Raw genomic sequence first — 58,485 nt, 5'->3', positions numbered from 1 at the left:
CACAGACTATGAGCAAAGTTCTCACCTGTACATGAACTAAGATATATTGGGGCAACCTTTGATGTAATCATTATTAGGCTATAGTTCTTCACTAATAGGAGGGCAACACATCTTACAGGTACAGTAATTCCTATGAACATTAGCATTTTAACAAAGGCTCATTTTTGAAAAGGCAAAATAAATACACCAGAGGTGTGGAGGAAGATTGTACAGAGAGATGAATAACTATTTAAAATACATTTGCAGGAAAATTCTAACTTCAGAAGCATTTACAAATTTCTGCATGACAAAAAACTAGCATACCACATTAAAAACAGGTTGTGGGACTAGTGGTGGTAAAAAAGTACAAAAAAAAGCTCCTTTATGAAACACAGCATCAAAAAGAGAAGTATTCAAAGAGCACGTATTACCCACTGGGGTAGAGGTATAGCCAAATGGAGCATCATTTGGTGGAAGACTGCATCAATCTCAAACAGGAAATGCTTTTCACTCAACAGAGGCGGTACACCAAAAGTTATTGCCAAAAGAACCTTTAGTGTGGCAATAAAGTATCATAAAGATGTTTAAATTGTTTTACATGCAGTCAGCTAAGCATATCTGCACGCACACATGTGTGTGTTTAGTTGGAGAAATAAAGTTAGGGCATTCTGTATTGTATAAAAACTTATGTGAGATACCAGAATAAAAAGATGCAGAGAGAAAATATCCTAGACCTGAATCCTGAGAACACAAGACTCATTTCAGTTGGCCTAATCACTGGGAATGGCTCAGTTCATACTGAAATAGAGTGGCCTGTAGTACACATTTCAATGAGAAGTGAGTAAATTTGGTCTCATACCAGTGGTATTACACTAGTCCAATGAAGAACTCTATATTGACATCTCTAGCAGCTTGGGATCACACAAAAATAAGAGGAAGAAATATGCATACTGGAGGATGCTATGGTCCTTAGACATAACAGAAAGCATCCCATCTGCATAAGATTTCACACTGAGAGACTGTGCAATGGGGTTGTATGAATATGAACAGTAGACACAAGCAGGGTATAAGGTATAAGGATAGGTACACATATTGTTTAATTCTTTTGTGTATGTGAAGTACAACCTGGAAGACAGAAGATATATACACACACACTGCCAACACATAGCAGCTGTGGAGCAGAGTCATATGGGTTTTACACTTTCTAAACTCCCTTCCCTATGAGAATTTTGGGTAAGAAAAGTATTCCCTGTTATATTCTACCAGCCATTTCCATATGAAAAATTCCATAATCTCTAGTATAAATAAACACATCAAAATATAACATTTGCAAAAAAAGAAACATAAAAAATAAACAATATCAAAATAATTAATACCTCATTAGTATCTCTTGGAAAATTGAAGAAAGGTGAATGGAAGAAACAAGTGCAGACTAAACTGATATTTCATGTAAGGACACGATTGTATCAGGGATTGTTTATAACCTGCCTGCAAGATCCCATCTAGGAAATATTAAGAGTGAAACACAGGAGACGTCATGATATAATGAGTTTGATGTGATGTTATCTCATTATGTTCCCAGGTGTCCTCTCCCATGGAACGATAAGGAAGACAAATAAGTTACGAACCAGCAAAATAGCATGATGGCACTTGCCATGAATGAAAGCAGTATGAGTGAGATAACACCTAACTACCTGAACTGGACACAGAAGATGACTAGATTCAGAATTGTCATACAGAAAAGAAATTATTCTCCTGAAAAATCACAATCCTGGAAAGAAAGAAGCAACTTTGGAATAAAATCAACCTATCTGTGATAAAGTGTGTGATGGGTATCAAAGGCACAAATGTAAAAGTAAAATCTCCCACAACCAAGAAGAAAATGTCTATGTTATGTAAAAGAGACTGAGCAAAGAACTTCATTTGCTATAACTATAGTTTAAATAGCAGATCAAACAAGTTGAAGGAAGTTAGAAAGGCAGTTATACTAGGGCTCCCACAGTGGAAGTACATCTGCTGAAGACACTGGAGATGGAGAGACCACCCTCTGGAATGGATCTAGCTGAAGTGAGATAGTGTGATGGTTATCAGCCAAAAGCAACACAAGAGCAGGGAAAATAAAAGTATGGAAAACAAGTGCTTCCTTGTTAGTGGATGAAAGGAAAACAAAAGATATATCTGAATTAATCTCGATATCGCAACCAGACAGAACATGATGTCAGTCTGCTGAGCTGCCAACATCTTAAAGATATAGGTACAGAGAAACTACCTTTATGGAGATGAATTAGGTGTCCATAACTTAACCCTCCCTGAAGAGAGGCAATGGTTTACAGTTACTGTTTAAAGGTATAGTTATCATCAAGTACCAAGCTACACAATGTACTACCTATTCTGCACTCATCACAGGTATGAAAGTCCAAATATTTGAGTTTGAGAATTCCTCAGACTCACTGCCAAGTTCTAGGGAGCTTCCAAATGGAAGGAAGCCTCAGTGAGGTGAAACAGAGAGGTGTTCTGAGTTGTGTGTCGAACCACAACAGCAAAAGGAAAAAAGGAAGACAGCACATCACTGGTCATGGCCATGTCCACACAAATAAAGAAATCAAGAGAAGGGAGAGTCCTCAAAAGATAGAAATCCTCCTTTACAGGAAATTAAAAGAGAAAGAGCCTAGGTATTAGAAACTCCATGTTTCAAAGATAGTAAAGAGAAGACTAAAACTGTTCCACTTACAAATTTAGAATAGACCTTTAAGTGAATGTGATACAGAGTGGGATAAACAATAAATTGGAAAGCCAAACTAGTCATCCTAAATGAGAGGACCGTCAAAGGAGAAGGGAGGTCACAACAGTGAAACCCACAATGGCTGATGGCAAATATAAGCCAGATATCCATAAACTAGTATATTACTAAACCTCAGTGATGTAACTTCCAAGCAAAAGCCATTTGAACCTAGTGGAAAAACATATAGGACTGCAGTCAACTTTAAAGGAGAGGCTGCAAATCAAATCTTTAACATTTGTGGACAAACCACAACGAGTAAAAGGTGAAGAGATAATTCAAACTCTAAGAAACATGAATTTAACGTCCAGATTATCCATGACACTGAGAATTTTTCTAAATACAAGTTGGCCTGGTATGTCAAAAAATGCATAGGCCAAGGTCACTGACATAACAATTAACTCTCTAGATCACAACCTTTTTACAAAATTTAAGCAAACTACTTTTTATGATTTTATTTCAATACACATTGCATTAAATATAACTTATATTTAAAATTTGAATACTGTACAATATTTTATCTTAATTAAGAAAATAAATTCTCAATTTTCACTTTTGAGTATCGCATGACACTTCTTTGCTCCAAATTGCAGATTTCAAAATTTCTTTCCATCTCTAGATTATTTCCAAGTTTTAGGAAGAGTTATACCTTACAAACTAGACAGCATAAGCTAAAATGCAAAGTTATAGCATCTGTCCTTGCTTCAAATCAATTATATTCCACAATGTGAAACTTTAAACAATCTTTAAAACAAATTTGAAAAATTCCCTCATATATATGCTGCTTTGGAACCAGTTTCAGTGGCAGTAAAGCAATAACTCTAAATGGCAAGGAGATTTGAATAGCATTGCCTTGAGCTTTAAAAAGCAATTGTGTATAATTGTGTGTCACAATATATAGTAAATCCACAAAGTAAAAAGAATAATTTAAGTTTTTTTTTGTATTTTCTTTGGTAGTTACAAGATTGATCAAATGGAGTGAGCCTGTATAGACAGAATAGCAGACAAAATATAATTTTAATTAAAAAGAACTTTCTGATATCTGTTTACAAGATTCTAGAGGCTATGCACATAAAATCTGAAAATAATAAAAGGAAAAAATATTTACTCTTGACATAAAAATCACTTTGCACTCACATAAGTTTGACTGACTCAACAAATTCACATACAAATCTTTAGCAAATAGACATAATTAAAACCAATTTTTTGTGTACAAAGAGTCTCATAATTACTAAAATTTTGCCAAATGTCATGAATATACACTTACTACATTAAAAAGTAAACATTTTCTTAAACTGCAAATTCATTTCTGATATACTTACCTCCTCCATCTTACAAAAGCTTTCTCAACTTGTAACACCCTTTATTGAATCAAAGTTTTGTTAGCCACTTGCAATGCTACTCTCTCTCCTTACTGTATACTAACATGCAAATGATCATGCAGCAACCTTCCAGAAATCAAAAGAGCTCAGGTGAGTATTCATTACCCATCAAAAACCTCACAGTTATGGGAATTTTTTGTCAAATCTGCAGAAGGAGGAGGGTATTAAGCCCTTCACAAGCAAAAAGTTCTGTGTCTTGTCCAGCTACAACCAAAATCAGCTCCATCAGAAACCAAAAATCTGAAGACAATAGGAAAAGGAGTTGCATTGACTGATTGATTTAGTGTTTTATGGCACAAAACAGCTAGGCTATCTGCGCCAAACGTCCGTTAAAAAGGTAAAAATAAATTAAATGTAGTAAAATACAGAAAAGGAAATGAAGGTAAAACAAAACATCATTGAAAAACAGAAAAAGTATAAAACCAGTGTTGACACCTAGTTTACAATGGTAAGGAGAAAGCAGAGTAAAAGAAGTTATAAAGTACTTACTCTAGCAAAATGGTAATGATCATAACCCACCAGGAAGACTAACAGGCAAGTTCAAGAACCACCGTCAGTCACCTGAAAATGGCCTTTCCAGTCCTGGTTCTGGGTTATGTGTCATAGCAGCCATTATCAAAATCATAATAATGAGTAGCCAAATGTCCAGTAAAAAGGTAAAAGTAAAGTAAATGGAGTAAAATTTGTAAAAGTAAACAAAGGTAAAAACAAAACAGCAATTAAAAACAGAATACTGCATAAAACCAATGTTGACATCCAATCTATAAAGTTTTAAAGAACTTCTGTAGCAGAATGGTAACGATCATAACCCGCCAGGAAGACAAATAGGCAAGTACCAGAACCAAAGTCAGTCACCTGAAGTTGGTCTTTCCAGTCCTGGTTCCGGGTTATGTGTCATTATGGCCAGTACCAAAGGTAAAGTAATAAAAGTTTAAAAAACATGCAACAAAATTGGAATAACAACTCGCCAGGGCGACTAAAGGTAGTTCAAACAGCAGCGTTAGTCACCTGAAATTGGCCTTTCCAGTCCTGATGTTGAGTTATTTAATGTTCTGGCCATTTTTCAATGTGAAATTGAACTAGAGAAAATGAAACTGTGAAAAGGGAACCACAATCAAAAAGGTGTAATGAATAAATATCCAACACTTAAATGAGATTAAAAAGATTAATGGCCATTAAAAAACTAAAAACTTTATCAAGGTGGACAGTCTCCATCACCAATAACACTGTCCAAATGTTACAGATAAACCCTGGGAAAAAACGTTTAAAATATTGCCGCCTTTGAGAATCGTAATGATGGCAAGAAAGTAAAATGTGGCTGATAATAATTTGAGTGTTACACAAACTACACATTGGTGCATCAGTTCCAGATAAAATAAAACGATGAGTTAATAAACTGTGACCAATGCGTAGTCTAGTTAGAACAACTTCCTCCTTCCAAACCTTACGAAGCTAGATGGCCAAAGCCCAATATAGGGTTTTATCTGAAAAGCTTGTTGTCGCTTGCTCACTCAAAGTGGACTGCCAGCTGGCACGGAGCTAAGCCTTGAATACAAGACCATAGTCCATGTACGGAATAGGCACAGTGGTGATAGTGCCGGAGCAGATAGATTTAGCTGCTGTGTCTACAAGCTCGTTCCTGCAAATACCAACACGGCCTGGTATCCAGAAAAACTGGATAGAAGTAGCAGTTAATGAGAAATGGGCCAGTCGGTTTTGAATATCAGCGAGAACAGGGTGTGAGCTAACGTGTAGCGATTCCAGGGCCAGTATGGAACTAAGCGAGTCAGTATAAATAGTGCAGTTGGAGTACTGCTCAGCTTCAATATGATCCAGGGTAAGAGATATGGCATACAGTTTAGCAGTGAACACAGAAGCTGTAGAGGGGATTCTGCGCGCAACCACCGAACCGCTGCAAACCATAGCAGAGCCCACTGAATTACCTGATTTGGAACCATCTGTATAAATGGAAATGGAATGATTGTTTGAAAGATGTTCATTAAATAAAAGACAGTACTTCCAATCTGGAGTATCTGCCTTTTTCAGATGACTGAAAGAAAGGTCACATTTGGGGACTGTAATAAGCCATGGTGGTATGGGCTGACCTGTGGAATCTGCAATGTTATCCAAGGACAGACCCAATTCATCCAATTGCGTCTGGATGCGAAGGCCAAACAGAGCAACGGAAGATCGTCTGTTCTGAAAAAGTACGGCCCACTGAGGAAGGAAAACACATCCCCAGGTGGGATGCTTTGGTAAGGAACAAAGGTTCGAAGAATATAGTAAAGATAATTGCAAACGGTGAAGATGCAGAGAAGGTTCATGAGATTCAACATATAAGCTTTGAACTGGAGAGGTGCAGAAAGCCCCAGTGCAGAGTCAAAGTCCTTGGTGATGAATGGAGTCTAGCATCTTTAAGGCCAAGGGTCTGGCAGAGCCATTGATCCATAGTCAAGTTTTGATCGAATAAGAGCACGATATACCTTTAACATAGAACATCGATCTGCTCCCCAACTGGTAGTAGAGAGGACACGGAGGATGTTCAGTGCTCTTGTGCATTTGACCCGTAGCTGCTTTAAGTGTGGTATAAAGGTCAGCTTACAGTCAAAGATAAGCCTCAAGAACTTTGTCTCAGGGACCACTGGCAGCAAACCTTCACTGATAAGAAGTTCAAGATCAGGGTGAATGCCCCGCTGGTGGCAAAAGTGCATGCAAACGGTTTTAGAGAGAGAGAAATTAAAGCCGTCGCCATAGAACACTTCAGTACATGATTGAGGGCAGTTTGTAGTTGCCGCCAATATATCTCATGTTCAACAACAAGGGCATGATGTCCATTAAAGTCCCTCAGGAGTAGAAAGGGAGACGGCAACTGTTCAACGAGAGCATCAAGGTCTGATTGATCATATGTCTCTCCAGGGGACAGGTAGAGAGAACAAACAGTGATGGCATGACCCAAGGAAACACGGATGGCTACTGCCTCCAAGGGTGTGTTGAGTGACAAAGATAGGGTGGGCACATGCTGATCAACCAATAGTGCCACCCCTCCATGTACTCGTCCATCACACAGCCTGTCATTTCTGTACAGAGAAAACTGCTGAACGGTGACTGTATCAGCAGGTTTGAGAAATATTTCTTGTAAGGAAAGACATACAGGATGGTAGGAAGCAATCAGTGTTTTGATATTGTCCAGATTAGAACGTAAACCTAGACAGTTCCATTGTATCAAGGTGGCCATTTTTAATGAAGGGTAGGTGAAGTGGCTGGAGAACCCTTCTGTTTATGACCACGACTTTTTTCCTTACTGTTCTTAGTCGGAGGAGGTCTATCAACCTCCATGGATCCTGCCCTGGGTCGAGTGGGCGGGTCTTTGTTATTGGAAGGGGATTCCAGTGACTGAGGACGCGAACGAATGATTGTTTTGCCTCTTGGGGTGGGAGAAAAAGAAGTATCAGAAGAAATGCCTGTATTTGAAACTGAAGGATGTGGATCTTGAGGTTTGTTGGAATGTATGGGAGGAACAGAGATGGGTGTGGAAGTCGATTCATCAACCTTTTTAATCATGGAGGTCAAAAGGCTTTTCATTTGTTTTGAAAACGATTCTCTTGGAGGCACAGAGAGATCTGTCTGCACTCCCACTGTAGTTGTGGAACGAAGTGCAGCAGTATATGTCCGAGATGGAGTGGCGGGCAGCAATTTCCGAGCCTCAGGATAACTAATGTTATGAGTTGTTTTCAAACGCTGTACCTCTATTTCCTCCAACCATTTTGGGTAAGAACAAAAGTGGGAAGGGTGAGGACCATTGCAGTTGACGCAATGTGGGTCCATGTCACATTCATATGCATCGTGGTCCTTGCCACCGAATGAGCACATGTCAGGGAGCCACGACATGATGTCTTTGAGTGGCCGAACCTCTGACATTGGAAACATCGGAGAGGGTTTGGAATGTATGGCCGTACCCTGCAAACTAGATAACCTGCCTTGATGGTGGCAGGTGCACGTGATGATGTAAATGTCAAAACGAGGGTATTTGTTGGCAGTGTAACTCCATCTTTGGGAGTGGAGATGCGCCTCACTGCAGAAACTCCTTAAGTGGAAAGACCAACGAGAATCTCTGACTCAGGAACATTCTTCAAATCCTTCTCAACAATAACTCCTTGTGATGAATTCAAGGTAGCATGAGGGGTAACCTCAATAGGTATATCCCCAATTGCCATTGAATTATAGAGGAGTTCACTGTGGTGGGTTGTGGATGTTTCAACTAATATGTCTCCAGGTCGAAGCTTCTTTACTGCCTTTGGACAGCCAGCAAGACCCTCTAGTCCTTTCTGAATAAAAAAGGGGGACAATTGCCCTAATGGTTTTTTTTAAAGAGAATGTAATATAAGAAAATGAGGTACGTGTGTTACAGATGTTGAAGATTGCTACTCAGAGTCTTCAAGACGTGGTCGCTTACCTATTGACTGTTTTATCACTATTTTATTTAAATTTTTTGAAGGAGAATCCATAGGAAAAAAGAAAAATTTCAATACACACTGACCCAACCCACCATGGAGCCCTATGAGGGGATGCACTACAATGTCATGCAAGAACAATGCAGCAACACCAGGGTTTCGTGAGCACTATACCCAAACACCAGCATCAGGCACAATGTCCACAACACCAGTTAAAAACTTCCAACACTGGTACTTGGTTGACTCCAGCCCAAGTGGACCAGCCGATTGAAAGGGGGGCCACCCAAAGGCTGCCAGTCTACAGGAATTCAAGGCCAAAGTGGTGTGTTAGGGTTGGACCCCTCAACCACCAGGATCCTCACCTCCCTTCACGGGTCACCACGCACGCAAACACGTGGGTGGATGTTTAGATCCCAGAAAAGGTAACCAGACAGAACAGAACCTTCCTGAGAGGTCCCTCACCACATTCAGGAATCCACACCAAGGGAAAGGAGTTGCAAGTCCCAAACTTGATGGCCTTGAAAATTTATTAACCTCCTCCTACTGTAGACTGGTTATCAGCCAAACGCATGTGAGGAGTTATGTGGCTGGACCATCTCTAACCAGCACTGATCCCTTGGAAGCAACATCTAGAGGATGGTAGCAAGGAGGAGCAAACTGAATACATATATAAATATGTTTGAATGCTATTTCCAAGAACTAGCAGCACCTGAGTTGTACCTTAGGTCTACAGTAGAAAGGGCATCACATCATTGACACCCACAGAATGACAATGCCCAGCTCTCTTAGTGACTGGTATTTTGCACATATAGTCTGCAGGCCTCCATAACTCACCACCCCAGTAGCTAAGCAATGGTTAGTAGCAAGGACTCTCATGAGAAAAAGGAGCAAAATAAGTGCATTAGAGAACCCAGAAGAACCCAGGTGTAGAGACAGTGCAATGGATGACTGCAATACCCTATTTTGAAAAGCAGATCACATTCATGAAGTATATCATCCATTGCCTGGCAACATCTGGTATTAAAACATCAGGTCTATAGTAGGAAGAGCCTCAAATGCCAAAGATCATCAGAGATGGGCACTAATCTCTGTCTCCTGCACTCATGTTAGTCCATGAATGCACAGTTCAAGACAAACTCATTTATAAAGCAAAGACTGCAAGGTATACCAATAAGCAGTCTTACAGAAAATCACATCTCAATGGTGAGCATACTAAATCCTGGATAAGTGTTATGACATTGTATTTTGAAAGCAAAGAAAACATGTTGACAGAGAGTCAATCAACTAACATCTGACAGCCTCCGAAATTATCATCAGATCTGTGTTACGAAGAGTATTAATGCCATAGCCATGTAGCATGTTCATAGATCATACAATTCAGATTTAATTGTCAGAGAATGAGATCCAAATATGTGATAAAGGCCTGTGAAAAGTAAAAATTAATGGGTTACTTACCACTACAGACAAACAGTTATACCACTGATGATGTGCCCAAAGAGAAAATAAAAATGTGCAGCCATGGACATGGTAAGGTGATGAATCTGATGGGAAGAAAACAAGGGAAAAAGTGACAATCATTACGAGAAAAGGAAGAAAATTCAAGGCAAAATCTACCCAAAAGTGCAACAGGAAAAAGATCACAGGAGAGGTGAGGATTTCACTGAAGAAACAAACAGACTTGGGAATTATGGAAAGGAATAGTACATGCAACATATCCTCCAAGATCTTTACACATCAAATGAGGTGGGTGGGATCAAAACAGTCATAAAGGTAGGAAAAGGAAGAAAGGGAATAGATTGGGAAAAAATGGGGTAGTCGATTGGAAGTAGAGAACTAGACGTACTAAAAAGATTTTCAGAACCCATGGATTAACCCCCAATTACCTCCATAACTAGGAAAACTAAAGGATTTGAGGCTCATCAACCCAGACCTTAGAAGGGTGATCAGAGTAAATTAGAGTAAGAGAGATATGGCAAAAGTATCCATATTTTGGGGTCTGATCTCTAGTAACAAAAATGCAACACAAAACATGGGAAGTTTAAATGATAATAATCAAATGCATGATTGTCCACAGTATGCGAGGGTCGAGGCATGATGACCCCTGACTACAAATACCCCCCCAAAAGAAACAAAAAAACTTCTCACATGAACCCCAATATCTGGGTAAGGAAGTAACACTAAATAATGACCCAAAAATCTATCCCTGAGAAGGGCAAGGTTTGACACATGAAATGGGCAATAAGTTAATAACTCAACATAAAATTTTAATGCATCTTAGATTGAGATATATTATAGTGAAACCATTTAATACTGAGCTATGTTGTAAACAGTCAAATGCTTTTTCATAATCCATAAATTCTACCCATAAAAACTGTATTCATTTGATTTTTCTAATATTTGGTTAGTTGTCCAAAATTACAAATTTGGTTAAAATAAATAAAAAAATCAAACTAAAGGTAATTCAAATTAAAGTTTTAAGTGAAATGTTTAAAATTTATTCTTTCTTAACAAGATAATCATGAAAATAGAGATAACACTACATTTGTTAACTGTTAATGAAAGTTTAAAATAATAAGATAAAAAATATCAAATTCCGAATGAAAAAAGAACTGAACAAAGCAGTGTTGAGGAAGGAATGGGCCTTTATTCAAATATAGTACTCATGGAGATCACTACTGATAAAGAACTGCAGTCTGATGATGATCTCATTAAAGTTTGTGCAATACATGTAAAGATGGAAGCTTCACATGTGGCTCGTGGCATGCACAAAAATCTTTAAGCCATCTCTTTCTTCAATGCTGAAGAGAAAGACAAGTGAACAATACCAAAATACTCTTTCCCACATAAAAATTACATTTTATCATATCTAAATGTTAAAGTTACTCTCCATCATATTAGATCACAGAAATAAAACTGCAAAATTTACCAGAAAGTTGAGATCACTCCCACTAATGCAAAAATTCTTTTTTACAAGAAATAAATGGTGATATCACTTCCATTCAGATATAAAACCACTTGTACAGCTGGGTAATTAACTTGATCAATCTGTATAATTGATTATTCATGAGCAATGATTACATTGACTAATGTCACAAAAATAATCAACTAATTGAAATTAATGTTTCCACTAATTACTATTTTTAATTATTCCAACTATCCAAGTCTCATATATGAAGAATTGATTTGTTCAATATGGTGAATTAATGAGTCTAAAAATTAATCAATTATCAAATTTCATCAATAACCTACTTCTATTTACCAGAATGTTAATTTGAAAATATTCCCATCCATATGAAGTTAAATCTTACAAGATCTTATACTACAAAGTACATAACTAAGAACTCACCAGAAAACAATAAAGCTGCTGCTATACCCAGCTGTGTGAGAAGTTGTTCTTGCCACTTTAGTTTAAGTTGTACATCTTGCATGTTTTGAGAGCATTCATGAATAGAATGAAGTGCCTTTTCGAAAGAGAGGCCAACTTCTGAGAACTGGCTTTTTCTTGAAACCAACAAGTCAGACCATTTCATCAAAACTAAAGAACCATGCTCCAACAAACACCAAACAATTGCAGATTGAGCTGGATACAAAATATGGATAATTGTTTATATTTATACATTATACTTGTGAAGTTGAAACTAGCTAAACTTTAAAACAAGGAAATCAAAACAGCAGTTAATCTATAAACTTTTATCACATAGTAAACAATACAAAATATTATCAAATAATTTAAGGATTATAAATTAAATATACATAACTGGAGGTATACCACTTATTCTATCAGTTGCACAAAAAATAGTAGCACTACTGAGTAAATATCAGCATTCATGAATTCAACTACCACAGGTAATAAAATCTGAAAAGCATATAACCCTTCACATCAAGGCATGACCCTTTTACACTTGTTATAACAATTTAAAGTGTTATGCTTAAAATTTAATTAAACAACTTAATTATCAATGTATACCAATATACTTGGTATAAAAACAGTTTTTACTTCTTAATTTCAAAAAGTTTTAAAATTTTCTGTTTTCACTTTTCATATTGTGTCATTTCTGAGCTTTGATTTCTCCGTTTCAAACGTTTTCTTACTTCAAACATAAATAACAATCTCTCATTGTTTTCCTCCCCACTTTTTTCTTTATTAGTGTATTAAAGATTCAGAATAAGTGGCTCAAAAAATAGCACTTCAGAAATATCTTTTGTCTTCTACGTGTCACTCCCCTCAAAGTATTTACGGTATTAACTGAAAACCCCCTTTAAGCAATGACTTGTGAAAAAAAATGACATAAGTGAAATGCTACTTTTACAGGCGTATGATTTTGAATCCAATAAATAAATTAGAAGGAATGTGGACATTTTTTTAACCCAAACATGTATTTCCAATAAATACCTCCTTGCATTCAGTTGCTATTCTTTATGCATTTGCCTTTGAGATTTCGCACATGTCACTAACCTTGAGTTATCTCCCACCTAATACATTATAATGACAATAATCTTCCACCAATAGAAAGATGACAAGAGAAACCCACTTGAAATAAAACTGTATTCATAAAACAGCTGGTATGGGTTTTAGCATTTTAGTTAAAATAAAGTACAAAACAGTGTTTCAACCTTCTTAGGTCTTTGTTAACCTGCAGATGATGTAAGAAGATCAAAACATTGTTCTGTACTTTATTTTAATTAAAGTTCTAATACCCATACCAGCCATCTTAAGAATCCACAAAGGTGACACATCCTTCACGTACAGTAGATCCCCATAAGAACTTCCAAAATTAACTTCATTTTTAGATGATGCAAAAATAGTATGCACCAGTAGTGTACATGGGAAAGGTGTGCAATGAGTTAAGTATCTATCAAAAACACATTTTGAAATCAGGTAAATGTTAAATTCTCAAATGATCCATTTTGCCCTTTTCACACAACAGCTAGAGCCCTAAATTGATGTTGTGAAGGGGCTGGTGCAATTGCAAAAACTTAGAGGAGCTCCCTTTAAAAAAGGCAACTGAAGGAAAAAGCCCATAGTGTGTAACACGGTATAGCTGCAGGTTATTAGAGAAGTAACACTCACAGGAGATTGCATCCATCTCTTTGCCCAAACAGAAGTATGAAAGGAAGAAAACAAAATAAAAATAAACCAATCTATTGCAGGAATGGGTAGAAAAAAGAAATGGCCAATTGAGCATTTGCACACAACAGATCATTTGGGCATGAGGTATAGCTAAGGCAATAATCAGATCATACGCTCCATCATATAATTTACACACCTTTCATACAAGAACATGAACTTAAGTCTCTTACCATCATATGAGGAGAACATTTTGTCCTATCAGACTGATAATCATTTGGAAATACTGACATATTATATAATAGATATGACATCACTAATGAGACCTACTTTCCACTGCACTGTGCTGCCCCATAGAACTTTCTCTAGAGGAATCTCTGGTACCTCATTCAATTACCAGAGATGACCAGAGAAAGGAATTTATATCAAGGAGACAGCAGTGAAGTGCCTGTGCCTGATCAGGGGCAACATCATATGAGAACAAAGAATTTCAAGAGATTTTACACTACTTACTCAAAGTCCATTACAGGAGCAAGTCCATAAAGGAGCAAGATACTTCAGAAATACAACTAAGTCAAGAAATGGAAAATACTCTAAGACAGAACAAAAATTAAGCCTGAGATAAAAAACTACTTGGAAAATGTAGCCAGCCAACCCAAAATGAACTACCTCTTGGAGAAGAAGTGGTATAGTTGAAAAGGAGACCTTCTCAGAAAAGGCAAGCAGTAGCCAGTTGCCCATGCAATAATATACTGAAGTGTGGACATGGTAAGCAAATGTTCCCATGAATCAATTAACGATATAAGAAGCTGATCTGATATCAAAGGGGAGGGCTCAAAATTGGTATGCCCAGTATCAATGAATAAAACAAGGGAAAATTATTTGGAAACAAGACAATTGGAACATGAAGAAAGATGTCCGAGATGTTGACCTTGATCATCAATAGTCCAGTGCAAAAATACCAACAGAATACCACCTCCACCTTTAGCCAATGAATCACCAAATAGTTGTTGAGAAAACAAGGATACTAATCAGTCTTTACAAGGACAATAAAAAAAATGAAAATAAAATTCTGAAGATGGGCAAATGACCTTCTTGATAGCTCTCATATCCAAAGAATTCATTACCATAACCTTGAAATGTAAATAATACTGAAAATCATAAGGAAGAAGAAAAAGTATAGGAAATGAGAACAGAGGAGGAAAAGATAAGTGAAAAGAAATGCCATTAGTAAAAACCTGAATTAACACTGTTCAGCTGCAAAATTGGTTCAAAAGTCTGTAAACAGAAACACTAGCCAAGTAGGTACAAAGAAAGGGAAGTACCAACAGGGTGTATGATGGTCAACCCAACTGGGAAAGATGGCAAGAAACAGTAGAAGGACATGAAAAAAAAAAAAGAGAGGTGGGAGGGCTAATGGAGTTGAGAAATGGGAGTGAATTCATGAGAGATGAGAAACCAAAGAAGAAAGGGAGAACTGGTGTCAGAAAGCCTTGGTTTGAGTCTCCAAGGCATTATGAATACTCTTGAAGAATTTAAAGCAAAGAAAAGGATTCAGACAGAGGTTATAAATGTAAGGATGAGGAATACTAATAATAGATAAAAGATCATCATGTCCCAAAAGGTCCCACCAACAGAGGTACTAAGTAAGTAGGGATAATGCAGAAAAAAATCCCTAGCCAAAGTGCTGAAAAACACCAAAAGTAGATTTTTAGAAAAATTATTGGGATCACAGTGTAGGGTTTCATATAAAAAAAATGAAGAGAGAATAGGTAAAGGAGCAAGTAAGAAAAAGACAAAGAGAGTATTACTGGAGGTAGGGGTCATCTTCCCATGCAGGTGGAAGAATCTCTAGGAATTTGTAATACAAGAACAGAAAATGGCTGTATGTCATGGTGAAGGAATTCTGAGTATTGAGGAGATAAGGTATTTGACAATGGGAATGGAGCTGATTGAAAAATATGTCAGTATGGATACCGAAATCTAGAGGAGGAAAAAAACAACCTTCAGCATGAGAGTCACACAGTAAAGGACAATAAAAATGAAAGAGCATAAGAAAAAATTAATGTAAATTACAAACCTAAAAAAACAAATCCACAAAAGAGATTTAGAGAAGGAATGCTTTCCTCAGCAGGTAAGAAGTACATAGTACAAACCAAGGTCAAAAAGAGCTGATTAAAGTTGTCCTCCTCATGGCTCAAAAAGAGAAGATTTTATTTCATATACAGTAACAAGGAGATGAAGCGAGAAAGGCAGCAGATTGTTAACATGCATCCATTGCTGGGAAAGTTTATAAATACAGTTCCCCCATTTCCAAATACAAACAGTAATGAAGTTAGGTTAGGCAAACTAAAAGGCCTTTACTTATCATTGCAGAGTGTTGTAGTTATCAGCAGATTAGACCTATTCTGAAACAACCCGTTTGGCCAATGAATATCACAGCATTTATGTTTATTTTAGTTTTGTTCATTGCAATAACCTACCCAAGTTACTTATAAGTACAGTTATTTAGTCTACTATTTTAATAATGTCACATATTAAAGTTCAATATATTTTAAATAAAGTTTAATAACAAACCCTTTGTTTTCTAGTGTAAAAACTCTATGACTAATACAATAAATTACACATCTGACTCAAATATATCCCATAACTTATCTATGTTGGACCTAACTCCTAGATCTGAAAGTTATCATTTTCCTAAATGAAAATATATTTCCAATAGGTACTTCTCTTTACTCATAAGATTAACTTTATTCATTTTGTGCTGCCCTCTATCTGCAAATTTGTTTTTGAATGCATGACACAAGTCTTCAACTCTCTCTCTCTGTTGGAATCCAAAGTTCCAATGCTTCTCGTATGTAAATCCCTATGCATAATTTCTCTACCAACAGAACAGCACTATCACATGGTGCATGTGTCTCCCTCTATTTGTCACCACTGAACTATCACTTCAAAGTTTGTCAAATGACGTGAGCATTGAAATAAAGTTGGGATGAAGGATGGGCAGAGTGTGAAAAGTGAATTATCTATTTATGACACTTTGCTATCCCTTTTCTCAAAAGATTAGTTTGCATCTCACACTGAACTGAAGGAGGGATAGGTGAGAGAAAATAACAGGTATATCTCTGCCCATAATTGAGAGGAACAAATCAGAAGATTTGAGGAGGGGCACCATGCCACATTTGAGACAGGTATTTCTTTGCTATGAAAAGTGACAGTGTCAAAAGAACTAGAAATAGTGGAACAAGAAAAAAGCACATCTGCATGGGAGAGAATGGTGCAACATACAAACATAAAGGAAGTAGAATCACTCAATCTCAAGAAGGGTAAGAGATGATGTGCCCAAAAGAGTAGTGTAGCTAAAGTGTAATGGACCACATTTGGCAAGTCAACTATGTCCAAACCTCACTTGCTGGGTACCAACATCCTTTCAAGGACCTATACCATCTTCACCTCATGTCCTAGCATCCAGAGGAACCCTAACAGAATGCTCCAGGAATTCACAGGGTGGTCTAGCAGGAATGAGTCATCAAGAACCTAAAAGAAGTGCACTGTATGCATTCAATCCCAGAAATTGTGAACAATCCCAAAATTATGCAGTTCATTATCAAGCTCATAATAAGGAAAACCCAGGACAAAAGATGAAACATGCCACCAACATTTCCTGCAACAAAAGAACAATTGAGAAGGAAAGACAGAGAGCCCAATTATGTGTGAGGACTTGTGTGACTGGTTCACATGGTCTCCAAAACCTCATTCACTTGGTACCAGCATCCACTTGAGGGGTGAAATGCATTCAGACATCTCAACTACCGGGAAAATTACCCATCTGGAGGATTTTGCAATTCCTTCTACACTGGCAGAACATCTTTGCTTTACTCTGGTGATTGGTTATAGCCATAATTGTGGAAACTATTGAGTAGGTTGCCTCCATATTCAGCCACTTGTAACCCACAAGTTTTAGGAACTCTCGTACTCCACTAAAAGAAATGAGGGAAAAAAGTACAAGGAAGAGACAGGATGGACTGTAACATCCAGAGCAGTGCAATGGATGATCATAAAACCCTACTTTGAAAAGCAAACAAGACAGGGATGGGAAGAAAATCCCCTTCTCCTTTACATGGTCCAGAACAGGCATATTATGATGCAAATATCATTAAGAATTTACACTGAAGTAATCTTGTGAAACACCCCATTTCAAGACATTCTTGTATCAAATCCACACTGCAAGCTGTAATAGCCATCTAAGCATAATGCATTCAGAATATAAGTACCACTCATCACAGAGTGGGATCCAAACTGAAGTTGAAGCTGGTGGCCTTGAAAGTAAAGAAAGCATTAGTACAGACTTACTTTATGTTACAGCTGTACCTAAGTCTGAAAAAATAGCCACAGGCAGCAGGTGTTTCCCCGAGGAAGCAGAAATGGCAATGTGATATAGGTAGTGACAGATAAACGTATATGGAGTTGTCTACACATTAAATGGAGAATCTTCTCTAGAGACCAATGAAGAGGAGAGGCAAGGGAAGTGACAGATTTGGCAAGAGGAAACTTGAAACAAAATTGTGTTGGATAAGAGATATGGTAGAATAAGTCAAGTGGACCAAATGGCGACCCAGTTGATCAAGATAACCAAGTTTGCAAATAGAGAACACCAAAAAACAAAAAAAGTTGATCTTGTGAATGAAAAGAGAGTAGTATATCAGAAATATTTGTCATGGACTAATTGACACGGGTAACCAACATACTAGGAACTCAATGAAACCACTGCAACACATTAATCAGGTTTGAAAACAGGCATATGTGTAGCTTATCCTTCAACCAGAACTCAAGAAGAATTACCACAATCCAAAACTAGACATGAGGTCTTCCCAAGTAACTTTTAATAGAATACAAAAACATTTATGGAAATTTTACAAATAGAGAATAAAGCTACATTCATACACTATATTATCAGTGATGTGCTTTATGATGCCAGCATATAATCACTTTTCTATTGGTTGTTACTACATCAAGTTTAACTATAATTGCAGCTGAAATTTTACCTTTGATTTAAAAGTAATTTGTACTCTACTTATAATACTTGCACATGTACACATTATAATAATGCGCATGTACAAAAAATAAAATAAATTTAGGAAGGTAATATCAGGCTATTAGTAAGATTTATTTACTAGGACTAAGGAGAATCACAACAATAGCTCCTTGTATATATTATTTTTATTCTGTTGGTTCGATAAATGGTATTACTGGTATAGGCAAAGCACTTCATACACAAAACCTTTTCACAAATACTCACCATTCAGTTCTGTCAACTTTAGCACATGGACTCCACTAATACTGGTTTTGCATGTTGTCACTTCAACACAGTCAGTGGTTTTCAATTCTGATATCCAAACTTGTTTATCAGCAGCATGTAATATAATGTTTCCTTTAACCTGAAGAGCTTTGGAACTAACTGGTGATGGAATGTGAATGAAGGAAAAGGATTCTGATCCAGATCCATAAACATGCACCAACACTACCTTGCCATGTTTTCCTACCATGAGCAAACAGTCTCCAGGCTTTGGTGCTAACCCAAAAATTAAAAGAAATAATGAACTGAATAAGCATAACACTTACAGTACACACTGTGCAATAGTGATTCTTATTTAACTACAATATTATTCAGTTTATAAGCTACATACAATCACCAACACTTTTTTTTGGTTTAATACACACTCATATACACATACTTTGCGATTACTTAAGCATATCATTAGTATCCCAAACATTTATTCGATTTCATCCTTAAAGCCAGATATTTCTATGTGAGACTTGTTGCACAATACCTTATATCATGATACAATTGTTTGTTTACCACTACCATGAAAACTGTAGTGACATTAACAAGTTTTTAACTTGAAAGTAAAAGGATTTGACATAGACAACTCTTTAACACAAGATAGTTTTGTTCTTTAAGTACAGGTTTTCTCCTTTACTCAGTCACATCTTTCTATCATGGTCTACAGCTGTAAATAATTGATTGTAACAAATATCATTAAGACCCAGAAAATACTAATAACTGCTGATCTTAATATTGAAAACAAATCATACAGACATTTATGGAATTTTATATAGACAAGTTGCAGCAGTTTTGAAAATTCTACTGATTCAGAAAAATATCAGTTACTATAACGTTTTATAAGTTCCAATACACATTATCAGAAATCTTCTGATACTTCTTACAAACCACTAATAATAATATATTTAACCCCAAAAGTAATCCAGCAGAATAAATTCAGCTATATGTTGCATTTACCAAATAGAACTTAACCACACAAATTTTTATCAGAAAAATAAATTCCATTAAGCTAATTTACTTATTCCTTAGTTTGAGGAAATATGGCTCAGATATTTAAGATTATTACAAGAATTAATGGTAGTGGTACAAGAATGTTTTTTTGCTTTTGTAAATAATGGTAAAGTGGCAGAACAAGGGGCAAAAATATGAATTTCTTCAGAGAACAAGTCATCTCCAGACATAACAAGTTTTACTTTTTTTAAAATAGAGGTTGGCCTTTAAAATGCTTACTTTCAGATTTGGTGGTTAAATTTAAGGGAGTATAGGTGAAAGCTCTCTAAATATTTAAACAATCAAGGCTGTATTTGAGTTGTTTTTCTTTTTTAGCAGATAGAACAGCCTCTGTTGACCAAAAGGTTTTTCATTGTCCTTAACTGTTATGAGTTATGCTTTCACAAATATATTTTCAATGATACATGTTTCATACAGTGCATTTATGTGAACTTTTATTCCATTGACAAAGTATGAACATACCAAATTATAGACTGAGTTTTTCTAGTGTACAGTGCAAAAAAATAATACACCTTTAAATATTTATAATAGAAATAATCCTACAAAATATTAAAAATGATTCAGAACTGTTTGTTGGTTGATCTTATCTCTAATATTCCACAAGAAGTGATGCTTCATGTGTCTTCCTTCAAATGTCAACATTTTCTCACACAGTTTACCTTCTGCACCATTAAGTGTTATTACCTCACATACACTGCTGTGTAATTTCCTGCAAATGCTCCAAGCCTTGAACAAAACATTCATCCTTACACATCAGCATGTATTGCACCAGTCTATGATATTAATCATTATTCGACTATATCCTCTACTGATAGGAGGACAACACATGCTCCAAGCAAAGTAACTCCTGTGAACACGAGCACATGAACACTGACAAAGCAAACTAAATGCACTTGAACTGAGGTAAAAGGGTCGGAGGTATTGCATAGAGGTGGATACCTAACAGAAATGCATATTAAGTGAAGAAAATGTGAACCTCAGAATCTTTAATCACTTCTTCACACCACCAGGAACTGAAAACACACATTAAAGCAATGAAGAAACAGGTGCAGAGAAATTACAAGTTCCTTTTAATAAACCATGTCAGAAAGGGAATGCCCATAGAATGCATCATCCACTAGAAGAGGTAGCCTGATACAGAGATGCAAACTATTTCAAATAACTGAGCGTAATGAATGTAGACAGAGCCCTTTATCAATTGCAGCTACTAGGCCTGACCAATGTCTCTGAGCTGTTTATTATTATTATTATAACTATTATTATTTATCACTGCTATAGATTGCTCATTTATGACTATGTTTTGTGTATTTAATAAATAAATTTTAAAAAATTCTTTTGAAATTATCTTTTATTTAGTTCAAAGTAACAAACATACTGGTAAAACAACATTGAACATGCACAAACAGCAATCAGAAAAATCCTTTGTATAAGGACTAGTTTATATCATATTTATGACACTTATTGTAATAGTTTTGCAGCTGTTGCAGCCTTTGCTTTCATGAGAATGTCTCTGGATGGTTGGGAGTTATAACAACATTGTCCATTTGACTGCATACACATCTTGTGTGTTATAATACTGCTCAAAACTGAGGTGCTCAAGTCTGGTCTGAACTTGCTTTTGTTTTTAGTCACTAAACTATATATCCTTTCACTGTCAGCATTAGAATGGAAGATTGTAAGAATTCCAAGCATAACCCTACACAGAATGTCATACTTCTGGTTGCCATTTCCATCCTTAACTGCAGACAGCTGAGCCCAAAACTTGTCAACATTCAACTGAAGGACAGTTTCTGAGAAAGTATCAATTTGATAGTTCAATTATTGCCCTTCCAACTTGTCAATAGTGTCATTCTCATGTGTATTGACAAGGACAGGATACCTGTCTGTGAAGAAGCATAGAGAAGAGAAATCTTTGCTGACTTTCAGTTTTGAATCAACAACCTCTGCCTGAATCAGAAGTTCATCATTTAGAGGGAAATGTTTCATCATGTAATTTGTAGCTGCAATATAGTATTTCTTGACACTGGTGTAGAAGCTGATCAGGTCCAGGTCCTTGGCAGCATTTCCAACAGAAACTGCCTAATCAGATTTGTGTAAGGATTCATTGTTGTAGTCAAGATATTCTGGCTTGATGTATCTGACAAGTATATTTTTAACTTGTGTAATCAGAGTTTTATGCATAAGGTGTATGCAAGGTTCTTCTCTTTGCAATATCAAATTGACTTGCTCAAATAGAGAAATTGCAGAATGAAGAAAAAGACAAAATAACAAGTTCATTTTGTTGTCCAAGAAAACTTAACTTATCTCACTTGCTCTGCGCATAACTTTTCTTGGTTACTTCCTTGCTAGCTTTCATTTTCTTTTCTTTTTTCAGTGATTGTCTCTTCTTTAGTTCAAGATCAGACTGCCTAAACATATATTGAGTTATATCAAATGTTTCTTTGTCTGCTTTTGGAGACTGTTGTCTTGTGTACCTGTGCGGCTGAGAGGGTGGTCTTGACTATGTCCCTGTTTTGGCCGAGAAGGTGGTCTTGACTATGTCCCTGTTTTGGCCGAGAAGGTGGTCTTGACTATGTCCCTGTTTTGGCCGAGAAGGTGGTCTTGACTATGTCCCTGTTTTGGCCGAGAAGGTGGTCTTGACTATGTCCCTGTTTTGGCCGAGAAGGTGGTCTTGACTATGTCCCTGTTTTGGCCGAGAAGGTGGTCTTGACTATGTCCCTGTTTTGGCTGAGAAGGTGGTCTTGACTATGTCCCTGTTTTGGCCGAGAGGGTCGTCTTGACTATGTCCCTGTTTTGGCCGAGAGGGTCGTCTTGACTATGTCCCTGTTTTGGCCGAGAGGGTCGTCTTGACTATGTCCCTGTTTTGGCTGAGAGGGTCGTCTTGACTATGTCCCTGTTTTGGCTGAGAGGGTCGTCTTGACTATGTCCCTGTTTTGGCTGAGAGGGTCGTCTTGACTATGTCCCTGTTTTGGCTGAGAGGGTCGTCTTGACTATGTCCCTGTTTTGGCTGAGAGGGTCGTCTTGACTATGTCCCTGTGTGGCTGAGAGGGTGTCTTGACTATGTCCCTGTGTGGCTGAGAGGGTGTCTTGACTATGTCCCTGTGTGTCCCTGTTAAAGTCTTGCTGCCTGATTGAGCTGCATATTTAGATCCTTTTGAATCTAGTTTTTCCTTTTCACAGTGAAAATACTTCTTCAATGGCTCCCACATGTCCAATATTCTGTTGAGGTACACCCCAAGTGATAGCCATCTTGTATTAACAAGTTGTAGAATTTTTCTTGTTTCTTTGTCATACAATTCTTGAAACTCTTTGAAATGTTGTTTTCTGCTAACACTTTTGTCCAGAAAATAGTAGATATCTATCAATATACCAGAAACTGGGCAGGGCAGTTCTCTGGAAGCTTCTGGGGAGCAATTTTCATGAGGTGACAGGCACAGCCCATGAAGTAAATGTTTGGCTGTCATCTTCAGATGTGTCCCATCACACCTTTACCTATACCAGACATAACTGAGGCATTGTCTGAAGAAAAACTAAGACAGTTTTCCCATGGAATTTTCCTCTTTGTCAGATCGTGGTCCAAAGCTTGAAAATATTCTCTCCCGTTGAAGCTTCTTTCCATTCCACCACTGTCAAAAGAGAACAAACAACTTTTCCAAGCAAAGGGCCAAGATATTGTACAACCACTGGGTACAGTTTTGAGTCATCCATGTCTATGGATCCATCTGTGGCTAAACTGTAAACACTGTCAGTAAGTATGCTTGAAATCATTTTGTCATCTTCACAACCCAACATTTGTACAATGGCTGTAGTTTTGGTTCTAGCACAACCATATTTTTTTGCTACATCAGAGTCTGGGAACATTTTTCTGATCAGATGTCCTGCATGATTAGCTACAGTTAGGGGTAAATTATGAGCAATGATGAATTGCGTGAACATCACTTCTCCATTTATGGTTTCATATTCTCAATCCTTACTCATAAATGTCGTTATCTGCATCGTTTTCATCTTCACCTCAGCCTTTTGTTGGTGATATGCCGATTTTGTATGTCTGGAACAATCGTTTGTCCCGCCATGTGCCACAGAAAAATCGATGTGACAAACTGTACAAAACGATTGCATTGGTGTTTCTATGTCGCTTAGAAAACAAGAAATACCCATCTATGCGAGCACTGATTGGCTGACAAGCACTGATGACGTAACTTTGGATTCCCCCACGTACCCAGTATGGAGAAGCACTGCACTCAAACTATTAGTAGACGTCAGAGATAAAAATATTTTTTATTATTTCAAGCACAAACATGATTATTGCAAGTAGCCATTTGGACTATGTCTTTTATTTATTATCAAAATTTATTTGGGTCACACTAAAAATTTTCTTTTCACCCCTTTCAAGCCCTGGAGGAACAATTAATCACTTTATTGTATAGGCGTATGAAACTTAAGTCAACTTACCTCCAAAGAAAAATTGCACATGTTTTTAAATGTTGAATTAGCATTTAATGTTGCCAGATTTTTCTGTAACAAATATTCATTTAAGTTGACTTTATAGACAGAAACTTGTCCAGCTTCCTCACTGAACACAATACATAATGAACAGCATTCTAAATCATGAGTTGGATGCAATGGCACAAATTGCAGCCCTACAGCTGAGGGTCCAAGACTCCATTCAACATTAAAATGAGCAACATTTATGCACACTGGCATTGACAGTTTTAATAACTGATATAATTTACTTTTCAATGTTTTATTTGCACTTCTGGCAATATTTCATAATTATATATTCAAGCAATGTTCTGAACATCCACAATAAAGAGAAATGGTTTTACAGTCCTGAAATAAAACCCAAAAAAGTTTTGTCTTAACATTTCAAATGTATATACATCTAATCCCTAAGACATGTGAGGTGTGTAAACTATTGATTAGAGAAAAAAAAATGTACTGCTCTGATTAACATTTAAAAGCTGATAAATCACAGAGGTCATATTTATAAATATTATATTACCAACATTTGCTATAACTGTACTAAGCACTAATAGTAACTTGTACACTGCTTTACAGTCATCTATTTGAATGGTGTACAAATATTGTACATTATAACTACACTAACAATTACATAAGACTGAAAAAAAATTAACACTATAGTATTAACAAGACTTAGTGAGTATAATGCTGATGAAGTTTGGCATTAAAAACAAGACACATTTGATTAGATGGTCTTAAGAAATATAAGATTCTCCAATGTATATTGTAGTACACACCCAATAAAAATACATATTTTACATTTGGTAATGCAGTTTAATAATATTATAATATATTCTATACTTTGTGTTTGAAAAAATCATACAATTCTTCAAAACTACTTACTATTTCAATAAATCAATTCAGAAATTGACACACATACAGAACATGACACACTAAGGTTGTGTTCAGTTATTTTTGTGACATTTCAATTTCATTTAAAAACAAAACTGAATTTTTTAAACATGAAAAATATTTTATTTATAATAAAAAATTATATATAGCATTTTTACACCTGCATGTAAATTTTTAACTTTAAAACCAAATAAACCAGTAAACAAGGACCTCCTTCCTAATTTTCACTTTCAAACCAAAATGCTGAAAGTGAAACCTGAAAGTATGGGAGCCTTAAGTAAAATATAAAAATTTTAAAAAGAATTAAATAACACATCCCAAAGTAAATAAAGAAATATATTAAATTATTTAACTTGCTAACAATTGTACAAACTTCCTTCTTCATACCACAAAAAAATAAACAATGGCCAACACTATTTCAAGAGAAGGAACAGTGTATTGTAGCTATCAATAGAGCTAATAGGTTTTTGGGTAGCATCTATAGAAATACTGAATAAGACACAAGGAATATTATTGTTTCACTGTACAGATCACTTGTAAAGTACAATGTACTGTTTTGGGTTCCCTTCTTCACTGAGGACATTAAATTGTTGAAGATGGTTTACAGAACAGCCACTAGAATGATACCAGGATAGTGGGACTGTCCTATGAGGAAAGACTAAAATATGTAAACTGTTTTTTCAAGAGGGAAGAAGGGTCAAAGGGGATTTAACTGAGGTGCTTAAGATTATTAATGGTATAGATAATATAGATCCGTCAAACTTTTTTGTGTTTAGCAATAAAATCAATGAGGGATCATAAAACAAAATTTGGTAGCATGGTAGGTCATTTACAATTTGAACAGTATTTCTTTTCAAACAGGATGGTTAGCTTTTGCATTGGGATGCCTTCAAGGGTTGTGGAGGAAGAAAATTCAACTAAGTTCAAGAACAGATTGAATGAATACATGAGATGTAAAGTATGATTATAGTTGGACATCCTTCATAAGCTAATAAAGCTAATAAGCTCTTTATTTTTAATTCCTTTAAAAAATGTATGAATATTATTAAACTTTTAGCACCAGTCTACACAAACTGTAACAAACAAATGCTATCTGCACTCTCTCCACCACCTTTTTTATTTTTCCAAAAATTTTGTTACTGTAAAGACTGCACAGTCATATTAATAATTTACTACGTATACTAAAATGGGGCTACAAACTATTTATAAAAAACAAACAAACAGCTACAAACATAGCTCAACTCACTTTACTTTTAAGCTTTAACATTGTACCAATACCACAATACGCCAAGTGCTAGCTGATTCCAATACTCCCAATAATAACACTAAGAAAACGCGGGAGAAAGCAAAAGCTTGTAATAATACGTCAACTACATCCTATTTGCTGGTAGCATTATATTATTGTAAGTGGAAGAAGAGAATGAGCAAATCAACTAGACATATTTTACGAGCTCTACACTTACTTTAAACTATATAATTAACGGGATGCATATATTATAAATGAATCATACAGTTAATTTATATTCACTTAAAGCTTTAAAGCATGCAACTCCTTCTGAAATAGGGCGTTCAATCGCAGTAATACTACTTAAAATCAGGGACCTTTATCACATTAATAAAAACTTGTAAAGATACATTTTACAAATTGTAAGTGTTGAAATAATCAATTATTTTTTATTATTTAAAATTAGTAACATATTCACTCTAAGAGCACCAAATAATAATGCGAAAATCTTCATTTTAATATTATCACTCAAAATTAAAGTACTGAAAGTTGTTTTTGAATAATAGTTGTAAAAACAATTTAATGTATTATTACAACCAACACTTAGTTTAAGTGTTACCAGTATTGCTAATTATAGTTAAGAAATTTGCCTGTTAACTCATGATGAGGTTCAGTTGCAGTTCCCAACCATCTGGTTGCCCACACTGACTTAAATTATTAAATTAAACACAAAGTTTAATCTCCTTGAAAAAAACAGTTTGCTTATTTCTTTTAACGCAAAGCCAAATTTTTAGTTATTTATACTTTTATCAATCGAAATGAATTGCAACTCCATAACCCTACCTTTAACTCACTGAATAACTTGAAAAACAAACAAATATAAGTGAGATAGTTTGACAAGATCTTAGAATTCTTCTAAGAGAAAAGAGAATTTTTTTCAATCCAGAAAGAGACCTACGACTCCTCATATCACATCGATGTATTCATTCAGATTTTGCATACCTTAATTAGCTAGAGAATGCTAATCAATATGAATACATACTTGTCAAGTTGCTAGACACAAAACCTCTACAGATTTCTATTTGATTGACTGTTAAAATAAATGTAAAAGAAACATTATCTTCATACAATAAATTGATTACACACGTTTGTGAATTTAAGCTTCATAAAAGCCATATTGGTTTTAATAATGGATTTTCATAATTCAGCTTCTTGCTTCAAAATGATATTCATTTTTTCATCACGTTAGGATGTTTCACAAATGGGGAAGAACACAAAACTCTTACTTAGATAAAATTATTATTTCGTCTACTACAATGAATATTCTTATTATAATGTTTTTCAATAAAAAAGCAAATAAACTGAAGAAAATAGAAAAATTGATGTCAAACGAATATAAATCCACTTTCGTCTTGATTTTATTTGTGAAATCTTCATCATTCAGTCTTAAAACTATAAGTTGTCTTTTTGAACTGTTCATCCAAAGTCACTTCACTAGTCTGAGGCCCAATAAAATCCATTCTTTAAGTTTTGCTTCTCAAAGAGCTGGGAATTGCCAAGAGATATTTGAAACGTTGCCATCTTTCTCTAAGGCCTTTACAAACTGCTTCCTCAAGCGAAGTTTTATTGTGAAGTGGAAATAATAAAACTTTCTTTATGTCCACCAAACTTTCATGTTCAATATTTTTATATCCTAGTATTAGGCTGACTGTACATGGCCAATGCTTCTTTATCCACTGTCGGTTTCGTGCTATCCTGTCCCATTCACATAAAAACGTAGAAATTTTGTACAAGCGGGTTGTTCACCCAACAACATAGAAAGGACTTTAAAATCTCCACAAACAACCCAAACATGTTCTTTATATTTTATATTTTTAAAAAGAAGTTCGAGATTTTCGTACCTCTCCTTCAAACTAACCGAATGAGCAAAGGGTAGAGATCCATATATGTTATCATTGTGAAAGAGAACACCTTTTAAATTTCTTTTGGAGAATAAATATACTATTGCCACTCACTACGTTCATAGATTGCAGTTCATAGCATTGGTGTTAATAATATATATAATATATAATTAATTTCGAAGTTGCAACAAGTTGTAATATTTGTCTGTACGAGCATAATGTATACACCAAAATCGTAATGTTTCGCATTTCTGCTAATAGGGTTGCACTTGGTGAGAAACTACATCCATCTCAAGCAAAGAATATCGTTCACCAATAGAGGTGGTAGAACAAAAGGTGCTGTCAGAAAAATCATTTGTTGAATGCTATTGTGTCATGGGCAAAATGCAGATTGCTAAACTGTCTATTATCTCACAGGTTGATAGCTCAGCATGAGGGTGTAATGTGGCTAGGGCTATAAGTAAGACCATTCTGTGTTGGGGATATACCTATGCAAGATATAATTAAAAAAACAAATGCATGAAGTACTATTCCACTCAAGACCTATCCAATTAGAACTAACTCCTGGAAGTGTCTTGGTTCATAACATAATAAGATGACCTGTATTACATTACCACACAATATCCTAGTCTTACCTCACAAACAAGAGGCACGTCCACTCTGTCTCACACCAATATTGCACTGCCCAGTGAGGAAGGGCTCTCAAATACTTCACTGGAAAAAACTGGTGATGGAATTTGCATATGGAAGAACACTGTCACCAGATTAAGAGAAAATGCAATGGTTTACAGTGACTAACAACAGAAAACATGCACCTGATGTTTGTAAAACAATATATCTATATGCACTACTGAAGCAGTTTTGGGAAAAACCTGTTTTCAACTCTGTGAATATAAGAGGAAGAAAATGGACTTAAAAATCTTCTGTTCTTCCCTGTTCAGTGTGGATCGTGGATAAGTATTCAATATGAGGCAAACACTGTCAACTTGGTGGGTTCCACTGTTTTCATATATATTATATATTCAATGAGGTGATTGTGAGATCTCAATAATAAAATAAACAACTAACTATCAGAACCATTGCAAAGAGTGAAATATACTGACTTGAACGAGATGAAAACCAATGTAAATGAAATCTTTTTGTTATAAGTAATGAAACACTAATGTATTAGAGTTATCTTTATCCCCCACCTGCCAAACTGCATGCAAGGGGACATCAACAGCTGAAGGCAAGAGAATCTGCAAGATAATAATAGACCCTACAGAAGAAAGGAGATGATCTGGGTTGAAATGATAGTACAGGATAGAAAGAAAAGAGAATGAATGGAAGAAACACTAAATCACCCCCTCAAGCCACCTAAATTTTGGGGCAGTCTGGGAAGAAGATGAGCTTATCCTTGTGATAAATTATACAGGAGGAGGCTAAGACAAAGGCAGGTGGTGGTGGCTTCTGCAAAAGAAAAGAGAGAAGTATGTCAAAGAAGGTTGAATCACACTAGCTCTATCTTGAGACTAGATACTAAATAAGTGGAAGGTAAGTGGAAAGGCAGTGATGAAAGGGCCCACTGTAGGGGTAAATCCACTGAAAACACTAGGGAACAGAAATTACACTGTGAGAAAAATCCAGGCCTGAATAAGATAATCACTCTGCTACCAGACATGACAAATTGACAAATGAATATGATGGTTGTGGACCCACAAAAGAAAGTCTAAAAGTCAGGAAAACAAATTCTGAGAGAGAGTGCTTTGCAACTGAGGGAAGGAAGAAAACCAAAGGTGATTGAATGGATTATAAGAACAGATAGATGAGACAGAAATTATGACAAACCTAGACAGAGTCAGCAGTTTGACAATGTGAAGACAGAGAAACCTTAGCCCTGAACACTATATGTTGGAAAAGGATTAGCATTCAAAACTGCACCTCATCATAACAGAGGCAATGGGAAGGTGTGGTTGTAGGATTGTTTGATTAAAATCCATTTACATCAGTAGAAGAAACCCATAGACTGCTTTAAATGCACACAAAATTTAGTGAACCATACACAGCACACTTGAGTTCATGTGCTGAAGGGAGATTGGAACATAGATGGCAAATCAGCAGTCAATGGGCTAAGTTACAAAAGTATAAGAAATACACCAAAAAAAGAAAAAGAAATTATATCACAACAAAAGTTAAAAATGGGGGCAAAATGAAAAATAAGTACATGGAAATTGTTCCAGTACAGCAGACAGGGTTATTTGAAAAAGTTTCCATGAGAACATCAAGCATGATAATAATAAAAAAAACTGAGTAAGAGGTAAAGACAATAGATGGAAAAAAAGAAAAAGAAATGAATAATAGATTCCTAACTAAATGAAATGATTCAGGTGAATAAGACTCAAGCAATAGAGTCTGAGATTCAGCAAAAAATTTAACGGAGTAGAGACAATAAGACAAATATCTGTGGAATCCCAAAAAAAAAGAAGAAGGACAAAAGTGAAAGTACCTGATCCACAACAGAAACAGGGAATGAGAAACAATAATGGTGAAGCATTTACAAGATGAGGAAGGCTTAGCTTAGGTAACAAAGGCAGGAGATCGAGAATTCTAGACAAAAGATAAAATGGAACCAACCACATGATACATATGATGGTAACACCATTGACTGTCAATGTCTCTAGTTTGTTCACATGACAGTACTGGATAATTCCTATGAAGGAGTATTGAAAACTTTAGATGTCAAAAAATATGAGAATATAAGTAAGTACATAATCCAATGAATCCATGAAACTTAAACATATGGTGGTTTGTTTTGTAATGTAAATGAAAACAGATTTTTTTCCTTTTTCATCGATTACAAACATAATGAGCCAGGTATAGCAATGATGCATAGACCTAATGACACCCTTGAAGAAAACTCACCAAAACCAATGTGTTGGATTAAATAACAGGAGCAGATGATGAGACATTTGTTCCAAAAGTACAAAATTGATTAAAAGCAAATCAAATAGAAGAGAATACAAATGAAAATAGTAATAGACAAGTTTATTCTGAAAATATTATGGAAAGAAAGACTGTGCAACAAATAGTAATGAAAAATTATAATAAACATAAAAATGACCATTAAATTTAAATGACAAATCATAACTGAAAACAAGCAGTGACAAGAAAAGAATAAACTTATGTTCACGTGCTAGTACTTAAAGGGATTACTGAACATGAAGGGTCACTCTCTTAACAGTGGAGGTCTATAGTCTTATTATTATTACATCATAGACTAGCACAATATGCTCTGATAAGTGTGATAGGGAACTTTGTTCAGGGCTTGTATTAGATGCAGGAAATTACATGTGTGCATATGAAGTAACAATTGTCGTTGGTGCAGAGGGATGAGAGGCATTTCTGACATCCATGTTAAAGACAGGAGGGGATCAATACACAAGAGATTTCAGTTAAACTGGCACTACGAATACAATTCATGACAGAAATCACTTAACAGGCAGAGTTACAAAGTAAAATATTTTAACAATTTCTGATTGCTTAAATGTGTAAAAGGCTTAAAAATCTGAGATGCATCAATATGCAAATGAAAAGAGAAAAACACCAAAAGAAATATCTCACCATCATTGTTTACTAATGAAGTCAGAAATATTCCAACAACAGGTTGTTCTAAGTCACAAACAAGATTAATATTCATCTCTTCCTGTCTCACTCTTTCACCATCTGTCATGACCCAACTTATCACACGCCCATCTGGAAGTCCTATTAGAATGACAGAACTTCCAAGCAATCCAGCATCGGGGCCAAATAAGGCAGAATACAGATCTTGCTGCATTTTGAAATGTGATCCTCTGATGATGTTAGAACTATAGGTATGTGATGGTGAAGAAACAAGAAGAAAAACTGGCTTTTCTGGTTTATTGAAGACATCTCATTGTGATAAAAAGGAGGAGGAAGTATAATCACATAAAATAGTAAAACTGCAAAACTAAATAAAAAAACCTCTAAATACTTCAATAAATTAATTATTAAGTCCATTCTCAAAAGAAATATTTTTAAACTTGCAACAACAACAAAAAACACAACCCACTTTCAAGTTTCTCTAATAATGTCCATTTGATTCCACGTTGAACATGTATTTTTAAGTGCATATTAAAAATATTAGATTTATTTGAAATACCAAGAAGGAATATTTATAGGAATTCTGTTTTAAACATATAATAAAGTTTTAACTTCCATTTTAATCACTTGTGATAAACATTACTTTTAACTTTTTTCAAATAAACATCAAAACAGTAACTGATATGGACCTGCATCTACAATAATGTAATGTATGTATATCTATACCTTGGTAAGTATACTACTTCAGAAAATAATAAACACTTTGTTTTCAACTCTGCAACTAACCCAAAAGAGAGTTAACTACCAAAAATGCAGTATTACCTAAAGTTTCTAAAATTACCAACATTTAGAAATTCTAGAACTTAAAACTTTGGTTTAGTTACAACGACTCAAAAAACTAAAAAAAACAGTACAACATTTATAAAATATTTATTATGACTAATGTTTGTACTTCATTTGTATTTTATCTATTTAAATTAGTGTAATTTACTGGATTGCTAGAAACTTTAAAAAAAACTTAAAATGACAAAAAATACCTTTGTATAGCTCCAAAATACTTGATTCATCTGTGTAAGAGGCAATGTCTGCAACATTTTTTCTTCCTTTTGGTATTGCTATTTCAGATAAATATTTTGGATCTTTTTCTAAAGAATTAAAAATCTGAAAAGTCCACAAAAGGTTGTCTTCCTCACATGTTAAGAATTTACTCTCAAAGACAACTGCAGTGCAAATGATTTGCTTTTCAAGCCACAGAGAAGATCTGCCAAGGTTTATAGGTTGATAATGTCTATGGTTTGATTCTGTGCTCTCATTTAACAAAGATTTAAAAACATCTTCCTCCAAAGCACTTCCTCTAAAAATGTACATCAATTAACAATTAAAAAAAAACTTCCATCATGATAAACATGTGTGAAATCACATTAATAAGTATAATGTAGGTTTACTGCATCAGCTTTTATCCATATCAGCTACTGGGGTTGTAGAATTTTCATAAAGAAGAACTATAGTAATATTTGTCCTCAATTTGAAAGGAATATAAAGAGGGTCAAAGTTATATTATGTTATTCTACTCTTGTAATGTGCAATTTAAACTACAGTAATCCATAGGTGATGCATGTGGCATTCAACCACCCCCATAAACCAGCAAACTATAAAGCCATTCTGTAACAAACTTCCACTCTCTCTAATGACAACTTAAAAATATACTGTATACAAAAAATAAAAATGTACACTCATTACATTAAAGTACCTAGACTTAGCTTGTCATCATCACCTGCAAAACTACTTATGTTTTGCAGTAAATTATAGTTTTTAGAATAGTGAGCCATATATAGCCCTTGGAATGCCCATCACTGACATACTCCAAGCTATGATAACCATTTGCACTTTAATCTTACCGATTCACTTTTTCTTATTTCAAAATACAATATTCTTGCAAGACATTCATAAAGGACTATCAAAAATGTACACATACAACTTAAAAATTAACAATACCGATCTACGATCTCTCATAATGATCAGCCAGTAGATATGTTTTTTATACTAATTTTAGTTAATACCTCCTACAAGATACACAATAAATAAAAAGAAATTCAACTTTCATTTTTCCATACACTACAAAACATATTTTACAATCACTAAATATTCTGAAACAATGTGAAAAAACTATACACATATCTGATTGGCAAAGTATAACTTACTCTTTATTTTCATAAGCATCATGTGTTATAAATTCCACACCTCAGTAAGTGTGCATTGTACCACATGATTTCTGTCACAATATTTGTTGAATTTCTAGAAAAGTGCCCCAGATAAACATCTAGAGAACCATGTAATTTGCTGAAAGTTCTGTAACATTTAAAAATGCATACCTTTAAACTTCAAACCTAAACTACATATACATAACTTTTTAATTCACAAACTCTCAGCCACATGCACAGAGTAACAAACATTTAAGTTATTGAAACAAAACTATTACATTGCTTTAGTCTAAAGCAGAAGTTCAGTGAGATCAGACAGCCAGCTCTAAGAATAAATATGTAAAATAATATAAACTATTTTCAGATCATGAAAATATTGATGTAAACAGATTTCTATATCAGATCATACATGGTGTATCTTGCATGCTGCATTGTAAAGTCCTAATGCCTAAATATTAAAAACTATGAAATACAGAAATAAATAAATATGGACTTATCATACAAAATGCAATATATGCTATTCTTCAGAGAACTGAATTACAAATGACATTGTATTGATTGTGTTCACTGTTAAACATAAGTTAAATTTTAAAAGTTATATTCTGCTTTTTTTTGCATTTGTGGGATAGAAAGTAATGAAGTAGATTTCTTAAGCATATCAACCTTTGGGCAAGAAGTTCAAATATTACACACTTTTGAACTTAACAAAACAGCTAAATGTGGTTCAATTCTAATCATTACAATAATCATAACTTAGCTACTAATCAAAATTAACCACACATGTTATCACGAAGGCATTGTCATCTCTTTATATAATTCTCTTTTTACCTTGACGTTGATTTCAAAGATGACTTGAAGACAGCTCCTTTTGTAACAACAAATATATTGTCATCACAAATATGTACTTCTTCAACAGAGGCATCTAACACAAATATTTCCTAAAGTATATTTGAAAAAAAAAAAAACAACTAAAAATATTGGACAAGTTTTGAATGTTATAGAAATAACTTTTACCCATTTTCCAAAAACAAATCCTTACTAATTAAATTTTGTTAACTTTTATTTTATAGAGCTATACCTTTAATTTAAAGATTTATTCTTTTTTTTAAAAAAAACACAAATAAATACAGTAGGCAATTACCTGGTCTTAATTTGTTTCTGTTTTATAAGGATCAATTCTTACTAGTTACTTATTTGTATGTCAAGGAAATATATTCTTACTGGTTACAGTTGAAATAGTTTATAGATGACATTCCCTGGAGAAATTGTTTTTATAGAAATACACTAACCATATACTATCCATGTCTTTCTAGTTTTTCCACATGAAGACAGACAGACAAGCATTGTACACCTTTTTTAATATTTTGAAGTACTCTATACAGTTATTGTTCTACTCTTGCTCTGGTCTAATAACTAAAGTTGATATCGGAGATTCACATTATTTGATGCATGAATTCACTCACTAAGTTCTCAGAAAAATATTTAAAGAACAAATATTTTGTTTTCTTCTTTTTATTGACATCCTGAAGTAACTGCAAGCTGTTTATTACCTATTATGACTTTTTTTTTAATATTTAATATATTTTTCTTGTTTGAAAGAAGAAAACCTTATCAGGTAAAACTTCTTTATATTTTTCACAAAGAAAATGTTTACATCAATCTAAGATAAGAACAAATTTAGGTATTAGCTCAGCAGTTCTCAATCTAGCATCCATGGATTAATGGTAGTCCATGGAAAGGTTTTGCGATTATGGAAATAAAGCTGTAGTATAGTGTGCAGGCCCCACTTTGATTTGTTGAGATAAAACAAAAAATCAGACAGTCCATGAAAAAAAAATTTAAAAATCAACCTTTTAGTAAAGAGTTGAAAAGTTACAAACTGTCCTTACATTCATATTATACACATTTCAAAAACAATTAGTACTTAAGTCCATTAATTAAAATTTATTAACTTACAATCAAATGAAACTTAAATCAACTTACCTCCAAAGAAAAATTGCACAAGTTTTTAAATGTTGAAGTAGCATTTAATGTTGCCAGATTTTTCTGTAACAAATCTTCATTTAAGTTGACTTTATAGACAGAAACTTGTCCAGCTTCCTCACTGAACACAATACATAATGAACAGCATTCTAAATCATGAGTTGGATGCAATGGCACAAATTGCAGCCCTACAGCTGAGGGTCCAAGACTCCATTCAACATTAAAATGAGCAACAGTTATGCACACTGGCATTGACAGTTTTAATAACTGATGTAATTTACTTTTCAATGTTTTATTTGCACTTCTGGCAATATTTCATAATTATATATTCAAGCAATGTTCTGAACATCCACAATAAAGAGAAATGGTTTTACAGTCCTGAAATAAAACCCAAAAAAGTTTTGTCTTAACATTTCAAATGTATATACATCTAATCCCTAAGACATGTGAGGTGTGTAAACTATTGATTAGAGAAAAAAAAATGTACTGCTCTGATTAACATTTAAAAGCTGATAAATCACAGAGGTCATATTTATAAATATTATATTACCAACATTTGCTATAACTGTACTAAGCACTAATAGTAACTTGTACACTGCTTTACAGTCATCTATTTGAATGGTGTACAAATATTGTACATTATAACTACACTAACAATTACATAAGACTGAAAAAAAATTAACACTATAGTATTAACAAGACTTAGTGAGTATAATGCTGATGAAGTTTGGCATTAAAAACAAGACACATTTGATTAGATGGTCTTAAGAAATATAAGATTCTCCAATGTATATTGTAGTACACACCCAATAAAAATACATATTTTACATTTGGTAATGCAGTTTAATAATATTATAATATATTCTATACTTTGTGTTTGAAAAAATCATACAATTCTTCAAAACTACTTACTATTTCAATAAATCAATTCAGAAATTGACACACATACAGAACATGACACACTAAGGTTGTGTTCAGTTATTTTTGTGACATTTCAATTTCATTTAAAAACAAAACTGAATATTTTAAACATGAAAAAATATTTTATTTATAATAAAAAATTATATATAGCATTTTTATACCTGCATGTAAATTTTTAACTTTAAAACCAAATAAACCAGTAAACAAGGACCTCCTTCCTAATTTTCACTTTCCAACCAAGATGCTGAAAGTGAAACCTGAAAGTATGGCAGCCTTAAGTAAAATATAAAAATTTTAAAAAGAATTAAATAACACATCCCAAAGTAAATAAAGAAATATATTAAATTATTTAACTTGCTAACAATTGTACAAACTCCCTTCTTCATACCACAAAAAAATAAACAATGGCCAACACTATTTCAAGAGAAGAAACAATGTATTGTAGCTATCAATAGAGCTAATAGGGTTTTGGGTAGTATCTATAGAAATACTGAATAAGACACAAGGAATATTATTGTTTCACTGTACAGATCACTTGTAAAGTACAATGTACTGTTTTGGGTTCCCTTCTTCACTGAGGACATTAAATTGTTGAAGATGGTTTACAGAACAGCCACTAGAATGATACCAGGATAGTGGGACTGTCCTATGAGGAAAGACTAAAATATATAAACTGTTTTTTCAAGAGGGAAGAAGGGTCAAAGGGGATTTAACTGAGGTGCTTAAGATTATTAATGGTATAGATAATATAGATCCATCAAACTTTTTTTTGTGTTTAGCAGTAAAAACAATGAGGGGTCATAAAACAAAATTTGGTAGCATGGTAGGTCATTTACAATTTGGACAGTATTTCTTTTCAAACAAAATGGTTAGCTTTTGCATTGAGATGCCTTCAAGGGTTGTGGAGGAAGAAAATTCAACTAAGTTCAAGAACAGATTGAATGAATACATGAGATGTAAAGTATGATTATAGTTGGACATCCTTCATAAGCTAATAAAGCTAATAAGCTCTTTATTTTTAATTCCTTTAAAAATTTTATGAATATATGAATATTATTAAAATTTTAGCACCAGTCTACACAAACTGTAACAAACAAATGCTATCTGCACTCTCTCCACCACCTTTTTTATTTTTCCAAAAAATTTTGTTACTGTAAAGACTGCACAGTCATATTAATAATTTACTACTTATACTAAAATGGGGCTACAAACTATTTATAAAAAACAAACAAACAGCTACAAACATAGCTCAACTCACTTTACTTTTAAGCTTTAACATTGTACCAATACCACAATACGCCAAGTGCTAGCTGATTCCACTACTCCCAATAATAACACTAAGAAAACGCGGGAGAAAGCAAAAGCTTGTAATAATACGTCAACTACATCCTATTTGCTGGTAGCATTATATTATTGTAAGTGGAAGAAGAGAATGAGCAAATCAACTAGACATATTTTACGAGCTCTACACTTACTTTAAACTATATAATTAACAGGATGCATATATTATAAATGAATCATACAGTTAATTTATATTCACTTAAAGCTTTAAAGCATGCAACTCCTTCTGAAATAGGGCGTTCAATCGCAGTAATACTACTTAAATCAGGGACCTTTATCACATTAATAAAAACTTGTAAAGATACATTTTACAAATTGTAAGTGTTGAAATAATCAATTATTTTTTATTATTTAAAATTAGTAACATATTCACTCTAAGAGCACCAAATAATAATGCGAAAATCTTCATTTTAATATTATCACTCAAAATTAAAGTACTGAAAGTTGTTTTTGAATAATAGTTGTAAAAACAATTTAATGTATTATTACAACCAACACTTAGTTTAAGTGTTACCACTATTGCTAATTATAGTTAAGAAATTTGCCTGTTAACTCATGATGAGGTTCAGTTGCAGTTCCCGACCATCTGATTGCCCACACTGACTTAAATTATTAAATTAAACACAAAGTTTAATCTCCTTGAAAAAACAGTTTGCTTATTTCTTTTAACGCAAAGCCAAATTTTGAGTTATTTATACTTTTATCAATCGAAATGAATTGAAACCCCATAACCCTACCTTTAACTTACTGAATAACTTGAAAAACAAACAAATATAAGTGAGGTAGTTTGACAAGATCTTAGAATTCTTCTAGATCGAAATGTGAATGAAGCAATGCTGTTAAATAGTGAATTTATAGTTATGGTATCGAAAACTTTAAAAATAACATGTTTTAGTTTGTCCCTATATCACTTAGTTTTTTTCTCATTCCTTAATGGTATCAATTTTTTCATCCTTCTATAAAGTAAAATAATAGAAATGGTTTAATATTTCTGGGATGCGGAAAATATCTCACCCAAATATTTCAATATAGTTTACTTTATTTATTTTCATATTATGTTTTTTGAAGACATCTTGAAAGTTTGTTTGCAATTTTAGGTTTGTTTGTTTCAAAGTTAAAACTTAATTGTGTCAGAAAAATACTTCGAAAGAGTATTTGTTTCTAAATGAGAATCTAATTAGGTAGGTAATTTAGTAATTACAGATTATATTTTTCAAGATGAAAAATTACACATTGTTGCAAAAATTTGGGCACTTTGTTCTTTCAAATCGGCATCTCATTAGAAAGAAATGGTTCTATTTCAATAAAACACTTGTCAAACACGTTTTTCAGTCAATTACAAGAGACAAAATTTTCAAAGAATTAAAAAATACAAAAGACTGAAAAACAATTTTGTCTGAACATAAAACAAAAATATGACGACTCGTATGTTTGTTTTGAATTTCGCGCAAAACTGCTCGAGGACTATAGGCACTCGACTCGTAATCCGAGGGTCGTGGGTACGAATCCCCATCACACCAAATATGCTCGTTCTTTCAGCCCTGAGGGAGTTATAATGTCACGGTAGATCTCACTATCTGTTGGTAAAAGAGTAGCCCAAGAGTTACCGGTGAGTGATGATTACTAGTTGCATTCTCTATAGTCTTACACTGCTAAATTAGGGACGGCTAGCCCAGAAAGCCCTCGTGTAGCTTTGCGCGAAATTCAAGACAAGCCAAAACTATTTTACAAACTTGCAATTGCCCAGGGCAATCTAAATCTATTTTTGAATTTTCTTATCATTATGGGGTCTAATTTACTGAATTCTATTCGAGGCTCGAGAATGATTACCCTCTAATCATCTGAGACTTGTAATTATTGTTTTTGCACGATGTGCCAGTTGTAGAGCATTGAAAATGGGTGAAATTGTGACAATGATTACATTAGTTATACAGTTGTTAAATTCGTGCTTCGCGTACAAAGCATAGACTTTAGGCCTAATTATCGAATTTCTAGCGCTTATCGAAACATGTATTGATATTAATGGTATTTCGTTATTGATAAGTCATATGAAAGTAAAGAGTAACTTAATGTGTTTCCTTACATGTGTATTTACGTTGCTGAAATAACTGGCTTTACAAGTATTGTTATAAATGTCGTAGCTCTGTATTTCTATAAAGCTTTTTTTAGCCAACTCTTGGGCTACTCTTTTACCAACGAATAGTGGGATTGACCGTAACATTATACGCCCCTACGGCTGGGAGGGCGAGCATGTTTAGCGCGACTCGGGCGCGAACCCGCGACCCTCGAATTACGAGTCGCACGCCTTACGCGCTTGGCCATGCCAGGCCTTCTATAAAGCAATGCAGATTAAAGGTAGCTCATTTTCGCATTGATATAAAAGTAAAAGTACACTTTACATTTAGCTAGTAGGAATGTTCGGTTCCATGTGAGGTACCATCATATATACACGTTCGTACGCTTTGCCTAATTACATATGTTTGTTGGTGTTTGTTTTTGAATTTTGCACAAAGCTACTCGAGGGCTATCTGTGCTAGCCGTCCCTAATTTAGCAGTGTAAGACTAGAGGGAAGGCAGCTAGTCATCACCACCCACCGCCAACTCTTGGGCTACTCTTTTACCAACGAATAGTGGGATTGACCGTCACATTATAACGTCCCCATGGCTGAAAGGGCGAGCATCTTTGGCTTGACGGGGATGCGAACCCGTGACCCTCAGATTACGAGTCGCACGCCTCAACGCGCTTGGCCATGCCAGGTCTCGGTATTGTTACACAGTAGCTCTTATTGTCTATTTTCACGGGGCATATTTATATGATTATAAACATAGCGTGTGAAGAAATATCAAAACAATACTATTGTAGCAGTTTCTATTGTTGGGTAGTTTCTTATGGATGAATATGTTAAAATAATAACAAAAGTCTGTCCCACTTAATGATAACAATAACATTTCATTTGTTCGACTATCAGTTCTACACGGGGAGTTTAATACGGTGTATTAAACATGCAAGACATGCAACAATCATAGTCATTATAAAATTACGTTTGTATCCTGTAGCAGACCTTTTAGACGTGAAATATTCATGAAATCGGAATATAAAAAAGTGTTCAGTCGGGGATTTAATATTTTACAAGGATTACGTATTATAATTTATTTCGGAAAAATCTCCGATTTATTGTGTTACGTACGTTACGTATCAGTATTTCAAATAACCAGAAATTTAAATATGAATTTAGAAGTTAATTAAATATTGACATGTATCAAATTTATAATATTTACCAACAAGATTGATACACACAATTTACTTTCTTAACACAGATATATTTTAATATACAAACATCAATACGATTTATTATAATGGTTATTACAAGTGATGATTTATATACAACAGTTTTAGAAACTTGAGGACGATATTGAGTTTTATATCCGGCTTAGAACTAAATATTTTTTCGAAAATAAAAAGTCCACCACAAGCAAATTAATTCGGAGTTACTATTGTCACACCTCATTTAAGTTAGCTTGTTCGGTTGGCTTCACACCAATTACAATTTCACTTCTTCGTAAAAATAATAATGTCCGAAGTAATTCACTGAAGTTGAACGGTTTGTAATGTTCGAAATCTATAAACATTCCTTGTCAGATTCTGTAATTTTCCAATGAATAGGCGTTAATCACAATTATAGCTTCCGAGGCTTATAGTACACTAAATGTATTTGACTGATAATGTTCTGTCTCTTGGTGCGTCAGTTTATAAAGTTTAAGGCGAGATTCTCGAACAGTCAACATTGCTCGAGCACGCTAAATTTTTTAAAAATAAATATTGTTGATTCTTACTCTCAATAACCTTTTTACAAATTTAGAGAAGTGGCGGAACTTGTGCAATACATATTCAACAATATATGCCACATGCATTAAACTCAAACACAAGTAGGTGTATTAGAATAAACTTATAACGGTGAATCCGTTACACAAGACAGAGATATCTCTTATATTTAAAGTCATTAGAAAATCAGGAATATTGATAAACTGGGGTATCAGGACAATCCAGAGAGACCTACGACTCCTCATATCACATCGATGTATTCATTCAGATTTTGCTACCTTAATTAGCTAGAGAATGCTATTCAATATGAATACATACTTGTCAAGTTGCTAGACACAAAGCCTCTACGGATTTCTATTTGATTGACTGTTAAAATAAATGTAAAAGAAACATTATCTTCATACAATAAATTGATTACACACATTTGTGAATTTAAGCTTCATAAAAGCTGTATTGGTTTTAATAATGGATTTTTCATAATTCAGCTTCGCACATTTCGAAAATGATATTCATTTTTTCATCACGTTAGGATGTTTCACAAATGGGGAAGAACACAAAACTCTTCCTTAGATAAAATTATTATTTCGTCTACTACAATGAATATTCTTATTATAATGTTTTTCAATAAAAAAGCAAATAAACTGAAGAAAATAAAAAATTGATGTCAAACGAATATAAATCCACTTTCGTCTTGATTTTATTTGTGAAATCTTCATTATTCAGTCTTAAAACTATAAGTTGTCTTTTTGAACTGTTCATCCAAAGTCACTTCACTAGTCTGAGGCCCAATAAAATCCATTCTTTAAGTTTTGCTTCTCAAAGAGCTGGGAATTGCCAAGAGATATTTGAAACGTTGCCATCTTTCTCTAAGGCCTTTACAAACTGCTTCCTCAAGCGAAGTTTTATTGTGAAGTGGAAATAATAAAACTTTCTTTATGTCCACCAAACTTTCATGTTCAATATTTTTATATCCTAGTATTAGGCTGACTGTACATGGCCAATGCTTCTTTATCCACTGTCGGTTTCGTGCTATCCTGTCCCATTCACATAAAAACATAGAAATTTTGTACAAGCGGGTTGTTCACCCAACAACATAGAAAGGACTTTAAAATCTCCACAAACAACCCAAACATGTTCTTTATATTTTATATTTTTAAAAAGAAGTTCGAGATTTTCGTACCTCTCCTTCAAACTAACCGAATGAGCAAAGGGTAGAGATCCATATATGTTATCATTGTGAAAGAGAACACCTTTTAAATTTCTTTTGGAGAATAAATATACAATTGCCACTCACTACGTTCATAGATTGCAGTTCATAGCATTGGTATTAATTCAGCAGTATTTTAGCAATGGCCAAGCGCGTTAAGGCGTGCGACTCATAATCTGAAGGTCGCGGGTTCGCATCCCCGTCGTGCCAAACATGCTCACCCTTTCAGCCGCGGGGGCGTTATAATGTTACGGTCAATCCCACTATTCGTTCGTAAAAGAGTAGCCTAAGAGTTGGCGGCGGGTGGTGATGACTAGCTGCCTTCCTCTAGTCTTATACTGCTAAATTAGGGACGGCTAGCACAGATAGCCCTCGAGTAGCTTTGTGCGAAATTAAAAAAAAAAAATAAACATTTTGCAATAAACCAGTGAACTTTCTTGCAAAAACTTGTGGTATAAATTCTTTTTCACGTTTTCTGCAACAGTAAAATGATGTTTTTGGAAGAAGTAAGTTCTTAATCCGAAGTATGGACCCCAACATTTCTGAAGAATCCTTTAGAAGGTCCAAATCTTTCATCAAGTCATTAAGCTCACCTTGTGTGAAAGTTATATTTGACCAGACGTTTCAAGTTGAAAACAATCCCTATAATTATTTCTATTGACATTAGATTCAGAACCATATGAAATTGTATTAAGTCCCTAGTGGTGGAGGTAGAGATCCATGAGTAACAGGTCTTATATCAAATTGAAGATTTGGATAAGAAATTTCCTTTTTATTTTCAGTATACGTAGCCTTGCATGTTACATTAATACAACTGGCAGTCATATCCGTAGTTTTTAAGCTCACGCTAGACCATTAGAAATCCAAAACCCAAATACTTTTTCTTGTCTTTAGTGTCTCGTCTCAACTATTAGACGCAAATGGTGCAAACTATGTGCAGAGCCCATGATTTATTCTGTTCCCCATGTTTTATCCAAAAATAAGAGTAATGCACTTTTTATCACTTCTGTAATCTTTTAGCATTGTTTCTTTACAACAAATTCACCACAAGTATAACAGAATATGTTTGTGTTATTCACATAAACTCTTGTTTTCCATAGCAATGGATAAATAGTATGAAAAAAATAATAATGTCAAAGTGCATGCACAAACAAATATTATACAGAAGTAAAACGTCATACAGTCTGTTAACTGTTAATACATTAATGGTGGGTTTTTCATGAGTTTTAAAGTAAGCGATAAGACTCTCACGTCGCGAGAAATCTATAGACAATATTTGCCAACATTTAAAGCATATCAAAATGTGACCCGATTTCAACGAATGTGATTCAGCTTTGTAAACGTTCGTATGATGTTTCGTGAAAAAATCTGTATGTGATAGAAAAATGGACGTCATTTTTGTATTCGGCATACAATAATTACTGTAAAGCATTAAAAAATTTAAACAAATAAAACTGTCACAGGCTTGTTTTATGGAAAGCAAATATAAAGGAGAGACGTTCTATGAATATGACAGAGCCTTTTGCAATGGAAACTATGCTGCAGGGATATTGTCAGACAGAGTATGATCGAATAAGGCGAGATGTACTGACTGTAATTATGTGGTTAGACCCCAAATCATCTTGAAAGACCAGTTCTTCTGCTATAAGATAAATCCATGAGTGTAACTTTCTGATGCTTTGGAAATATACTCGGGTACACAAGAGGGGAGGAATGATAGACAAGATGCTTACAAGCTGTGGTGTCTGACTACCAAATCATTGTACTTAGTGTATGCTTAAAGCTCAACCTCACCTCTGTTACTATGACTTTCTAACTCTTCATCTTCACAATACCTAGATACTCACAGTATTAAGTGAGGTTAGCAGCTGATACTGAGTATAAGTTCATCACTCTTCCGATCCATTTTTCTGTTATAAATTCCTAATTGTTGCCAAGATATGTCAGATATCATGTATCCAACAATCACCTTCATTACCATCTAAATTTTTATTGCAAGCCAATAAACCTTTTCATGATCTAGAGTGCTAAATATGACTGAAGAATCTTGAACATAGAAGTTAGAACCACTATAAAAACAATTCCAAGTTACAGGGAATGTTTCACAAAAATATGTTGCGCCAGTTTTATGTTTAAAGTTGAGAACCGAGTCCAAAGAAAGGTCCATGATTTCTACTAAACAATGAGTCTTTACTACCTTAAAAATCATAATTAAAGACAAGGAACAAAATTACAGATGCGTAACAGTTAATGTGAAGTGCACATGCAAAAGGAGTGTTTTTTATTAAAAGCCATTTTTGTGATTGGCTGTTGAAAGAAATTGATTAGTACAGTTTATGAAAACTGTCCATTAAGACGGAAAATATCTTCTGCTAGGAAAATGTAGCTTTAAACCGCTGGAAACTTAAACAGGGGAAGCATGGTTAAACAGTTTATTAACTGAAGAAGACAGTAGATTATGATCCACTGAATGATTTAATAAAAAATGATGATGATTCATTTACCTTAAACTACACCATATAAAGGGTGTTATAAATATTGTAATGTGATATTTTTAAGTGCACCAATTTTTCTTAGAGGGACTTGATATGTTATCCAGAATAACATAAGGCTCAACATTACGTGTTATGTATGATTAAATTGTATTTTATAACATTGAGCTGTGAGAAAATAAAGAGACAAAGAAACAAGGGAATTTAAATGAAACAATATTTAGTTAATACACAAGACAATATAAAATAGTGTATTTACTAGAACAACACTTATAGTGATACTTCCAAAGATTTCTGTGAAGAAGGAGGATATGTTCCAGACTGAGAAATACTTGTATTATATACACAACATAATAATGCTATTCTTCTCAGGATACATGTGCTTTCTACATCACTTTGTAGCATTCTCAATAGAGAATAAGGGGGTTTTGTAACCTTTGACTATAACTTGGATCACCAGTGGAGAGATTGATGTTTACTTTCACATGGGTTGTTCAACTTTATAGAAACCTTTCTCACAAGACACTTCGCATGATGCCATATTTCAGTGACACAGAATATGTAGCTAGGACAAAAATGTTTACTTACTTTCTTAACTAACATTTTGTAATTAAAACAGAGTACTCATGCTTATCTCATCATTTTGGAAAAAAAATGATCTTATAATAAGGAAGTAAGAAACATATAATATGCCTGCTTATAACAACATTATAACCAAAGATTACTAAATACACTGCTCATTTAAAGTACGCCCGGCATGGCCAGGTGGTTAAGGCACTCGAGTCATAATCTGAGGTTTGCGGGTTCAAATTCCCGTCACATTAAGAAAATGATCGCCCTTTTAGCCGTGACGGCGTTATGAAGTTACGATCAATCCCACTATTCATTGGTAAAAAAGTAGCCCAAGAGTTGGCGGTGGATGGTGATGACTAGCTGCCTTTCCCTTTAGTCTTATACTGCTAAATCGGTTAGCGCAGAAAGCCCTCGAGTTGCTTTACGCGAAATTCAAAACAAACAAACATCTAAAGTAAATTTAAGTGTAAATTTTTAGAGATAAACATTTTATGGGGTTTGAAATGTTACTTGTTAACAATCTTTTTTTATCTTTTTTTTCCAGAACTGGCAGTAAAGTCAAAGTGGAGAGATTCAGACATTCGTTCCTACAATTACTGTTCTCATGTAGTGTAATATTGCAAGAAATGTTTTCGTGACGTGAAACGTTTTTGGCCTCTTTGGAACGTTAAAATACTGCTAAAGAACACATGAATATTAATATATTTACTGATTATGCTGGATTGCAAGACTTTGACATTATGTATAAAGCTGTAAGTTGAATATTTTCTTAAACTGAAGTAGTAAGTTGTGGATTTTAACATCTTTTAACTAACTTACTTTCAACAGTTTCAGTTTAATTGAAATCTACACCTTGATTAGACTAAGTTTAAAAAACACAATTTTTATAGATTCTTCATCAAACAAGTACTTACTATTTTCAATCCAAATGGCACCTTATAAGATAAATTGGCCAAACAGCCAGGTCAGGTACCCCATGGTTGAAAAAAATATCGTGTTTAATTTAGAATTGATATATTATTGTGTATCATACTGGCCCGGAATGGCCAAGCGTGTTTAAAGCGTACGACTCGTAATCCGATGGTCGCGGGTTTGAATCCCAGTCGCACCAAACATGCTCGCCCTTCCAGAAATGTGGGCGTTATAATGTGACGGTCAATCCCACTATTCGTTGGTAAAAGAGTAGCCCAAGATTTGGCGGTGGGTGGTGATGACTAGCTGCCTTCCCTCTAGTCTTACACTGCAAAATAAGGGACGGCTAGCACAGATAGCCCTCGAGTAGCTTTGTGCGAAATTCAAAAAAACAAAAATAATTGTATATCATACTTTGTCGTATGTGTTTTACTCACTACTACTGTCGAAGCCATTTAATAAAATTTCCTTCGTCACTAGACTCTGTCAAGAAACATTTAACATGTAAAATGTTACACATACCAGAATCACCATTTTTAAAGGCCATAGAATTAGTGATGATGCAAGAATGAGACACCATTTTTGTATCTTGCAAATTATTATATTCCATTGTTTCTTTAGTGTTAGCTACAGTAACAGTGCTGATTAAAATTCACTATAAAATATTTATTTTTATTATTTTCATTTATTTATTCACCATATATATATATATTCATTATCATACTAATTTAATGTCATTAGCTTCTTGTATTATTTTAGGGCTAGCCTACAACGCCTAATCTTCATGAAATATTTTTGGAACTACGGTAGATAACAGTAAGAGACTCAAAATGCTCAATATATGCATTCTTATTATTAAATGTTATTGTTTTGATGTTGCATAATTCCAATTATATCAATATATTAAATTAGTTAAGTTGTTTTTCTTTCTGGTTGAAAGTTACTGATACGAAGAATAAAACATAAATTTCAAATTTTTGTGAAGTGTTATATACTATATTTACAGATTTACAGCATTAGGGCTTTATGCATCTTTCCATAAAATAGATCTAGAACCGATTCCTTACATTCTACTGATTCGATAAAAGAGAACAATTATCATACGTACGGTAGTACTTGTAGTATGAATAGACCAGATGAGGAATATGTGTAATATAAATTAAAATCTCACACACTGCAAACAGCATGTGAAGAAAACTTTATACGTACTTTACATACACACTGTTGAGTAGTAAGCAAACCAACTGCAGAGTAACAAGACATCAAAGTGCTTGAAAAAAGTCGGTAGATCAAAAATAAAATTTTACAAATCCACAAATTTGTCTATCTGACAAACTGAATAACGTTATTAGAAACTCATAGGTTTCACCTGGCTAAGGCAGGTGAACACAGAAGCGTCTGTGGTTCAAAATGAAACCAGAAAAAAGCAACAGGCAAAATAAGGATTTGCCGTCCTTATGCAAATCCAAACATGCTAAATATGTTTTTCATAGTTTTACTTATAACATTGGTTATAACAATAACCAATTGGCAAAGTTACTGATGAGTTAAAAATACACTAGTATCCATACTCTGTGATTACAAGCACACTCACTGAGTTGCCATGAAACAACACGCTTTCATATCATGGGCAGGTGCGCGAATGATCATGCACCTGCTGTATATGATTAGCTGCAGCTGTATCCACTACATAAAAAGCAAACAATATACCCTAAATCTAGTAGCACACATACGCGCATTGCCTTGATATTGGTAGGCCTACATATGAAAATATTCATTCCTCACATGTGTTGAAAAATTAGATGTAACATTACTCCCATCGTATACCTCCTAATTTTTTAATTAAAAATACTTTACATTTGTATTATGATATTTTCATGGTAACAACTTTTTAGGGTTGATTTATTCATTATCATTCAAGAGTGAAATAATATTCAGATTGTTTATTCCGCTTTGTCTCTATTTCTTCTCCATGACAAAATTACACGTCACTTGACCATTCAAACCCTTAGTCGCGTCTATGAAAGCTATTTTTGAACCAAAATAAACGGTGTTAAGCAACTTAATATTAAACAAAGTTTAAAACTCAGTATCTTTTGAAGTCGGTACACAGTATACAAAAGTTTGTGTTCGATGATGCATTCAAAGTTAAAGCTATGCAGTACGTTTTAACATTTAGTTGTCTAACTACTCTATTATTCTTTGGATTACAAACTATTTTTCAGTTTTTTAAGGATAGAAAACCGGATAGATGAAACATTACGAAGATATTTGTTTTAGTTATTGAAAAAATCAAGCAAGTAATTTTTGATACTTAGAACACTTCATCACAATTATTCTCTTTATTTTACGTTGCTTAGATTATTCAGAGAATCACATACTTTCTGTATATTTATATATGAATAAATAAAAAAATAATATATAAAATAAACATCTGTTAGAACAACATACAAAATGACATAATCCATGCCAATCAGTTCATATATTCACGCGTTCTATTTTGTCATTTTTAAGTCATATCCTGTAGGCCACGCACCTACAGGTCAATGACTTACACTACATGTTGGTTGGATTAAATAGCTTCGTGATTGTAAAGACAGGTTAACTTGAACGAATTGAATGAAGCTTAGAAAGAAAATATTTGTAATTTTGTCTGCAAACAAACAAAGGAACAGTCTATTTGTAATTAAAACGACAATGTCAAGAACGACAAATAACCTGAAATTTTCAGCTTTAGAGGATACTGGTTAGCCCTGTAACAGAACTTTGAGTTATAAGAGTGACAGTCAAACCTTGAGTATAGTAGATAATAGATGGTAGGATGCTGCTAACTAGAAGCCTTCACTCTGGCCAACAGTTATACATTAGGAATAGTAACAGATAGACCTAATACAGTTTTGCTATAAATAAAAAATACAAATACTACCTATTGGTTTACTGTAATACAAATAATAAAAGAAGGGTAGATTATAGTTTTAAATTCTATAGTCGATAAAAGAGAAAGTTGAAAGGGTTCTTTTGCGATCAAATATATTTGCATAATTAAATGACAGAATAGTTATCTCGAATAACACATTTTTATTAAATTAAGTACGGTCAGTGATTGTGGCGTACCACGTATTTCATTTATTTCTTTCCTTCTCGAATAAAATACTTCATAAACCATCAGCCATGGTAGATCACTGTGGTATTTTAGGAACTTAAGTCCAAGGTAATGACCGTGTAATTTATACTTTACATACTAAACATGAACAGTACGTTATCTCCTTAAACTATAGTATAACCGGTCATAGAAATTTACAATATAGTTTCCAAATTAATAGATATGTATATATAATCAAGTATTGATATATTACTCTGTTAGTAGAGGTACGAAAGCACTAACAGTGGCGGAGTTTTATATTAGTGAAACTGCACACATAATAATAGGGTTGAGTATACAAGGTAGTTCATCAATCGATGTTCATGGTTCGTGTAATCAAAACAGGGTGCAATTTAGAGGAGGAGATTTCTCTGACTTTGATTTTTTTATCTCCGTGATGAACTTAAATTGTTATCCCAGGAGTGGAAGTGAGTTTATTCTCCTAGTAGAATATTATGAATTAATAATGTCTTTCACCAGAAGTTTTTAAACATTTGAAATGCAAATATCGTTTTTGTTGTTTTTCACACGAATGCTGTTAAAATTATTATCGTGTTCATAAAAATAAAACCCTAACGATAATATTTTAAAATAGGTCCACATGTACAGCATAATACATTCTGTATTTAATCCGTGCCTTGTTTTGTATCCAGTACTTACATAACCAGACACTCAACACTAAAGAATGCATTCTAAGGCAGGACATGCCTCTGTTTCACCGGCTAAAGGAAAAAGTAATTACATTAGCAACAAACAAAGAAAAATTTAGTTTGTTTTGAATTTCGCGCAAATCTAAACAAGGGATACCTGCCCTAGTCGTCCATAATTTTGCAATGTAAGACTAGAATGAAGACAGCTAGTCGTCTTGACCAATCGCTAATTCTTGGAATACTCTTTTACGAATGAATAATGGGATTGACTGAACTTTATAAAACCCACGCGGCTGAAAAGGCAAGTATATCTAATTGGATGAGGATTCTAACCCGCAACCTTTAGACTGCGAGTCAAGCGTTCTGACCATCTGGTCATGTCAGGAACACAAACAAACAAAATAAAGGAGCTTCCATCATGAATAATACGGTAAAAGCTTCAAATCGAAGCTCTCAGATTCAGATCCGAATGCTCTAAATCCATTATCAAGATATTTACCCAATATACATTACTGAACACTGTGGGTTTGAAGACGGCAGTCGTTTACATCAAAGCGAAAACACATGATATATATAAGTATATATTCTTTCTATAGACAACATTTGTTGGGCCTGGTATGACCAGGTGGTTAGGGCGTTTATCTCGCAATCTGATGGTCGCAGGTTCCAATCTTCAACCCACCTAATACGTTCACCCCTTCAGCCGTGATGGTGCTGTAATACGACAGTCAATCCCACTATTCATTGGTTAAATAGTAGCCCAAGAGTTGGGGTGGATGGCGATGAATAGTTGCTTTCCCTCTAGTCTTACACTACTAAATTAGGGACTACTAGCGCAGATATACCTCGTGTGGCTTTACCGCGAAATCCAAAACAAAAATTTCTTGATAAAATATTAAAATAAAAGTTGTTAACTTTTCTATTAAAAAAAAAAACACATTAGATTCTCGATCCTCAAAAATACGGATCACATATAAATTGCATCCTAAATACAAATTCTATATTAATGTAGAGCTGAGGGCTAACGCGATCAAAATAAAGCTACATTAATAACATACAAATAATAGTGACTTAAGTTAAAGCAAAACAAATACGATATACCGTAAAGAAAAAAAGACAGTAGTGGTTCACGTATTATAATAATACGTGATTGAATACACAAAACTTCGTGCAGCGTACGTGTTAACATGCAACCATGGCTGTCATAATTGATAGCATTTCTATAACGTTAAGGAATTTGTGTAATATTTCCAGACTTCATTTGTCAGTAGCAGTTCAGTACTGACTAACATAAGTCTGCATCTTGAGATTGCAACGTTTCTCCAGACGACGCCAGGCTTAAATTATCTCTGTTCTTGTGACTGCTTGTGTGAAAATTAGCTAATAGCTCAACTTTTCTGTGATAACGCGGAGCGGTCATTTTTCAGTTTTGTGTGTTGAAAAGCCTTATTTCTTGTTTCTTTGACTGTGTAGGTGTGTTTGTTTATATCTTAATAAAAGCTGTACTAGTCGTCTTATAATTTAACTTTATTAAATAAGATTCTTGTCCTTGTCTTCGTCCATTAAAGTCTAATTTCACTTCCTGTGTATTTTGGTTAGTTTCATAAAGTTAACTAACCCGAAAAAGTCAATTAAACAATATTAATCAAAGTTCAAGTGTGTTGGAATGTATATCTTTTATTCCTTCATCGTATTGTAGCACTTAACCTGATTTTACAAATCTCCAAAGTTCATTAGTTCTTTCACTGAATAGGCCCGGCATGGGCAGGTGGGTTAAGGTGTTTGACTCGTAATCCGATGGTCGCGGGTTTGAATCCCAGTCGCACCTAACATGCTCGCCCTTCCAAACATGTGGGCGTTATAATGTGACAGTCAATTCCACTATTCGTCGGTAAAAGAGTAGCCCAAGAGTTGGCGGCGGGTGGTGATGACTAGCTGCCTTTCCTCTAGTCTTATACTGCTAAATTAGGGACGGCTAGCGCAGATAGCCCTTGAGTAGCTTTGCGCGAAATTAAAAACAAACAAACAAACAATCTTTCACTGAAAAGATACTACAAATGTATATTCAATCTGGAAACAACACTGAGTCACTGAGAGACAGACATGAACACTTCTTTAACTATTGTACTGTGACTTATTTGTGCTTAATTCTTTACCTAAGGCACTCATAGCTTGGGTACCGTGATCAGTATGTAACAAACCAAATATAAAGTGACATATTAAATGCAGCTCATCACAGTTACATATCATACTTCACTAACGACAAACTTACAGTAAAATTAAGATATATAAATAACTTAAGTTATATTTCACCCAGTGTGAGGGTTTATTTTGTACGATATAACCATAACTAACAACATAACAGTTGCATGTTGTGCTTCAGTCTCACTTTGAATCTGATTCAGCAGATGAAGCAATTTCAGGCTTTGTCCAAACATCGCCTTATTAACTGATGTAAAATGATTCTTCTTGGTTGTTCTTCTCTCTTCTACTATCTATGGATTCCTATGAACTCTTTGTTTTGATTTCGCTCAAAGCTACACGAGGGCTATCTGCGCTAGCCGTCCTTAATTCGGCAGTGTAAGACTAGAGGGAAGGCAGCTAGTCATCACCATCCATCGCTTGGGCTACTCTTTCACCAATGAATATTGGTTACATTATAACGCCTCCACGGCTAAAAGAGTGAGCATGTTTGATGTGACGGGGATTCGATTTCGCGATCCTTAGGTTACGAGCCGATAGCCCTAACCATCTGACCATGCCGGGTCACAGTACAAGGAAGAAGTGAAATGTACACGTCAAAAAATAGACGTTTGACGAACTTTTTTGTATTAGTTAACTTTAGAGGATTATATAAAACCAACAGTAGATGAACTAGACATTACTGCACGAAGACGAGGACGAGAGTGTTGAATTGTGTAACAACCAGTATAAGTTTGTCTCAAATACAAATACACACACACGTCCAGCCAGAGAACAAAGAATTAACGCTTCTGTAAAGTTAGCGACGACTCAGTCACAAAGTTGTAAAATGATCACTGTATTCTCATGGAGTAGCTACAAGTTAAGCTGACAACATGTGGTCACCTTCCACTAACTTCCAATGATGCAACGATAAGATCTCAAAGATCATCCAAAATTGGCATCCGCTGGAGAAATGTTGAAATTTCGAGGTGCAGGTTTACAATTGTCAATAATGAACTGTTACAAACAACTAAAGTTTTGAAATGTTCGATGTTGGAATGTAGCAATAGTCGATGTATCAGGACACCTAACACGAGTTGGAGTCTGTACATTGGTAATGATAAAAGTTGGACGTTTAATGATGTAAGAAATAAATGACATAATGAATTAATAGTGGTAACTGTGTTATTAAATCTAGTGCTATACACGAAATGTATGTACGTTTAGTAATGTTAAAAGTGACTTCTTCTCTTATATGACATATAGGGATTGAAATGGTGTGCATCTTTACCTAACGTTATAGCATATGCAGTAGATATAAAAACTTGTGATTAAACTGGCGTGGTGAAAGATATATCTTGTATACAATCTAAACACATGAAAGCCGTTGTTTAAGAGTTTATGCTTTAACGTTTGAATACCAAATGCCGAAAGCAGATTGGACAGAAAATGCCCCACACAACGGCTGTTAGTACACGCATATAAGTAGGTCTCCTTTCATTACATTGAAAAAAATGTCGCATGCATCAGTGCAAACGAATCATTATATATGACGTACTTATTTTATCAAGAACCTTGGTGATTGTTACCTCTCGAGCTCGATATCTGAACTCGTACGTGATTCATATTATAACAAATATCGGCTAACATGTGTATGCGTGTGTGTTTCTACACAACTAAAAGGGAAACAACATGGTGGGTACACTGTATGTCTCTTTCACGTGTTAAAAATGAAACTTAAATATGACTTTAAGGTCCGTGCTTAATGTAAAACAAGGCTAAATGTGAAGAAATATTAAACATTAAAATCACAGCTGAAAAGATTTACAGTGTACTGTAAAATGGTCTTATTTATGAATTGTTTTAAATTACACTATAAACATAACAAAGAAACTCAAATTGGCTATAATAAAAAAGCAGTAAATATTTAAACAAAACTTCCATAAGAGGAGAAGATTGTGTTTGAAAAATTCAAGGGTTCCAGAGTATAGTTTCTGAAATATGACATTCTTCTTTATTGCTTTTGTTTTAAGAGGTAAACATGTCTAAAATTGCACGCTTGTGATATATGGATTTAGCAGAGGTTTCATCTTTCTGTGGAGTTAATGTTTATTCAAAATATATTATTCGTTCTGATTATGTGAAAGTCTTGTATAGAACGTGTGGTACAGAAATCTATTGACGTTTTTCAGAACTATCTGTGCCTTGTGGATTTGCCCTTATTTTGGTATCACTCCATCACGAAAAGGAATATTGAGAGAGTGACTAGTTACGTGATGGTGCAATCCAAGAGAAAGAAACTTAGATTTCTTTTGAGCTGGAAATCGTTTTTAAAGACAGTGTAATTTAAGTTTTCAATTGTTTTAGTTTTCTGTGGATTCGTCCTGAGAGAAAAAAGCCTGAAACACTAGGCATGATCCAGTAGAAGCAATTATTGACTTTTCTACACAATACACACATACACTGTCTTTGTCTTTTAATAAATATTATGTTTATAGATTTTACAGATTGTATTCAGTCCAGTTATTTCGAACCTAAGCTCTAACAGTATATGTTCAGCTTTAATAATACAAACTTCATCTTGTCGAATTCTCTTGTTGCTAGTGCACGTAGCCTATACGTTCTTTTGAGTTAATTCAGTTCATTTAAACATACTACAGAGTGGATAAGAAACAGAAATGTTCATGTTGTGACTCCAGGTTATTGGTTCATTGTGGACTTTGCTGTTGTGTTACTAAAGAACTTTAGAAACACTTCCTTGTTAGAAATGGTATTTTTGACACTGAAAAGAACAGGATGATTCATTTGGCGAATGGAGCTGTCTAGGAGAAATTCTCTCCTGGATGCTAGACTTTAACTGCTGTTGTGAACATCTATGATGCAATTTCATTACATTAAAAGGAGAACTGTCAGCACCAAGCTCACTGACTGATAAAGGTGTTTTCTCTAAGACTTGATATTAGTGTAAGAGTGACATAGTTTGGGAGTCTTTGTGAAGTTATAGTATATTGTGAATTTAAAACCACTTGGAGGAAAGAAGGGGTTTGTGAAGACTCTAAAATCAATGTCACTCAAAGTGAATTTCAATTTTGGTGACAAACAGACGAGGAAGGAGCAGAGAAACAGTTGGTGAGCATCATCTACAAGCATGGACTCTCTCACCTGTAGATCATATGGTGGGTGCAGAATGAATTTTTGGGGTGGTAGAGAGCTTCTTCGAGTCGGGAATATAATGTTGACGTAACTGCCATTTATGGAAGGGTTTGGGATTTAATGAGAACAAAGTAAGCTGCTGGACACAACTCATTACTTTGTTTCCAAATCTAGGATCCTTCTGTTCATAGGAGAGTGGAGATCCCTGAAAACTCTTATCAGGCGGAACAAATGATGTCCAGAACCTTTTAATTAGATGATGTTCAAAAGATCAGTAGATAAAGTATTTGGTCTTACCCAAAAGTCCTTGTAAGTCAGGGCTAAACAAATTACACCTCTTGTGTTTAGAGAGACCTGAAAAGAAATGTCTGGACAATTCATTAATCATTTCAAACTGATCACTGTCTGGAATAAACATGTTTTAAAATAATCAACGCAGCGCCTACTGTTCCATCGTAAGTTTCAGTGCTTAACTCACCCAGTCAAACAAATAAGGCAGAAAAAGCTGAGGGTGCTTGTTTGACTGTTCACAGTAAGTCAAATGAGGAAGTGCCAGATTTAGAGGTGAGATGCAGTTCTAACAGTTGGCCAAGCAGAGTTCAATTAGTTCAAGTAATTGGTAATTGAAATGAAATATCTAAATATGTTCTCTAAGTTAATAAGTGATATTCAGTGTAAAATATATACATTAACTACCTTGTATGACTTTCACTTAATTAAAATATACGATATAGGGCAGTCATTGGCTTGAATAGCTAATGATTGGAAAGATACTTTGTTCCTTACTTTCCTTACTACAATAACTGCAGAGTTATTGGTTAGAACTATTACTCGAATAACACAATATGAATGGCTGATGCTAGTCGACATACACTTATGCTTAATACACCAACAGTTTGCAAAGCTAAATATTATATTTAGGTATTCACAAACACAGTCAAAGGGGATGTATGGTTATTACTGTCCAAGCTACCAGGTAATTTTTTCCAAGGTAAAACATGCAACATTTTATGAAAATCACTCACCTTATCTGTAAGAGTAGTGAGAGTTATATTGAGCATATTGCTAGAATATTTGCTGCTTTTTTTACTTATTCTGCTGAAAATAGTTATCCAATATACAGTAATGTACCTGTGGTTTTATTTATATGTATTGGTATACACTATAGTAATAGCGTGTTTGATTTATCTTAACTTGTAAGAATCTTAGCTGAAGCCTTAGTACAGTTAAGCTTTAGTATGATATTTATTTGTGACAGCTTGAAAACTAAAAAATACTCGAGTTTGATAGTCATGCTTGGCTCAACCAGAGTTTTGCTTAGTAAGTGAATTAAGCACTGGGCCAGAAACTATCTGAAAGCAGTTTGTATGACCACTTATAAAAAATAATACTAAGTCCTTCACGATTATCAAATGTGCAAGAGAAACACAGTTTAGCTACTTGAGAATGGAAAGGAACTAGATCTTGAAACTCAGCCTTTACAATGTGAAGTTAATTGTGATTACTTCTCTGTATGATGTTATTTCAAAATACAGTGAACTCTTGTTTCATTAGCACTCGGTAGAGGATTTTTCAGTTCTGACGTTTAAATATTAAACAGGAATTGAATGTTCATGGGAGGAGATATAAAGTAATAGGGGAATTCATGTACTATTTTTGGAGTGAAAATATAGTTTCGTTTATTGTTTTTTTGAGTAGCACAATGCTCTGACTTAGAGAGAAAACACACTTTTACCAGTAATTTTCTGATAAGAACAGTACGGATATTTTGTTGCATAGAATCAAACAGT

General features: G+C 34.4%; 1 protein-coding gene across 7 annotated transcripts; it reads right to left on the bottom strand.

Annotated features, from left to right (window-relative positions):
• Positions 1–4,050: 4,050 nt before the first annotated feature.
• LOC143229030 (Fanconi anemia core complex-associated protein 100-like) lies at positions 4,051–39,427 on the bottom strand. 7 transcript variants are annotated; one of them, XM_076460674.1, is made up of 8 exons: positions 39,297–39,427; positions 36,298–36,675; positions 35,143–35,252; positions 33,151–33,467; positions 32,114–32,422; positions 18,959–19,231; positions 11,938–12,171; positions 4,051–4,380 (listed from the first exon to the last, which is right to left on the bottom strand). In XM_076460674.1, exons 2-8 carry the CDS (start codon positions 36,547–36,549, stop codon positions 4,280–4,282), a joined length of 1,596 nt encoding a protein of 531 aa, XP_076316789.1. In that variant the 5' UTR covers positions 36,550–36,675; positions 39,297–39,427; the 3' UTR covers positions 4,051–4,279. The 7 variants fall into 7 exon arrangements, with proteins under 7 accessions (XP_076316789.1, XP_076316793.1, XP_076316791.1 ...); XM_076460678.1 differs by having other exon boundaries at positions 39,308–39,394; XM_076460676.1 differs by lacking the exon at positions 39,297–39,427 and adding an exon at positions 38,694–38,804.
• Between the last annotated feature and the right edge of the window lie 19,058 nt (positions 39,428–58,485).

This window comes from Tachypleus tridentatus, chromosome 10 (genome assembly GCF_004210375.1).
Source record: "Tachypleus tridentatus isolate NWPU-2018 chromosome 10, ASM421037v1, whole genome shotgun sequence".
Lineage (NCBI taxonomy): Eukaryota > Metazoa > Arthropoda > Merostomata > Xiphosura > Limulidae > Tachypleus > Tachypleus tridentatus.
This window is presented reverse-complemented; position numbering and strand designations above follow the sequence as displayed.

Coding starts and splice junctions, on each gene's coding strand:
- LOC143229030 (XM_076460674.1), bottom strand. CDS start 36,549: ATGCCAGTGTGCATAACTGTTGCTCATTTTAATGTTGAATGGAGTCTT. Junction 33,468..35,142: donor TCTTTGAAATCAACGTCAAG/GTAAAAAGAGAA, acceptor GTACATTTTTAG/AGGAAGTGCTTTGGAGGAAG. Junction 4,381..11,937: donor AGCAGCTTTATTGTTTTCTG/GTGAGTTCTTAG, acceptor TATTGTCTTCAG/ATTTTTGGTTTCTGATGGAG.